The sequence below is a fragment of the Natator depressus genome, chromosome 7 (assembly GCF_965152275.1).
Source record: "Natator depressus isolate rNatDep1 chromosome 7, rNatDep2.hap1, whole genome shotgun sequence".
NCBI lineage: Eukaryota > Metazoa > Chordata > Testudines > Cheloniidae > Natator > Natator depressus.
In genome coordinates this window covers 56,927,161-56,998,222 of record NC_134240.1, presented here as the reverse complement: position 1 = coordinate 56,998,222, position 71,062 = coordinate 56,927,161, and the positions used below count along the sequence as shown (strand labels likewise).

Here is a 71,062-nt window from a genome sequence, read left to right as displayed (position 1 = left end):
TGGTGTGTCAGCCTGGAGCCTTGGCTAGGCATCATTTTATTCATTTTTAAATAGAAATAAATATTCACCACTATGTTTACGATAGTATTGCCTAAGGGCCAACTGGGGACAGGGCCCCACTGTGCAAGGCACTAGCACCTAGCTCTTATATGGTGCTTTTCACCCATAGCTCTCAAAGAACTCAGTATCATTACCTTCATTTTGCACATGGGGAAACGGAGGCACGGGGCTGTGACATGACTTTCCCACAGTCACTCAGCAGGCCAGAGGCTTAGAACCCATGTCTGCTGAATCCATAGCACTTTAGCTAGTCCCTTCCCCAAGGAGCTTGCAGGTTAAATACACAAGACAGGCAAAGGGGGCAGGGGGCAGAGTGATCAGCATATTAGTGCCACCATTTGGATGCAAAGTTGGAGGGTTTGCAGGGATTTTTGTTTGTTTGCTTTTGTTTTTTAGCTTCTTTGGGTGGGGTTTAGCTCGGAGAAGATTAGCTGAAGACAAAGGAAAGGAGTGTGGGGGGGAGTGAAGGGACAGGGCCGGGGAGCAGGGAGGGTATTCAGCATAGGGGAGAGGGACAGCAGTGGAGTCTGTGTGGCTGCCAGGGTCAGTCAGCTTGCTGGACGGGGGCTTTGGTGCAACAGATTTTCCATGGTACTGGGTAGCTCAAGGCAGAATAGCCTGCCAGCCTCCCGTCAGCCTGCATTGCCCGGCAGGTCTGGGGGCTTTGATTGAGACATCTGAGCTCATTAGAGCCCATATGATTGACAAGAGATTAGGCCAACCTGCCCTTCAGGAGAGAGGTGAAAGAGCTGTGGTGGAGATAAGGCTTTGTATAAAAGCAGTGACTGGGGGCAGGTATATATCTGCTGGTGGACTGGAAGCAGAGAGGAGGACAGAATTGTGGTAGGAGCTAGTGGTGCGTGCAGCTTTTGTAAGTCTATCAGGAGGTGGGGAGGATTAAAGCAGGAAGCTCTAGTCCCTCCATGTTATTTGCCTTTTTACTCTTGCAGTGTGTGGTGAGGCTAGCAGCTCTGTATTGTGCTGGTGTTTTGTGGCTTGTTCCCTGTGCTTGGCTTTGTTCTGAGCAACAGCTCTTCTGAAGGGCCTTGTCAATTCTTCTCTCTATAAACTGTCTTGTGGTGGTAGGTAGTTATGTTTTCAAATCAAGCTCTCTAAAGAGCCAAATGCTTGGTGAAATGTCTTTACAAACTGTTCTTGAAACCTTCCAATGCAAACAGTCCTCTTTAAATTAAACCTTTCCTGCAGTGTTTGACACCCTGATGTTGCAGCACTAAGAAATTGATTACTTATAGACTCGACTACTTAAATGGAGAGATATGCAGATGGTGACCAGAAGTAATGAGAGAGATCTAAAAACTCCTTGTCTGTCAGCAGCTTAAGACAATGGCTCACAAAACAACTCTGCCTGAAGTTGTTCTCATCCTTTAAAATATAAAAGGCTGGGATAGCTTTTTCTCTCCTATTGGATTATGCTCCTTGGTGTCTGGGAGCTGGTATAAGTTGAAAGAAAAGGAGTACTTGTGGCACCTGAGAGACTAACCAATTTATTTGAGCATAAGCTCTCGTGTGCTACAGCTCGCTTCATCGGATGCATTCAGTGGAAAATACAGTAGGGAGATTTATATACATAGAGAACATAAAACAATGGGTGTTACCATATACACTGTAACAAGAGTGATCAGGTAAGGTGAGCTATTACCAGCAGGAGAGCGGGGGGGGAGGGGGAAGACCTCTTGTAGTGATGATCAAGGTGGGCCATTTCCAGCAGTTCTCAAGAATGCCTGAGGAACAGTGGGAGGAGGGGAATAAACATGGGGAAATAATTTTACTTTGTGTAATGACCCATCCACTCTCAATCCTTATTCAAGCCTAAGTTAATTGTATCCAGTTTGCAAATTAATTCCAATTTAGCAGTCTCTTGTTGGAGTCTATTTTTGAAGTTTTTTGTTGAAGAATTGCCACTCTTAGGTCTCTAATCGAGTGACCAGAGATTGAAGTATTCTCCGACTGGTTTTTGAATATTATAATTCTTGACGTCTGATTTGTGTCCATTTATTCTCTTACGTAGAGACTGTCCAGTTTGGCCAAAGTACATGGCAGAGGGGCATTTGCTGGCACATATCACATGGGTAGATGTGCAGGTTTTCCAGCTCTTGCTGAAACTTGTGGTGCTGTCTGTCACCAAGATATGAGAGTTGTGCTACTTAATGGCTGAAATTAAGTCTAACTCTCATGATATAAAACTAGCTTTTGATGTGGTAGGCTTAAGCATGGTGTGTTAAATAACTCTCTCCTCTAGCTTGGGTAATTATACCCCATTATGATATCTGAAAACCCCAATCTTCACTGACATTCTTGTGAGGTAGGGCAGAGGCGAAGGCTCACTCCTCAAAGGACATCCTTCTAGGCACCTAGAAAAATCACAGGAACAACACTGCAATCCACCAGTCCTGAATTAGGCACCTTGACTCCAACACAGTGAGAGTCAAAGCCTTGGACTGTGAGCCACCAAAGCAGCATACTAGGTGGGGCTCAGGCTGCCTAAGGTAGGCACTGGGAGGTGCTGATGAGGGATATGTCCTAAGCCCTTCCCCTCTCCTGGAGATAGATGCCTCCCTGCAGAGCAGACTGAGGCAACTCACTCTGTGTAGGGAATGGGAACTCCCCCTCTGGGCTTAAGCACCTCCAGTATTTCCTGGGGTAACAAGTTAGGAGCTTGCCTTGCCTTGCCCCCCACAAAACCAGCAACAGGCAGTGGTGGTGCTCCCTTATAAAGCTTATCCCAGTGGTTCAAGCACTCACCTGGGATGTGGGAGACCCCTGTTCAGATCCCCTCAGGTGGGTGCTCTGCTCAGTGGGCCAGAGAGAAATAGTGACTCTATCCCCTAACACCCCTACTCTACTTGCGCTATATTGATGACATCTTCTTCATCTGGACCCATGGAAAAGACTCCCTTGAGGAATTCCACCATGATTTGAACAATTTCCATCCCACCATCAACCTCAGCATGGTCCAGTCCACACAGGAGATGCACTTCCTGGACACTATGGTGCTAATAAGCGATGGTCACATAAACACCACCCTATACCAGAAACCTACTGACCGCTATTCCGACCTACATGCCTCCAGCTTTCATCCTGACCACACCACACAATCCATTGTCTACAGCCAAGCTCTGCAACACAACCTTATTTGCTCCAACCCCTCAGACAGAGACAAACACCTACAAGAGCTCTATCAAGCATTCTTACAACTACAATACCCACCTGCGGAAGTGAAGAAACAGATTGATAGAGCCAGAAGAGTTCCCAGAAGTCACCTACGACAGGACAGGCCTAACAAAGAAAATAACAGAACGCCACTAGCCGTCACCTTCAGCCCCCAACTAAAACCCCTCCAACGCATTATCAAGGATCTACAACCTATCCTGAAGGACGACCCAATACTCCCACAAATCTTGGGAGACAGGCCAGTCCTTGCCTACAGACAGCCCCCCAACCTGAGGCGAATACTCACCAGCAACCACATACCACAACAGAACCACTAACTCAGGAACCTATCCTTGCAACAAAGCCTGTTGCCAACTGTGCCCACATATCTATTCAGGGGACACCATCACAGGACCTAAATAACATCAGCCACACTATCAGAGGCTCGTTCACCTGCACATCCACCAGTGTGATATATGCCATCATGTGCCAGCAATGCCCTTCTGCCATGTACATTGGTCAAACTGGACAGTCTTTACATAAAAGAATAAATGGACACAAATCAGATGTCAAGAATTATAACATTCAAAAACCAGTCAGAGAACACTTCAATCTCTCTGGTCACTCAATTTCTGATCTCAAAGTGACTATCCTTCAACAAAAAAACTTTGAAAACAGACTCCAGCGAGAGACTGCTGAATTGGAATTAATCTGCAAATTGGATACAATTAACTTTAGGCTTGAATAGAGACTGGGAATGGTTGAGTCATTATAAAAAGTAACCTATTTCCCCTTGTTTGTTCCTTCCCTTCCCCCCCCCCCCCCACTGTTCCTCAGACGTTCTTGTTAAACCCTGGATTGGTGCTGGAAATGGCCCACCTTGATTATCATACACATTGTAAGGAGAAAAAGGAGTACCTGTGGCACCTTAGAGACTAACCAATTTATCTGAGCACACGAAAGCTTATGCTCAAGCTTTCGTGTGCTCAAATAAATTGGTTAGTCTCTAAGGTGCCACAGGTACTCCTTTTTCTTTTTGCGAATACAGAGTAACATGGCTGTTCTGAAATCTATCCCAGTGGTTAGGGCACTGTGGCAGGAGACCCAGAATCCATGCTCTGCACTCTTTCATAACACTGATTGTTAAAGCACAGTAGAAGGCTCTTAGTGCATACCAGCAGGGTCTACACAAACCAGTTAATGTGTGACACTTTAGAAATCATACCTCTACAGTGGGCATTCATGCCCTGTGTAGACAAACCCCTAAATACACCTCTCCAGGACTCTATGTTAGCTGACACATGATCAATCCACTGTGATCAAGAAACAAGTCAAAACAGGATGCCCTGTGGCACCAGTGTAAATACACTGCACCCTCTTCCCCTGGGGTGCATGAGTGAGCTGGCAATGCACCCTTTTGTAGTGCTCATTGTTAATAGAACATGGCTTGAGTTAAAATTTGTCTCTGCAACAACTCTTCCTGACACAGCTTGCCTGTCTGCTCTCTGCTGCAAACTGGCTGTAGTGTGATGGCCAAGCAACCTAAAGCTGCGTCTCCTTTTATCTGTGATATCCCCGCCTGCCTGCTGCTACTCTTATGCTTTCTGGATGTGTAGTATTGGAATGGCTCCTAATGAATCTCTCTAGATGAACCTTGACTTAAGCTGCCTGCTGCTTCAGTTCTAACAAGCCTGCTAGATGGGAGTGCAGGGGAGAACAGAGGCACTTCTTCAGGTCTGGCTCTAGTTTTCCCCTTTACACAGCTACTGTATTTATCAGTGGAGCTGGTAACACAACTTGTTAAATAGCCTAATTAAAATGCTTCTCTTTCCAGCATAGAGCTGGGGGATTAATTCTCAAATAGGCACAAACTTTGCAAAACTTTTCACTCTATCACTTCCAGGGAGGGGAAGTAGAGAGGTGGTGGTGCTATGCATCCATCTCTTAACCGACAGAGCTTTGTACCAGTTCCTCCTTAGACCCCAAACTGCCAAGATTTCAATGGCAGTTAGATTCCTAAATATCTCTTGAGGATCTGGGGCCATGACACCAGAGATGAACTCAAGCCATAGAACTGACGCTGGCCTCTAAGGAAATGTCTAGGCTTCAAGCTGCGGGTGGGGTTCCCAGCTCAAGGAGGTTATGACTTTCTGAGCACCTTGCTTCCACGTGTCCTTAGTCCTGAATCTTCTGTGGGTCAACTCCCTAGCAACACAAGCGCATGCCTCTAGGCCTATGCAGGCTGCACTGTTACTCTGAGGTTGGGGTGTGCCCATCGCTAACCAGTAGTGTCCAGCCGCTGGCGTAGACCCCGGTGGACATTTGTGGTATACGCTGATTCACTCCTTCCAAAGAAACCATTCATTGTAGCTTATCAGTTCCACCTCAGATCACTATTCCACTTAACACACAGCACTGAGTTGCTTGTAGTGAAATGAAGTATGTTTATTTAGCAAAGCATGCAGGTAGAAGTATTGGAAACAAATGGTTACATATGTCACAATCATAAAGCATTCTAGAGCAATTTAATTGGTTACTCTGTCACGTAGAGTATCATTATTGCTCACCCAAAAGCCTTGTAGTGCTTTACAGTCAAGCTTGCTGGGGCCCTCCTTTTATGAGACAGATGTGCGTCAGTTTGCCTCCCAGGTATAGGATTCGGTGTGTCTCTTTGCACTCCAGGATATACCAGACCAATCCTTCCTCTTTGTTCATAAACAAGTCACGCCCACCCCAGCCATTTTGTTTCTTCTTGTTGATATCTCAAGGGCTTTGCACTCAATTCACCCTGGCTCTGTATGCAGACACCCTCCCAGCATGAGGTGTACAATACACAAATAGCCAGACATGGAGATAGGTGTCTGGTCTCTACTGCCCGGAAGAGACATCGTCAAGGTATGTCCCCCTCCTGGTGACTTGCTTTAACTCCAAGACCTTAAGAACGCTATTTTCAGAATAGTTTTACATCCCATAGCTATTATCCAAACATACATTTTGCAATGATTGACAACCAGCAGGTTGCTGGCTCTCAGTAGAAACCTCCCACGTCAATCTTTGGTGAATGACTATGCAGACATCTGACCCAGGGATCCCTGTAAAACACAATGCAACCCCTCTGTCAGCTGGTACTAAGGGATCCCTGAGCCAGAGGCATATCCATGTTAGCTCTGATCAAGCCAGTGCACTAAAAACTGAATATAGGTGTAGAAGCATGAGCAGTGCAAGGGGCTAGCCATGCAGAGTGTGGATATCTAATATCTCTGCTGGATATATCCTTACGGCAGCTAGCCCTTGCTGCAGTGGCTCAGTGTTATTTTTAGCACACAAGTGTGGCACCTTGAGCTGGAAATTCTGCTCCAAGTATAAATGTACCCTGACACTCTGAAGTCTGGTGCTGTTCAGAGCTGAAAAGTACAGCTTTGCTGGTCAGTAAATGTGGACTTGGTCTGCAAGTTGCTTGTCACTTGACTTTGTACTCCTGGATTTTAATTAATAGTAAGTACAAAGGTGGGACTCTGCTCTTTAACTAAAATGCATGAATAAGATCTGACCTGGCACAGAAATGGAGGAGGATGGGAGGGGAACTCTAATGCTGTAGCTGACTTATGTCACTGACTGTCTCCTTCCATTTCTAGACCATTCATACAAGGGAGCATAGGTCCAACACTCAATCTGTCCGGGGCCAAATGTGGGAGGCCCAAAATGTTCACTCAGAAAACCTAAAAGTGATTGCATTTTTGCCTCTAGGGTGAATAACTTTCTACTATCTTAGCATCATGAGCATCTGTTTGGTGCCCTTTCACTTATGCAAACAATGTCGCATTTTGATGGAATGTAGGGGACTCTAGGACTAAAATGAGCAACACCAGAGAGTAATGAACAGAACATGCCTTGGAAACATCTGCTTATGAGTAAATGACTCTGTTGCTTATGCCTTACAACAATAGTGAGCCTGTCTGGCAGAACAGGAGTGAAGCTGTTCATCCGGCTGTGATAGGTAGATCTCTTCCTGGCCCCCTCAAAAGATCCCTTCCAGCGATGTGACTCTGTTCTCTCATTTCAGTTGTCCCATATCTTCAACACACAAGGTCGTGGGGCCCCTTTGCATCAGACCGTTGAACTCCCATAGCAGCAATGGATGTCTTCTTGATGATCCGTCGCCACAAAATGACCATCTTTGCTGATGCCAAGGAGACTACCACTGTGCAGGAGCTGAAGAAGATTGTGGGGGGCATCCTGAAGAGGCCTCCGGAGGAGCAGCAGCTATACAAGGATGACTGGTTGCTGGAGGATGGTGACAGGACCTTGATAGAATGTGGGTTAAGCAGCCAGACTTCCCGTCCCCATGCGCCAGCCATGGTGGGCTTGGCCTTATTCAGAGCCAGTGAGGGCTCCTTTGAGCCACTGCGCATTGACCCCTTCTCCAGCACCCCTGAGCTGCCTGATGTTTTGAAGCCTCAAGATTCTGGCAGCAGCTCTGGTGAGCAGCCCATGCAGTGAAACCAGAGTCCGCTGTTCCATCACATAGACATGGTGCTGATCATGCACTAGTCACTGCTGTGTGCTCATTTCACTTGCAGCATTTGAAAACATTATGCCTTGACTAATAAAGCTTTGCTGTTAAACTTCTCTGGGGTGCCAACATCTTCTGTCTCAGTCTCTAGAGAGCCAATTGACAATGATTGTTTGTTTGGCTTCCTTGTGTCTTAACTTTTGTGGAGAGGTGGTGGGGTGTGACAGTCTAGGCAGCAAACTCTTAAACCTCCTTGTCCAGCTCAATGTCCATAGACTTAACCTCAACATTTACTTCTTCCAAGAACAATGACATGAACAAACTCTACAGACAACTGGCATGGCCAGCTTTCCTATGGGGAGTCTTGTTATGTTTGGTGTCTTATTTTTTTCCTAAAGTCCCAACTTCTGGAATCATGTGACTACATCAGAATCTTCTAGACTTCAAATTGTGGAGAGACGCTTGAAAAAAGGTTAACCCTGATGGCTGAAATAGTAGGCAAACCACCACCAAACCTCATGATAATTTTCAAGCTCATCTCCTGACATTCTGGAAGCTGCCTCAGGACTCATGGAGCACCCAGGTGGTAATATTGTACCAGTACAATGTATGTGGTAACAAATAACTCTTCACTCTAAAGGTCAGCTCCTAATTGAGAGGAGCTGTTTGACAAAATTATTCAACCATTGAAGAAGAGTAGCCAGCATGTTAATTAACAGGGGATCCTAAACTAAAATGATAGGAAAAACAATCCACGTGCATCCTCCCACCCTAGAGATATCCAGGGAGATGAGCCTCTGACAGAAGTGCAGCTATTCTAGCTTGGTGCTGATCTTGGGGAACAAGAAAAATATCAGCATTCAATGAGAGAGCTAGAGATGACAGATTGCAAATTAGACCGGAGAGTGTGTAATGATGGCAGCAGAAGGGTCAGTACAGCTGGGGGCTGTAGAGGCATCGCCTGGTGTGACAGGGTAAGAGCATCTCCTAGATGGCTCAGGTAGAACCACCTCTGGAATGACATTCTTGGTATCTCACTGGCCAAGGGAGGTAGCTCCGAGGAGACAGACACTTCATTAGCAGGTTGGAGGGAATCACTTGTACATGCCTAATGCTTAGCATTCCTTTGCTCTTTACTTGGAGAAGATGTAATGTGGTAAGTCTACAACCAGGTGGGTGGGGGGGATGGGAAGAGATAGTCTAAAGTTGTCTGGAGCCCCCTTCTAATAGAAGTATCTGGGTGTAAAAGCTCTGGGGTGAGGGGGGGGAGACATAGCTAGAAGCAGACTAGATTTCTTAGAAAATCCCTGAAGGGGGAGGCTGACAGGACTATGGAACTGTCTCTCTAAAGGAAGTGGTGACAGACCTATGACTTGGTACATTCATGCCTAGAGCAGACACTGGAAACTACACCTCTAGGGGTCTGAATTAGAAGGGGATGGCAGAATGAAACCATAACAGCTCTAGCTGTGCTCACTTGATTTAACTAGTATAATGGGATTTCATTCTCTTCCTTTGACTCAGATTGGTATGACAGGGAATTTGCTTTTTAGAACCATGACTCTTCTAATTGTGTTCTGTTCCCCTTGTCCTAGGCTGAGTTTTGTGCTAATATTTTAATTCCTGAATTAAGTTTTTGAAGTGAGATGTTGCTGCTTTGTCATCCTCCCACTCTGCTCTAAGATGCAATTCATCCTGGTCATTCTTCTGGGCTAGAACAGTCATCACAACTCCCCCTATATCTGCTTGGAGGCTTTATTAAGTACAGGTTTCAGAGTAACAGCCATGTTAGTCTGTATTCGCAAAAAGAAAAGGAGTACTTGTGGCACCTTAGAGACTAACCAATTTATTTGAGCATATGTTGAGCTGTAGCTCACGAAAGCTATCTTTTTAAAAAAAAAAAAAAAATGCAGACCCTGATCCTGCAAGCATTCACCCATGTCAACCATATCTAAATGCAAATAAAACTACCATGTGCTCAAAGTTAAGCAATTGCATATCAACAGGAGCAGGGTCTGGGTTTGCAAGTAGGGTTTGGGAAATACTACAGTACAGAGCAAAGGTGCCATCTAGTGGCTCTGAGGCAAGTAGCTCTCAAACTATATATAGGTTTCAGAGTAGCAGCTGTGTTGATCTGTTCCTGCAAAAAGAACAGGAATACTTGTGGCGCCTTAGAGACTAACAAATTTATTTGGTCATAAGCTTTCATGGGCTAAAACCCACTTCATCAGATGCATAGAATGGAACATATAGTAAGAAGATAGATACAAAGAAGGTGGAAGTTGCCATACAAACTGTAAGAGACTAATGAAGATGAGCTATTATCAGCAGGAGGAGGAAAAAACTTTTGTAGTGATCAAGATGGCCCATTTAGACAGCTCACAAGAAGGTGTGAAGATACTTAACATGGGGGAAATAGATTCAATATGGGTAATAACCCAGCCATTCCCAGTCTATATATAACTATAGATAGAACAGAGATGGATACAGAGGCCAGTGAGGTTTGAGACCTATTGTGTTTGATGGCTCATGTTTTATCCTTGCTCTGGCTCCCCAGAGCCAGTGTGCCCTTCCTTGCTGGGATGAAACGATCTCCTATTCCCTCATGCACTGGAAGGAGGGGTGGACCACTAGCAATAGACTCCTCTACAAAGGAGGCGGTGAGGAAGCAAGTTCACACATCAGAAGCAAAATTCTGTCATCCAGGACTGATCCCATCATATATCAGAATTATTATGGCTTAAGAGCTATGCATTGCTTTGTTACAATATGATTCTCAAGGGTTGACTATGCCTTAAAATTATAAGGCATATTTTGTCATAATAAATATGCCTCAGAAAAGGGACTTGTGGCTAAATCACCCAGCTCTTAACTTCACAGCTCTTGAGAGGGTTGACTTTCCTCCTCACTTGGTAGCTGCAGGATTCCACGTCAAAAACAGACTCGCAGTTCTCTTGGTCGTAGCCAACGGGGGTGAGAGCTCTGCCATGGGGAAAGAGAACAAACAGCAGGGTGAGAGCAGCAGAGCACCTGGATCATCCGTCTCCCCCCCAAAGGCTGGGAGAAAAGCCCCCAGGCTGCTGTGCTGTCTGTAGTTACTCTGGCAGCAGGAGAGATTCTAAGAGCTGCTGCTGGGCCTTGAGATTTCACCTATTCTTTCTCCATCCTTCCTCTCTCTTCCCCTCCCCCCCCCCAATAAATTCCTTTCACCCTCTTGATTAGTTGTGTACCCCTATGATGTGGTGGTTTTACATCTGAAACTAAAACTCCTCTACCTTTTTGGAGTAGGGTCACTGTAAGCTTTTGCAGTTTCTCTTTGTTCTGCCCTTATCTTCTGCCCCACTCTCTTTCTCTGCATTTCAGGTGACTATCAACTTCAGCACTGGTGCAGTTATGGGGTGTGTGTGTGTGTGTGTATAACCTACAGTGTTTGAGGGGAAAACATTAACTGGAGTCAGAGCAATTAGTGCCGCAGGTTGGGGCCATGCCCAATTTAGGATCTATCCCTGCTGAAAGGAATAGGGTGACTGCTAAGGGAAGCTCTTTAAGGCAGAAGAAGGGAGGCAAGAGGCCCAGAGGGAGAGTAGGCTGTGGGATGCTCCCTCAAGAAGGGGGCTCTGGCAAAAGGGCTTGCAGAGCCCCTGGGGAAGGACAGGAGAGGAAGGATCTCCTTTTTGTCCAGGGTTGGGCACTCTGGAGGCAGCCTGGGAACAGGCAGACAAGGAGTTGGGCCTCCCCCAGGAAAGTGCTGGAAGAGCAGGAAAGTGCTACAGAGCCCAGGATGGGGTGAAGAGTCAGCAGAGGAGTGAACCCAAGAAGGGGCTGGGGAAAAGGGGCCTACAGTCAGGCAGAACAGAAAGTGATCCAGGGAGGCAGCAGACTTTAGCTATTTGCAATGGAATCATAGAAGTGTAGGACTGGATGGGACCTCGAGAGGTCATCTAGTCCAGTCCCCGGAACTCAAGGCAGGACTAAGTATTATCTAAATGATTCCTGATGGGTGTTTCTGTCTGACCTGTTCTTAAAAACTTCCACTGATGGAAAGTTCACAACCTCCCTAGGCAATTTGTTCCAGTGCTTAACCACCCTGACAGCAAGTTTTTCTTAACTTCCAACCTAAACCTCCCTTGCTATGATTTAAGCCTATTGCTTGTCCTAACCTCAGAGGGTGACCATTTTCACCCCCCTCCTTTTATGAACTTAAACTGTTATGCCTCTATCCCTCCGTCTTCTCCAGATTACATACCCAATTTTTTCAGTCTTCCCCTTCTAGACCTTTAATCACTTTTGTTGCTCTTCCCTGGACTTTCTCCAATTTGTCCACATCTTTCCTGAAATGTGGAGCCTAGAACTGGACATACTACTCCAGCTGAGGCCTGATTAGTGTGGAGTAGAGTGGAAGAATTGCTTCCTGTGTCTCATTTACAACACTCCTGCTAATACATCCCAGAATTGTTTTGGTTTTTTGGTTTGTTTTTGCAAGTGTTACTGACTCATATTTAGCTTGTGATCCACTTTGACCCCCAGATCCTTTTCCGCAGTACTCCTTCCTAGACTGTCATTTCCCATTCTATATATATGCGACTGACTGCTCCTACCTCCGTGGAGTACTTTGCATTTGTCCTTATTGAATTTCATCCTATTTACTTCAGACCATTTCTCCAGTTTGTCCAGATCATTTTGAATTTTAATCCTATCCTCCAAAATCCTTGCAACCCCTCCCAGCTTGGTATCCTCCTCATACTTTACAAGTGTACTCTCTATGCCATTATCGGGGCTGGAACCCACAGTGGAGGCAGGGCCTGGGTTCCCCTACAGGCCACTCAGGATGGTGGTGTGAAAGTATCCTAATATAAGTGGATTAGGGACCAACATGCTCTGAAGGCCTTGTGGATTGTTTGGTTTTTTGGGAAGGAGAAGGAGGCCCTGTTACCTCCAGAAGTGGTGGAACGGAGCATGACCTGGCTAGAGGGTTGAGTCACAAGAAGAAGCACACCATTGAAGTGCTGGAATGGCCATCCACAAGGGGAGCCAGAAGAGGGGAGCTGATGAGTCATGATTCTATTGGGGGCTAGAAAAGCTGCATTCTTAGAGTGGAAGCACTGGTGGGAAAGAGGGCCTAACACAGTAAGGGTATGTCTACATGGCAAAGAAATACCTGTGTTGCTGAGTCTGAGCCAAGGTCAGTTGACTCAGGCTTGTGGGGCTTGGGCTGCAGAGCTAAAAATAGCAGTGTAGATGTTCCCACTCAGGGTGGAGACTGGGCTCTGAAATCCTGCCTCATTGTCAACTTGAGCGTAGATCCTGGACCAGACTCAACAGACTACTCTTTGGCTCATGGAGTTTCTGTAACTATGCACTGGAGCGGCCTGGCTTTCTCTCCATGCTGTGACTGGGGGACAACATCACAGGAGAGGGCCCCAACTTGACAGTTAGAGGGCCATTTGCAACATCTCCCCTCCCATGATGTAGAGGCTATCCTCTGGTTTCAGATCCTGGACGTTGACCCTGCATATGAGAAGCAGGGGACTATAGATGGAAATCATGGCTCTGAGTTGAGATGGGGGATCTCTCAGTTTTAACCATCCTTCCTCAGCCAGCCAGGCCCGTGCAGGATGAAGAGCCTAGGGCTTGAGAATGTAGCTGAAACCCCTTGCAGGTAGTTAATCCCTCATGGGGAATGATTAAGTCTAGGCAAACTCTGGGATGGCATTTATTATCAGGGCGATAGGCCATGTGATTATGTATGAACACCACCTTGTGCAAAGAAGCCTGGTCTTACCTAGGGCCTCTTAGAGCTATGGTAATACAAATGCCAAACAACAATGGTTCAGGTCTTGCTGTTCTGACCAGATTGTGATTCTCGAAGGTGTGGGGGACAGCCAGAATCATGCAGGACTCTGAGCATATTTCAATCTGCTGGCCCCTCATGACTTCTTTTTTGAAGTGTCTTTCCATGTTCTTCACTAGAGATGGATCTGAGCCATAAAAGCTGGATCTGGACCCAGTTCTGGGTTTTGAACCCCCGATGTTTATGGCTGTTCTGATCCTGGATTTTGGCTCAGCCTCTTATGAAGAAAGAAGCCAGTTGTGAAATTCTGATCTGGAGTTTGCTTCTGAGCCTGAGCTACTCCTGCAAAAGTTCAGGGTTGGTTCAGCCTCATTTCTACTCTGTGAGGGCAGAGAGGAAGGACAGTCCAGGGGCTAGGGCTAGGATTGGGAAGGGCTAGCCTCTGTGACTTAGTCTGTCTGTGCCACCATTCCCCATCTGTAAAATGGGGATAATAGTATTTTTCTACCTCACCAGGAGTGGAAGGTAGCTGAAGATATATACTAAAGATTGTGAGGTGTTCAGATACTACGGTAATAGGACCAGATAAATACAGTATGTTAAGCAGTAGAGCTGTATTTGGGGGGGGGCAGGGTTCTGGGGTGTGTATGTAACCCCTTCGGGTGTAGAGAGCATGGCCCCTTTAAATCTTTTTCCTACTGGGGAGGGTGAGCAGTGGGAGAAAGGAGGGAAAATTGCAGGTGTGGCTCTGGAGCCCAGGGAAAGAAGGACTTCAGCCGGGAAGCCCTGGACAAAGTGAAGGAGAGAGAGAACCTGCCTGAAGCCTGGGAAGGACAGGGCGGCCGATCGGGGACACCCCAGGACAGGAGCCACGAGGAGCACTGTGCCAGGGAGGAATTGCCTGAGGACAGGCCAGAGCTGGACCCAGTATCACTGCTGCCCAGAGCTGCATGGGACTGTGAGTGCTGGGGCTTGTGACTCTGCTTTGGGAATAAGGAGGGAGGCTGCTAGTTAGTTAAGTGGGGAGGTTGCCGCACTTTGTGGCTTTGCAGAGAGCGGCAGAAGAGGGCACCGGAGGGGCTTGTTGGGGAAAGTTCACTGTCGCCAAAGACTACCAGGAGCACCCAAGACTCGCCATTGAACTGGAACTCTGTTCAGGACTCCTGAACTCTCTGTGCAGACACATTGCTCGGTGTCTGCCCTGTCAGACTATGCTATCACTGGGTCTATGGGGCCTTGGTTTGGATGCAACCCTGTTCTACTGCTCCCCCTACATTTCCCCTTGTTGTTTTTCTCCTCTCATCCCTCTGTAAATAAATAGCTCCCTTTGTTATATCCATTGCACTTTTCGTGTGTGTGTGTGTGTGTGTGTGTGTGTTCACTGTAGGGGGATTTGGAACAGGTGCCCCTGGGGTGGAAGGAATTTTTCCTGCTGCATTCCTGCATGCACCGTCTCTTGGCCAGAGCTGCCTGCAGAGCAGACTCCATCTTGGCCACAAGGGCACTAAAGTTACACTTACATGAAGAGTATTTGTCCAAACCAAATTACTGGGTTATTTTTTTTTTTCACTCACATGTTGCAACAGGACACTGCTTCTTGGGTGCAAAAACAGCTTAAGCAATCCTTGGTGTACCAGTAGACACCAAAATCATGCATCTCTCCATCCCTAAAGCAACCTGGATAGATGAAACATAATACAACTTGTGAAAATACAGAATTAAAAATGTATATTAATGTGCATATCCCTTGAGCTTGAATTTTGTGCCAAAATCTGCATGCAGACTGGTGCATAAATAAGAATAACCTACCTGGAAATTTCACCCTCGGTCCTAGCCCCAACTACCTTCTTCAAAGGGCTCCCACTGCAGGTGTTGCACACCTGACCATTTAGCAGCAAATAAGTTTACTAAAGTGTGACATGACATGGCATACCTATGATCCAATGTATATCGTGGTAAACCTACTAGTCCAATTTTCCCCCCCTACTGGCACAGACATTTGTTAATTGCCTAATGGAATCCTCAGCTTGCATAGTGGCTCCTACACCAGCCCCTTTGGGGCCACCAGTTTCCCTGTGTTTACGGATCCCTTGGTTGCCAGAACAGCAGTTATAGGCAGCCTACACAAATTGGGGCAGCCTTCAGGCATAGCCCAAGACAAGTTGACCCTATGGCAGAGGTGGCTAATAGCTCACCTTTGCCCCTATCCAGCCTGAGCAGTGCCAGGAGCTCTATGGATGGACCTGAAGATTTTGTTTCTAAGGTTGTTTTCTGTCTCTAGGAAAATGCAACACAGGGGATTGACTCCAGGTAATCTGGAGACCATTACTGCCAGTGAACCAAAGCTAGGATCCTGAACCAGACCCCCCTGAGAGTCTGACTCCCCTGAGAGCCTTCATTAAACTGGAGTGTGGGGGGGAGAGGAACCTTTCTGAATGCTTGTTCTGTTGCTCCCCTTTTTTTTTCCCCTGCCAGGTTGAATTTATTACCCTACCCTCATTCCATCCCATTGTTTCATGCCCCTCCTTCTCTCCCCACCTACAGTGAATGGACAGTGTCTAAAATGGACAAAACCAGCCTGGCCTTGTATTCTATTGTAAGTGCCTTCTACAATGCTGAACATGGAATAGTTGAGGGTTTGCAGTTCCTACCTTTTTTGTTGGATACTTGCTTGTCTGGGATGGGTTCATAAAAACACTGGGCACTGGATAAAGTCATTGCAATGACAAAGGTAAGAAGGAAGCTCAAGAAGTGCATCTGTATAAGAGAGAGAAGCAGCAGCATCATAATAATTAGGCAGAAGCTAACAATGATAATTAGTAGTAGAGTTGAGCAACTTGCAATGAATAATTTGTCCGCTTAACATAACCTCTTTCTGCCAGCAATGTATCCATGACCAGATCTCAATTTCCTCAAATGTACTTGTTATGAAACTATCCAACAATGGGTTTGGTGATTTATCTCTAGGAGCTCGCTGAATTTATTCTCTGTTTGATCTGCATTGGCTAGTCAAGACTGGCTAGATAAGTTACTTGATCTTGTTTCTGGTCCCTGAGCCAGAAAGTATAGCAGAGGAGCAGGTTGCTGTACACAACTGCATTGGATTTCACTAATCACTGGCATAGTGAATCCCTCCAATCCCACTGTGCTGGGTAAAACTGATCAGCCAAAATGACAAACTCTTTAATTAAAGGATCACACCCACTGAACTCAAAGAAGAACTATGGGTGTGTTTTTTTTTTGTTTTGTTTTTTTTAAAGACATTTAACATGGTTTCTTAGAGAGTTCATTGTGGGGAAAACAAAACAGTGATGTGATATGCTGAAACCCACTGTTCCTGAGTCCTTGTGACTCCATATAGGGAAAAGGAGCTCCCAACTCTTTCCAGTGACCATCTCTAGTGAGACAAAGCTGAAGACATCTTGGGCAGTCACAGGAGCAAGACAGTAGGTTGTAAGACTGCCACTAAAATCCCATTGCTCAGAGCCAGTGTCAGCAGAGATCTTCCTCTCACTGATAGTTACCCCCTCCTACAGCTGCTACACACATGGTACAAATTCAAGGTGAATTACAATCCATTTTCTATCTAACCGGCATCCTACCTGTAACTTGTCAGATTTGGCTTCAGACTAATCACAGAGGCACATAACGCATTCAGTGGCTCTGCACTGACCAATCAGTAGCCTGAGAACTAAGAAGCTGACACAGGATCTCAACTGCACTCAGATGAGCATGTGCCTTCTACATGTGCGCACTAGTGCAAGGCATAGGCATCAACTCCATGGGTGCTCTGCACCCACCAGCAACCAAGCTCACCACCACCTCGCCTTCTCCTCTGCCTCCTTCCAGAGCACCGCATCTCCACTCCGCCCTCCCTCCTAGTGCTTGTCGCCACCAAACAGCTGTAGCAAGCGCTGGGAGGGAGGGGGGAGGAGCAGGAATGTGGTGTGCTCAGGGGAGGGGGTGGGGATTTGGGGAAGGAGTCGAATGGGGTGGAGTTGGGGAAGGGGGGGTGGGAGGGGGTGGAGTTGGGGCAAGGACTTTAGGGAAAGGGTTGGAATCGGGGCGGGGCAGGGGGCAGAGGGGGGTTGAGCACCAAAAGAAGTTGGCACCTATGGTGCAAGGTGTCCCAGTCTGACCAGGCCCTTTTCCTACAGCTCAGTGGAGGAAGGGTGTGTGTGATGGCATAGGCCAACCCCACGCTGGGCCAGTGGAACTCATTGCCAGGGGATGTTGTGAAGGGTAAAACTCTAAGGGGGATCAAAAAAGAACTAGATAAGTTCATGAAGGATAGGTCCATCAAAAGCTATTAGCGAAGGTGGTCAGGGATGCAACCCCATGCTTTGCATGTCCTTCGCCTCTGACTGCCAGATACTGGGAATAGATGAATGCACCTGGCATTGGCCACTCCTGGCAGACAGGTTATTGGGTTAGCTGGACCATTGGTCAGACCCAGTATGGCTGTTCTTATGTTCAGAAGGGGTTAATGAGTGCCTGAGAACACAATCCTCCCTGTTACACCTGGTGTCTGGACGAAGGAGTTAAAAGGGATTAACTGGCTCAGGTCAGGGGCTGACTAGGAAGGAGAGCAGATGGCTGGCTGTCCCATGGTGCCAAGACAGAGCAAAGTAGGAAGCGGTCCAGAGATGCAGCAAGAGGCAGCGGAGCCAGGCCTCGACGGCCTGTGAAACGGTCCCTGGATAGGAACACAGAGGAGAGGGAAGGCCTGGGTTCACCTATGGGTCCACCAAGGAAGGTGAAGCAGATCCCCTTGGCAAGGGGCATGGACTTTTGAAACCCCTTATAGCAGGGGTAAGGACTAGTGAGTTGATGGAGGACCCAGCCTGAGGCAGACAGACTATTGTTTGTTGGGCTATTGGTTTACCCTGGGAGGGGTGGGACGCTACATGTGACCTGGCCAGAAGGCTGAGCCGCAAGAAGAGGTGGGTGACTGCAGGGCTGGAATGGCTGTCAGCGTGGATGCAAAAGGAGGAGCACCCACTCTGGTGTGCTCAGCCACAAGGGGGCGTGCCAGGTGGTGAGTCACACTCATATGGGGGCAGCACAAGCACTGGGAATATAGGTGTATGGCTTTAAAATCCAGTTTGTGTGATTCTGACCTTCCCTTTCCCTGAACGTTCCTGCCAGTTAAATTCAACGGCCCAGCTGTTCGGGGACAGTGAACCCAGGCAGGATGAGAGCACAGCCAAAGTGCAGGCAGGGTGAAGCCTTAGGTGAGGCGTGGCATTGCTAACAACTGCAGCTTAAACAAAGAAGTGCCCCATCACAGCTGCAGGTCTGCATGTTTGGATCCTCCTGGAAGAGGTCTTGTTACCTGAGGGAGCTCCTCCTCATGTGCCTCAGGGTGACTGAGAGCAGATTCAAGTTCAGTGAGCTCAGATTTTGCTTTTCATTTTGCTGGTGCAAATCTGGACTGGCTCCACCGAAGTCAATGTTATGGAGATGAGAATCTGGCTCAAAGGAATTACACTGGTGTCAAACTAAGATCAAAAACAGATCCCTTCAGTACAGTTGTGGAATCCCAAGTCAGTACAAACACCATTAAAAAGAAAACCAGGGCATCCAGTGATGCTAATGCACTGATACAACTGAGGATGTAAATGCATAAGGGACAGGAATTTAAAATTATAAGCATTTAGCAGCCACAGTACTACACGACAGAACTTTATTAAGGCATAAAGAGGGAAGGATGGTTTAATGGTTAGGGCTCTACCCTGGGATTTGGGAGATCTGAGTTGAATTTCCTTCTCCACCATAGAATTCCTTCATGACTGTGGGCATGTCATTTAGTCTTTCTGTGCCTCAGTTTCCCATCTGTAAAATGAGAATAATAGCACATCGCCACATCGCAGGGGTGTTGTGAGGATAAATACTTTAAAGGCGGTGTGGTGCTCAGATACCATGGGAATGGTAGTACCTAAGACAGCTAAAATTTCATGCCTAAGATTTTCAAATCTAAAGTTAGGCTCCTAAACTTATAGTTGGGGTCCTAAGTCAGTGTTCTGATTTTTTATAAGTGCTGAGTGCCCCTGCAGCTCCTGTTGAAGTAAATGGAGTTGTTCCTACTTACAGCCAGGGCTGAATTTGGCCCAATATGTGCAAGGCGTGGTACTGAATTACTGCTGGTGAAGCTGGTGTGCTTGTAGCTTTGAACTTCCTACCTTTTAAATTTAAGAGTTAAATTCTCAACCCTGATGTTACAGTGTTTGTGTGAAAGGGTCCATAGCAGTCAGTACTGTGGAAAAGTTCAGGCAGACACAGAAGTCCTACAGACCATATGCTTAATAGCTGTTGCACATAATAGATGCTTAAAGCAAAAAGAAAAGTCTGATTTTTCCTGGTGCGTGGCATCTGCATTTCCCTTGACTTCCATTACAAATTCTCAGCACCTCTGAATTCAGGCTATAAATGAATCATGGTGAAAGAAGTAAACCTTAGCCTTGCTGTTGAGACTGCCAATCATGATGGTGTCTTTTAGTTATGTGGATCCCTGTGTACTAAGAAATGGACAGAGATCACCCAACATAGAGACAAATAAACTGCTGATCAGGGGGTAGTGATTTTTCATCATACCATCTCATCCAGAATTGAATTCAAACCAGTAACCAAGAGATAGAAAGCTTAGTGACATCCTGAATATTTGGTAAGTGTGTGTGTGTGCGTGCGTGCGTGCACACATACTCACATTCATATTCAGGGCCAAATTCTCCCTTCACTTATGTGTGTATAATTTCCACCAAAGACAGTGAAAGTTGTACATGTATTATCAAAGGCAGACTTTGACCCTTTGTCCTCCATCAGACCCAGCTGCATTGACTTGGAGTGAATATGCCCTAGATCAATATAGGCTAATGTTACAGTAGCCAGCCTGTAATTAGCCCCCATAGCCTTCTAGATCTGTTTTTTTTAGAATAAGAGATACTTTCAGCAGCCTAAAGTCTCCTAAAACCCATCAAGTTACACACATATAATGTATCTACTTCAGCAAACACTTTTTAAACTCATTGGTAAGATATTAAATACATTAGCTTTCACTAATCAATCCATATTGCAACATTCAAATAAATAACAGCATATGCCTCCCATCATACCTTTAAAATCTGGAGTGCACACTTTGACTTCCCTCTGCGAAGTGCTTCTCTTCCAAAGAGCACACAGTTGTGTTTGCAGAGTCTATTTCAAGGACTTCCCTTCTTCCCACCCCCCACACTCGTTTTGAGCCACCTGAATATTAATCCACGCTTGCACAAAATCACTTATCTTTGTGCTCAGAGGTGTAGCAACTAGTCCCTAGGGACACCACTTTGCTCCAGGATTCAGGGACAATTTCAGGGTCTCTAGTAACTGTAGTGAGGGGGAAAACCCTTAAACCGATAACTCTTTCTATTTGTTTCCACACTCACATCCACCAAGAACAGCAGCTGAAAGTCAGAATCGAGGCGGAAAACAATCAGAGGTGCCTGTTTCATGGCTTGATACAACAGTCAATTAGATGTTAGCTCCCAAACCTAGAGCAAGAATAGAGGTGGGTCACTGTTGCCAAATTCAAAATGAGGTCTGGAATCTCCCATGTATAAAGGGTGTATGGAGTTGGGGACTCACTGAGCTAGAGACCAGCTGTGAATTTCAAATCCTGGCCTGTTTTCTGAACCATCCCCACTTGCACTTTCTGGGTTTGGGTCTGGGCTTTGGATTAGGCTTTAACAAAAGCCAGTGTCCCTTTTATTCATCATTGCTCAACTTTCTATGGCCCTGATCTTGGGCTTCTGACTGTCACTTCCTGTCATTTCACCAAAATCCGACAACCCCCAGCAATGTAAGCAGTAGAGAGGTACACCCTCTCCCACTTGCTTGCACTTCAAATGATCAGTTCATTCATACCCTTTGTAGTAAGAAGAGGGCCTGAAACGTAAGGCCTTGTATCAGAGGCCTGGTATGAGGCCTGAACTAAAGCAGTGGTCAAAACTTTGCTGAAGCAAAGTCAAGTTGTGAGCAAGAGGCAGGCCCTGCTCACAGAATTTGGTGAGCACAGGGCTGATACTGCAAAAACACATATTCCTGAGAGGTGCTGGGCACAGAGCACTCATACAAGCACATTCCAGAAGGGTGGCACCACAACACCTCGATACCAGCACATTCCCCAAAGATAACAGGAACACATTGACCCATCCTAATAAGGTCAGGATGACAGCATGATGGATAGAGATGTTTTGATCAAACCAACAAATACATCAGAGGGTGGCACCTAGAGATGTCCGGGGTGATATGTAACTTGTTTGTTTTTGTGTATAAATATGTATCTCAGAGGGAGTGTCTTTGGCTGGCCTCGGGGATAATGGAAAATCCCACCATTAACTGAGCTAGTCCATTGCAACAGGCATACATGTGTTAGTGTAACTGTAACCATTGAGCCAGGACATTAGGACCCTGCTTCATTGATGACGAAACTGACCAAGTTCCTTTGCTATGAACCGAGTCTGTGGATTTACTGGGCAGTTTGATTGGAGCCTGCTGTACAGGCTATCTGGGCAGAGGCAGTACAGCACGCAGAAAGAACACACGCACACACACACAGCCAAACATCTGACCACACCCTTCTGTATCCATAGCCGTAAGGCCAGCCCACCATCAGAGCATAAAACTCCTTCAGTTACAATCTGTGTGTTCAGGAAATGTTCTCTTCCCCACCAGGCACCAGTCATCAAATGATCTCGCTGCAAATACCAGACGGTCCTGTCCTGATCCTGTTGTCTAGCTTGCCATCCTATGACATGTCTCAGGTGGATGGAATATTTTCCCTTTGATGTTTTGTCCTATCAGTCATCTGGAGCAGTTTTATGCTATCAGCTCTTCCCATTCAGTAGTAGGGCTAAGCTTCCACTTTTTGGTCTGTGGCAATTATAAACTGGGTTGTCCTTTTAAGAATCTGAATTTTGAGTTTAAAGGGTTCCCTTTAATCAATTTCTTGGCTTTTGTGTCCACTGACACACCTAAATTGACCCTCTTCCCTGGGTTCTGGAAGAAGAATTTTTGTTCATACAACCCACTGAAAAGGTCTTTCTTTGTCTCCCCCTTTAAGTCTGTACACAGCTAAGGCAGAATTTCTGCTAGACTATAAGGTTTCAGGTGTCTGTTTGTTCTCTGTCTTGATGGATTGATGGTCCTGCAGTCTTGTAAGTCTTGCACTTTGAATTCAGAATTGTTTGGTTTCTGAGAAAAGGTTTTAATACTTTTGTCCTCATGCTATTATTACTAACTTACAAATGTATCTGTCTTCCCATCCATCATCTGTTTTTGTGTGCCAGGCTAGTGCTTTTCAAATGCTTCCATCACCATGGTATCTAGGTGCCAAAAAAGCATGTCAATATTTTTTTATTTTTTAAGGAGGAATTTCCTTAACTTTTTCAATAGGATTTTGTAAGAGTTACAAACTGGACAGTCTCTACGTAAAAGAATAAATGGACACAAATCAGATGTCAAGAATTATAACATTCATAAACCAGTCGGAGAACACTTCAATCTCTCTGGTCACTCGATTTCTGACCTAAAAGTGGCAATTCTTCAACAAAAAAACTTCAAAACCAGACTCCAACGAGAGACTGCTGAATTGGAATTAATTTGCAAATTGGATACAATTAACTTAGGCTTGAATAGAGACTGGGAGTGGTTGAGTCATTATACAAAGTAAAACTATTTCCCCTTGTTTATTCCTCCCCCCCCACCCCCACCCACTGTTCCTCAGACATTCTTGTTAACTCCTGGAAATGTGCTGGAAATGGCCCACCTTGATTATCACTTCAAAAGGTTTTCTCTCCCCCCACCCCACTCTCCTGCTGGTAATATCTCATCTTAAGTGATCACTCTCCTTACAATGTGTATGATAAACACCCATTTTTTCATGGTCTGTGTGTATATAAATCTCCTCACTGTATTTTCCACTTTGTGCATCCGATGAAGTGAGCTGTAGCTCACGAAAGCTTATGCTCAAATAAATTGGTTAGTCTCTAAGGTGCCACTAGTACTCCTTTTCTTTTTGCGAATACAGAATAACACGGCTGCTACTCTGAAACGTGTTATTACCAGCCCACCAATGTACTTTACAAGTCAGTGGATGCAGAGCTGTAGGTCCAGTGGAACCTCTGAGACATACCATATCCTGCAGCGTGTCTTTTACCCTGTATATATTGTTTTATTTAAGCAGTTGAGTCTTTCATTAATTACTTTTCTGCTCTGGGACCAATGACTTTAGCACAGTTAAGGAATGTAATAACCTGGACTCCTGTGTGTTAGTCTGCTAGACCTTTATAAATGCCATCAGATGTTTGGTGAACTCAATAAAGTTAACCAGACACAGCAAAGCACATAACTTTAACCAGCAGAGGAGTCCTGTTGACTTCAACTGTTAATCATGGGCTTAAATATACACTTAGTCCTTTTTTGGAGTGGGGGACTGGTGAACTTTGTAAAGTCTGCCAAAAGCTGATGAAGCATTCAAAGATTCAGAATGCAGAACTTCTAAACAGGTATCCAGGCTTGCTCGAGCTAGCCCCATGCACTACATCTCATCAAAGACTCTTGACTGATACATGTTTGACATTTCTAGGCCTCAGCATTTTTGAGAACCATAACTGTTGTTCACGCTGCGGAATGTTGTTATTGCTGCAACGTTGCTATGGCTGCTCAGTTTCTGGCGCGCCGATGTCAGCTGTGCTAGCGGCGGGTGCAACGGCTGACTCGATGTTGTTCATGTAGAAAGATCACAGGGGCTCGGTTTAATGGCAGAGGCACTTGGCCAGGTTTATGGTCTATGAAGCACGGTCTTAGCGCCCTGGCTCTGTGGTTACAGGTAGACTAGGGAAGTGGTTCTCACCCAGGGTACGTGTTCCCCCTGGGGGCACGTAGAGGTCTTTCGGGGGTACACCGACTCAAGATACTAGATACTTGCCTAGTTTTAAAGCAGGCTACACAAAAAGCATATGCAAAGTCAGTACAAACTACAATTTCATACACAGAAAATGAGAAAGTCAGCATTTTTTCAGTAACAATGCACTGTGACACTTTTGTATTTTTATGTCTGATTTTGTAAGCAGGTAGTTTTTAAGTGAGGTGAAACTTGGGGTACGCAAGACAAATCAGATTCCTGAAAGGGATACAATAGTCTGGAAAGATTGAGAAGCACTGCACTAGGGTGACCAGATGTCCCGATTTTTACAGGGACAGTCCCGATATTCAGGGCTTTGTCTTATATAGATGCCTATTACCACCCCCATCCCCATTTTTCACATTTACTATCTGGTCACCCTAAGGTACACTAACATACATACGCCCGCAACAATGGTACCCGTTCAGTCAGTGCACCAGGATGCTGCTCCCTCGGTGAGTGCAAAGATACCCCTCTTATGACTTCTTTTATATGTCGATACAAGCAACTTACATATTACATTCCACTTCATCGGATGCATTCAGTGGAAAATACAGTGGGGGGATTTATATACATAGAGAACATGAAACAATGGGTGTTACCATACACACTGTAACCAGAGTGATCACTTAAGGTGAGCTATTACCAGCAGGAGAGCGGGGGTGGGAACCTTTTGTAGTGATAATCAAGGTGGGCCATTTCCAGCAGTTGACAAGAACATCTGGGGAAAGCTCACCTTAAGTGATCACTCTTGTTACAGAGTGAATGGTAACACCCATTGTTTCATGTTCTCTATGTATATAAATCTCCCCACTGTATTTTCCACTGAATGCATCCAATGAAGTGAGCTGTAGCTCACGAAAGCTTATGCTCAAATAAATTTGTTAGTCTCTAAGGTCCCCCAAGTACTCCTTTTCTTTTTACGAATACAGACTAACACAGCTGCTACTCTGAAACCTGTCATATTACATTCCGTATACTTTTTGTTACTATCCTGTGCCTTGTACCTGCTAGTTTGAACAAAACTTCCTCATCCCTTATCTAGTCATCTCCTCCTTATCTTAAAAGGGGTCTGTGTGTCCCTGTACCATCTCCTAGGAATGTGTTTACGCAGTTACTTGAGAACTCTGGCTGTTCCTGTATCATCCTCTCAGCTCAGGAATGTGCTTGCTTATAGAATCATAGAATATCAGGGTTGGAAGGGACCTCAGGAAGTCATCTAGTCCAACCCCTGCTCAAAGCAGGGCCAATCCCCAATTTTTGCCCAGATCCCTAAATGGCCCCCTCAAGGATTGAACTCACAACCCTGGGTTTAGCAGGCCAATGCTCAAACCACTGAGCTATCCCTCCCCTGATAGATTGCTACTTTGCCAAAGCCAGGCCTACTTTGGTTCACAGACTTTTGATCATAGTGGGATTTATGCTTAGGGCTCCAGCAAGACCTCAGTAATGACAAACAAGAATGACATGGAGAATTACACCTATTTTTCGTAAACCTCAGAAGTGGCTTGTCTGTCTGGCCTCCAGCTTTGCCCCCAAAGTACTCTGGGGCTGCAAGCAACACGTGAAAACGTTTAAGCACAAATGACATCGGTGAAGAATTAAGAGGAGGACCCAAAAATAGCTTGTAATGGGAAACTAGTTACAACCTTAATGATCAAGTGACTGATCCTGTTAGTGAGAAAGTGTAATTTACTTATGCCTGTAGCCGTCTATAGTCATCACTGCAAAACAATTAGATCAATTAGTGGAGCATAATTGTCCCTGAGGCATGGACAGTCTGTTAGCTCTGGGACAAGTGATTCAACTCCAAGTATGATTTGGCCTTCCTGCTTTCCCTCCTGCATGCCCAAGCAATATCTTTATACTCTTCCCTGGTCATTTGTCTTAGTCCCTTACATGCTGCCAATATTTTATCAAATCGCCTCCATTACCTTCTGATAAGACCCCCGGCTTGGGTCTGTATGTGCTTACACAAAGTAGGAGGTGAAGGAGTGGGGAATCTCTAATTTCTTTTGTTTGCCCATTTTAACATATTCCTCTTCTAACTATAGGAAGGAAGGCAGCACTATTTGGGAAACCTATCTATGAAGGGCCACGGCTGGAGAAACAGAGTCCAGCACAATGTTCTGAGAGGGTGAACAGAGGGAATTGAAGACCTTGTGAGAAGGGAGGGGCTGCTAAGGGTTTTGTTTTTAATGGTATTAACTGTGATATTTGTTGCACAATCTGATGCACTGAACAGGCAAACAAACATTTTAATAACCCTCAAGGCATCCTTCTGTCTGACGAGGATTATTTAGCAGAGTGGATGGCTCCTTATGCCAGGAGAACCGCACAACTTTTCCTTCCTAGTGGTGGAATTCTAAAGAGAGAGTCAATAGCTGAAATCATGAAATTTACTATGTTTAAAATCCTATGACTCTGAAATTGACCAAAATGGGCTGTGAATTTGGTAGGGTCCTAGAAATAAGGAAACCAGTTGCATAAAAGATTGAGAGCATAAGCCTAAAATAGGGGGCAGGAGTATATTAAATGCCATGTAGTGTCCAGGTTATTCGTCCTACTATATCTTCAAATAATGGTGCAAGGATATGGAATCTCTTTCACTGGAGGTTTTCAAAAGAAGGCTGAATAGTCATCTGTCTTGGATGGTTTAGACACAACAAATCCTGTATCTTGGCAAGGCGTTAGACTAGATGACCCTTGCGGTCCCTTCTAACCCTATGGGGGGAAGCGAGCTTGCTCCCAGCAGGAAAGGCAAAGCAGCCCCCTGTGGCTTGGAAGGAGCTCTTCCAGCAGCCAGCTGCTTCCGCTCCCTCCCATCTGCATCTCCCCTTGGTGCAGGAACACGCTGCCAGGTATCCAGTTAACACTGGTGACCAGATACTAAAAATCCAGTTATCATGGGAACCTGTACCAGCTGTGGGTGTAGTTTGAGCAGGCATTATGTGTGTCCCCCAGCTTCCCCCCCGCCCTCGATTTCTCTGGAGCTCTGCTTAGCTGTCAGGGAGGGAAGAGGCTCCCTCTGTCCCTCTCCTGGGCTGAGGCTGGCAGACAGCTCCATGACACTGCCTCCTGGGTCCTAGTGCCTGTCACCATCATATTCTATGTGTGCTGGGTCCTGTTTCTGGACAACTGGTGAATGCCTGTAGGGGGGCAGAGCAAGGGGGTGGCAGGGAGAATAGGCAGTACCAGAGTGGTAGGGGGGAAGCTTGAACAGAATCTGCACACACTCTATCCAGCTCCAGCCAGAACTATGGCCCCTCCCATGTATAAGGAATGAATTCCCACACATGTGTAGGAAAAACAAAACATCGCATTCTGGATACCAGTACTTTAACTTTTACAGTACCTTCCATCGAGGGGCTTCAGGTTTATTATGCACTGTGTTCAATACTGTATTGAACTGTACTAAAAATCAAAGAAATCCAATTTTTTTCTTTGATGTATTTTTCTGTACTAGGATGCAAAGGCAACCAAGTTCTTTCCTTATGCTCAGCCTAGTTCCACAGGCCAACACATCTTTGTAATTGTAAGGGGTTGGCAAAGCACTGGAGGAAGCCCAACACACAATGTTGTAGATTTCTCCCTCCCCTCTCCCTCAAGGATTTTAAATCCACTTCTTAGCAGGCTGTGATAGAAAGACTGGCTGAATAGGCTAAAGGCAGGTTCTGTCCATTTGCTGGTTCTCTAGCAGTTCAATCCATCATAAAAGTGCCTCACATTTGATTTCTTTTGTGTTTCATTCCAAAAACTTGAAACTAAATACATCTGAAGTTAGTCCTCATTTTTCTGCCCCAACTCAAACTAACTTCTTTCCCGAGTGGAAAATGTTGGGTGAGCATGGAACGTGTGTGATTCGAGAAGGAAATGAGAACCCAGGCCAATTCCTGCCGACAGTTACACCTGTGTAGCCTTACTGACTTCAGAGAGAATAGATTTTTGCACAAGAATAGATTTTGGTCTCTTCTGCTTTTTCACACCTGATATAAGCAAAATCTCATTCACTTTCCTCCCCTAAACTCTGAGCACTTAAGGGAAAAAATAAGCAAGGTCTGTTTGATTTATACATGCAAACAAAACAGGAAGCTCTCCCTTCATTCTACACCAGCCTTAAACAAACACCAGACTTGGTGTAACAAGAGTGTCACTATAGCAGCTCTGGTTGGACTGTTCTTCTGAAAGACTCTTAATGGTTCTTTTAAGATGCTGATTTTCAGTTAAGTCTTTTTGTTCAGGGGGGCAGAGAACACAACAGGGAATAGCTCTGTTTTGTCAACTCCTAGTCATTCAAAAACTGAAAGGTTTTAGATTCAGTTTGTTTAATGTTTGTGCAGTGATTTTGAAGAGCTAACATAGTACAGAAGTGCTAAATATTATGACTGGGCAACCATCCCATCTAAAGATCTGTGTCCCTTCTAGCTGTTACCTTTTTCTTACAGAAGGCTTAAAACAAACAAATGCAAACTGTAGGGGGCTGGTGCACACAGAACTCATGCTTAAAAAACCTCATGTCAGAGCTGCTGATCACACATTCTAGAATAGATAACACTTAGTCCTGCCATGAGTGCAGGGGACCGGACTAGATAACCTCTCGAGATCCCTTCCAGTCCTATGATTCTATTCTATTATTCTAATTGTGGAAGAGCTTGCTGACAGAATGGCCTGATGTGGTGAATCACTGGAGATTAACTACACAAACTGGGTATCATCCCACAAGTAATATTTGGGTTCAATGTGAAAACAGTAATTCATTGTCCTCAGCCAGTGCAACTTTGGGAGGCAGCTTTCAGAGTAAGACAGCCTAAAATACAATGCCACCCAATGTAATTTTCCTACTACTACTTCCTCTACTTCAGTGGATTGTACACCTGAGGGGGGTGTTTTGGGGGTGTTTTTGGGGTTTTTTTTGCATAAAAAAGCTGGCTGCCTCCTAGACTGCAGTCAGAGTGAGATAGGGTATGTGGTGTAGAGGCCATAGCTTGGGGGAAACAGGGCTTGGCTTTGCACTGTGCCGTGTGGAGAGCTGAGGGTAGAAGCACAAGGTTGGAAGAGGTGAGCAGGATGGGGAATGTTGCAGTGTTCACCCTCATGCAGATGAGCACTCTACTACCTAGGAGGAGGGAGGCCTAAGAGAAGGACAGTGTAGCATCCCTTGTGCTACCTCTGACTCAGAAGTATCTGCTTAAAGAATTGAGTGTCGTGAGAGTGGAATAAACTTGTTAATTTTACATAAATAAATAATATGTAAATACGTATGTAGAGAAATGTTTGAACAGCGAACAGCACAGCAGCTAACAGAAGGAGTTTGCCTGGGATCTGCCTGAGAGGAGGTACGCTAAGGGCTGCATTAAGGAGGCTGTGTTGGTGAGTATCTGAGTGTTTGTATCTGAGTGTTTGTTGTGAGGACAGTTTGACAGTGTGCTTGATTGGTTGTTTGAAAAGGGCGGGAACTGGGAGTGATTTGTTCCAGGTGAGCCTTAAGTGGGCCTGACTGTATAAAAAGCTAGTCAGCTGCGAACCAGCTGAGCAGTGAACAGAAGGAGTTCGTCTGGGGAGAGCCCACTGAGGCTTACATCTTGCCGGATTCTCTGAGTAATTACTACAACTCCTGAGGAAGCTCGTAGAAGGAAGGTAATATGGATGGGAGGTGTTCAGCTGTTGTGACCTGCACTGGATGTGCTATGTTTGTCTTTCTTCCACTGGACAGAAGTGTTGCCGGCACCCAGTGCCGAGAGGCAAAACAACAGCAGGGGTTTGTTACCTGGTATGTTTTACTTAATAATCACAACGGGGTGGAGAAGCAGAAAAGTTTATTTGCAGCTGCAAACAAGGTACAGGGAGAATAGAATTTTAAATTTTGCACACCAGAGCAGGTCATTACACATACTTTTATATTTCTTAATGCTACTGCACTACACATTAGCCAATTAAAACTTTACACAAATACTTTGCCTTTTTTATATGGGTTACAACAATGTTTATTTTTTGCAACCTTTAACAAGCATTTTTAGCAACTTAAACAACCAGCACATTTTGTCTGGCCTTGTAACTATTTTTTATTATTTTTAACTTGGCGTCAGCAAACCTTACACTATAAGGCATTATTTGCGGCTGCAACATTGTTTTAAGAGCAAAAGAGCTTATTCAAACCAGCCAGGCCTGAATTTTATTAAGGGGGGGTTAAGAAGAAGCCTTTAGGCCTTCAGCAGGGAGACCTTTTTGACCCTTATGGCCTTCCATCCCCTTGACTTAACTAGTGGCCATGCCCTGGGGTCTTTAACAATTTTTTTTTTGAGAATACTTATTTTTATTGCTTGAGTTTTTGTTATTTTTATTTACTTATTAGAGGGCTATGCATAAAATTAAAATTTTTAAAACTATGCAAAATAAGCATTTTTACACAGGACCACATACAACACAGTAAACATAACATGATTAATACAGGGGGAAAAAAACTTAGCCACGGGGAAAGGCCCCAACCAGAAAATAGAGAGCCTAGCCAATCCTTTTTAGTTTGCTGATGAATGCCTTTACCAGCTGCTTTAGGTGTTGTAAATTAGCTTTTACAGATGGCCCTGCATTTGTTATATTAAAGCAACACATGCCGGCAAACTTGTGGCATAGGTGACCATGGCGTAGAAGCAAATAGTCCACAGCCAGCCTGTTTTGTAGCATACCCTGACATACTTCCTCCAACTCATGTGAGAGTTGGGCCAGGACGGTTGAGGTTAAGTTAATGGCCTTTGCCACCGTGCAGGCAAGGTGCTCTACTGCGTGATAATTATGCACTACAAGCCCAGGGATACCAACTAAAGAAAAGGCCAGAGCTGCTGCCTTACTCTCTGAAAATAAGGTTACCTTTGACCTACAGGTGGAATTAAGGGGAATAGCATCCCTTTTATGACGGGCAAATAACTGCGGAGGGTATGGAAAAATCAATGGAGCCACGCGACCAAGAGAGCAGGGACCCCCAGAACTATTGGCCGGGACATAGGAATACGCATGTTTGCCACATATAAGGAACCACCCTGCTGGCAATTTTATGTGACTGTAGGCAAAGGAGATTTTTACACTGTTATTACATTAAGTTTTTTATTGGTGAGGTTTTTTTTAACGTGAGTAGCATTTACAAACCTTATACAAGAGGGGGCAAGGGTTGTATTGGCTAGGTAATAAGAAACCATGGAGGCATTTAACTTATACTGGGAAGATTTAAGGGTATATAAATCAGTATAAGTAAATGTTTTTATTTATGGTTTTTAACAGGGAATAATGCTGAACCAGGGTTGGAGCTGCACATACACCAATAAAACAAGTTTTTATGATTGCACCCACTGAAAATGTATGTGGCAAACAAAATGACGTTGCGTTTACTGCACTCTGGGCCAGTGCCAGCCAGGTATTTACGGGTACAATGCCTGAAACAGCAGTACCAGTTGGGCACATGGCCAAGAGGGGGAATAAAATATACCCTTCCATCTATTTTTCTGCCTTCCCAGCGGGCTGCCGTTTAAATAGTAATTTTAGTTCAAGATTCTCAGTGGAGGAGGCTGAATGCACGGTTCACCTTTTAGCTGGGGGGGGAGGGGTTGACACCGCCTTTAGCTGGATATAATGAATTTAATTTTTGTGTTCCTTGACCTTTGCTGCCGTGTGGGAGACCAGCAGGATGGTATAGGGTCCCTTCCACTTTTCCTGGAGGGGCTTGTCTTTCCAGGTACGTACGAGCACTGAATCACCAGGTTGCAGGGAATGGATGGGCGAATCCAAGGGTAGAGGCTGGGAATTCTTAGTATACCTGTGAAGAGACAAAAGAACAGCAGACAGGGAACACATATACTGAGACAAAAATCCATTTCCCAATTTTCACTCTCCCCCTGGCACAACCGGTGTACCATTCATAGGCCACGCCCTTTCAAATATAATTTTAAAGGGACTGAGCCCTAATTTACCCTTTGGGAGAGCACGGATGTGGAGCAGAACTAGGGGCAGGGCATTAGGCCACCATGGGGAGACCTCCTGGCATACTTTTGAGAGATGTCGCTTAAGAGTCTGATTGGTCCGCTTCACTACCCCACTGGCTTGCGGTCTTCAGGGTGTATGGAGTTTCCAGGGAATCTGTAAGGCGCGTCTGAGATGCTTTGGACGCTTTTTGACGTGAAGTGTGTTTCATTGTCAGATTTCATTTACTGGGGAAGTCCAAAGCGAGGAATAATTTTTTTAACAAACTTGAGAGCCACTGTCCTGGCAGTGCAATTGCGACATGGAAAGGCTTTTGGCCATCTGCTGAATTTATCTACTATGACAAGGAGATACTTGAACCCTTGGGTCCAGGGAAACTTAGTAAAGTCTATTTGCCACACCTGTCCGGGGCCTGGAATGGGTTCCAGGGCTGCTGGTGGTACTGGGTGTCCTGGTCAGGGGTTATTTTTTTTGACAGACTAAGCAGTCTGCTTGTACCTGGGCAGCCAGGGGTCGGAGTCTGGAGGTTATGAAGTACTTTTCCATTAGTTGGACAAGTGCCTCCCTGCCAGCATGAGTGGTTTGATGTAATTTTTGTAATACTGGCAGAATTAGGCCCTTTGGTAAGAGGACTTTCCCTTTCAGGGAATGAAGCCATCCCTCCTTTTCCTGGAGACCAAGTTTGTCAGCTAGCTGTTTTTCCTCCCCAGAATACTGAGGGGTTGGGAACTCCCCCACTGATGGGATAAGGGCATGCATATAGGTGTTCTCAGTCTGAGGGGACATTAGGGTGGCAGCATGCTTTGCCTTTTTATTTGCCCTGGCATTACCCCGGTCACATTTTGATTTTCCCTTTGATGGGCCTTACAGTGTACCACTGCCACTTTTAAAGGGAGTTGTACTGCCTTTAGAAGCCAGAGAATTTGGGGCCCGTACTTGACTGGAGAGCCTTGGGCTGTCAGCATTTCCCTCTGCTTTTACAGGCCAGCATGAGTATGCAGCACACCAAAAGCATATTTGGAATTAGTGAAAATATTGACCCGTTTTTTTTTTTTTAGATAGTTTGAGTGCATGGGTCAGGGCCACTAGCTCAGCCAACTGGGCAGAGGTCCCGGCGGGCAAACTTTTAGCTTTCACAGTGTCATTGAGGGTTACAATAGCATAACCCGCCCTTTTCTGCCCATTTATTACCATGCTGCTACCATTAGTGTACCACTTATAATCTGCATTTGGGAGGGGCACATCCTTCAAGTCCGGGCGGCTAGAATATTGGGCATTTATGATCTTCAAATAGTTATGTTTCTGTTTTTCAGTTTCTGGTAAGAGGGTGGCAAGGTTAAGGGATGGACAAGGATGCAGTGTGACCTCAGGGTTTTTTAAGAGCTTTGCTTGGTATTTTGCTATTTGCGCTTGTGTGAGCCAGAGGCCGCCCTTAACATTCAGTAAAGCGCGTACCATGTGTGTTGTAAAAACCTGTATTTTTCCCCCTAGTGTCAGTTTCTTTGCTTTTGCCAGGGTCAGGGCGGTGGCTGCCACTGCCCGCAGACACGCTGGCCAGCCCTTGGCTACTTGGTTCAGTTGTTTAGAAAAATATGCCACCGGACGTTTTCATGCTTCTAGCAGCTGTGTGAGTACTCCCAGGGCCACCCCCTTTTGTTTATGTACATACAACTGAAATGGCTTGGAGAGATTTGGCAGACCTAGAGCCAGGGCTTTTATTAGCTTTTTTTTTTAGGATTTTAAATGCCCTGTCAGCCTCTGGGGTCCAATGAAAGGGGTTATGGTCTGCTTTTTTTACACAGTTGTAGGGGTCTAGCCCATAGTCCAAACTTTGGGATTCATATTTTACAGAAGCCTGCCATTCCCAGAAATGCTCTGAGCCACTTGCGATTACTCGGGATAGGAACTTGGCATATGGCTTTCTTTCTTTTATTTGAAAGCTGGCGTTCCCCCTGCCATATGTAGAACCCGAGGTACCGTATCTGCGGGAGAGCAATTTGAGCCTTACTTTGTGCTACCCGATATTCTTGGAGTCCCACAAAATTTAGGAGACTCACGGTGGCTTTAAGGCAAGGGGTTAAGCCCACAGTGGCAATTAACAGATCATTTACGTATTGCAAAAGGAGGGCTTTCTTATTATCCCACTCCTCTAGGTCCCTGGCCAGAGCCTGGCCAAAGAGGGTGGGGGAATTTTTAAACCCCTGGGCTAACACTGTCCAGCAAAGTTGCTTTTTAACTCTGTTCCGGTCCTCCCATTTGACGGAGAAAATCTCATGTGATGAGATGTCAACTGGGATGGCAAAAAAAGCATTTTTTAAATTAAGAACTGAAAAATGGGCATACTGTTCCCCTATAGAAGCCAACAGGGTATATGGGTTAGGGACAAGAGGGTGCAGAGTCTTAACCCATTTATTAATTGCCCTTAGGTCTTGTACCAGCCGGTACGTGCCATCAGGTTTCTGTACAGGTAAAATGGGAGTGTTTCAGGCTGACTGACATTTCCGGAGAATACCGTACATTAGAAATTGATCTATGGTTTCCTGTAACCCCTCTCTGGCTTTCTTCTTGATTGGATATTGCTTTACCTGCACCAGGCATTTCCCGGGTATGAGCTGGACATGAATGGGGGTTTGGTGAGTAGCTTTTTTTGGGATCCCTGAGGCCCACACAAGGGGATACATTGGACTTTCCACTGGTCCCATTTTGGGGCTTGCATAGCCGAGGGTTTAACTGCAAGGGCCATAATTCATGCATTTTCAAGGGGTAAGGTAAGGGTTATTTTATCTTGAGTAAAATGCAGGGTGGCACCTAGGTGACACAGCAGGTCCTGTTTCAGCAATGGTGTTGGGCATTCAGGGAGGTATACCAGCTTATGGGATATGGTTTTATTTTTTAAAGCACATTTTGCTGGGGCATACACTAGGCACTTGGTATTTTTGCCCGTGGCTTCTGTCACAGTGAGGGAGTCTGCTACTGGCAACTGAAGGGGTTGATTTACAGCAGTTTGCGCCGCTCCAGAGTTCACTAAAAAATTTATTTTTTTATTTTCCACCCGCATTTTTACTCGGGGTTCCGGGGGTAGGATGATCTGTCTCCCCTGACACCCCTATTCCTGTTCTTCTATCGCCATTATAGAGGTACCCCCCCTTTTCTTTTTGTTTGGGCACTTATTTTTTCAGTGTCCCTTTTGCCAACACAGGGCACACTGATTGCGCCCCAGTTGTTTTTTTTGCGGGTCTGGACGTCCGCGTCCACGGCCCCTTTTTTTTGTTTACTTTCCTTTGTGCCTGCCTGCACCGCTGCTACCATTAATTTTACTTGCTTTTTTTTTTTCACTTTTTTTAAACTATACACTTGATTTGCTGCTTTTAAAATCTGTGCCATGGTCATACCCATTAAATCCTCCTTTTCTGTAGCTTTTTCTTAATGTCGGGGGCTGCCCTGCTTGTAAATACTCCTTTAATAATTGCCTCAGTTTGTGGATCATTAGGATCTGCATTGGTATACTGTTGGATTGTGTCTTGAATGCGCTGTAAAAAGGCTCCAGGGCTTTTCTTTGGATCCTGCACTACCTTATATGGTTTAGTCCAATTATTCTATCTGACAGCTGCATGACGGAGTTCATACAGTAGCAGCTCCTTATAGGAGGAGAGGTGGGTCATAGCCTGATTGTCATTTGGGTCCCACCTAGGATCCTTTATAGGAACCTGATCATCTGGGGTCGGGATATTGTTACGGTCCTGGTCATATTGTCTTTTTGCTTTCTCCCTTGCTTTAGCTATGACCTGTTTTTGTTTAACCGTAGTCAATAATGTTCGCAGAAGGACATTACAATCATCCCAGTTTGGCTTGTAGCTGCTAAGACATTCCTTAAAAACCGATACAAACTTGCTTGGGTTGATAGAAAATTCTTCAGCCTGTGCTTTGAAAGCGGCCATGTCCATAGGATTAAAAGGTGCATGAGTATAGACCTGCATGGTAACAGCTGGTCTACCTTCCGCTGCATTCCGAGCAATTTTAGTCTCGGTAAGTAACAGGTATAATCCAGCAGATGGAGCTTGAACCTCACTATGAGCTTCACTAGGAATCTTACTCTGAGCCTTGCTCTGCGTGAGTGTAGGGGCTGAAGGGGGCACACTCTGTGTGGGTGTAAGAGCTGAAGGAGACACCGGATCTGCCATTACATTTGGGGTGGGGGTCCGGGGACTGACATTAATTGCTACCGGGCCAATGAGGGGTTAAATTACAGCATTGTAAAATATCAGTACGAGAGCACAAAGTCATAAACAAGTAAGCATACGAATGCTCATTTCAGTTCCCCATTCGCTGACAGAACAGGAGTAACTGGAGGATTGTATTATGATTTAGTGATCCTCCGGGAGGCCACTGTTCCTGGTCCTCTAATTGGTGCTGAGGCCAATCAACTGTACAAAATTGCTTCAATTTACCCTTCATTATTGGATCTGATCCAAATACCTTTTAATTTACTAAAATACACTCTAGGGGTGTGCACCGTACCCTACCTCCCATGCTCTGTTCCGGTCCCATACCTACAGGGTAACTCTGGGCGTCCCCAGGTTTCAACAGAGCATATAATCCGGATTTTAAAAGGTTTCTACCTTATTCAAGGGACCGGTTCCTCACCGTCGCCCACAGCTGCTTCTCCACTATGTGAGTGCATTGCACCGTTGTGCCCTCCGGGGTTGATCAAACTGCGTCTCCTCCGAGGCCCCCGATGAACTCACCGGTGCGCGCTGCGCGTCAGTTGTTGCTGTAATCCTCGACCGCCGGAAAGGATCTGGGCAAGGCTAAATAGCAGCCTCGTTGCCCCACGTTGGGCGCCAAAAGCTGTTGCCGGCACCCAGTGCCGAGAGGCAAAACAACAGCAGGGGTTCGTTACCCAGTGTGTTTCACTCAATAATCACAACGGGATGGAGAAGCAGAAAAGTTTATTTGCAGCTGCAAACAAGGTACAGGGAGAATAGAATCTCAAATCCTGCACACCAGAGCAGGTCATTACACACACTTTTATATTCCTTAATGCTACTGCACTACACATTAGCCAATCAAAACTTTACAAAAATACACCGCCTTCCTTATATGGGTTACAACAATGTTTATTTCCTGCAACCTCTAACAAGCATTCCTAGCAACTTAAACAACCAGCACATTCTGTCTGGCCTTGTAACTATCTCCTATTATCTTTAACTTGGCGTCAGCAAACCTTACACTGTAAGGCATTATCTGCGGCTGCAACATTGTTTTAAGAGCAAAAGAGCTTATTCAAACCAGCCAGGCCTGAATTCTATTAAGGGGGGTTAAGAAGAAGCCCTTAGGCCTTCAGCAGGGAGACCTCCTCGACCCTTATGGCCTTCCATCCCCTCGACTTAACTAGTGGCCATGCCCTGGGGTCTCCAACAGAAGCGACTTTGTCTGTACAAAGTGCAAGTTGGTCTCCATATTGGAAGAGAAGGTTCAAGGTCTGGAGCAACAGGTATCGACCCTACGTTGCATAAGAGAAACTGAAGATTTCCTGGAGAGACGTCAGGATATGCTTCTACGGGCACAACGTTCTGAAGATTCAGAGCAGGCTGCACATCGGGGACAGGAGGACGGTGAAGAAATTTGGCATCATGTGACCTCCAGAAGAAAAAAGTGGAACATCCATGTACCAGCAACGCCAGTACGGGTAAGTAACCGTTTTCATGTTCTCTCCACAGGTACTAATGCGGAGAGTGGACCAGATGATACGTCTGAGGGAAGGGAGCAGAAGGAGACTCCAACGACTGGAAGGCATGAGATGCACTGTCCTAGGGTTGGGGGTTCCACGACCACCGCTCCCAAGAGAAGGAGGCGGGTGGTGGTGGTCGGGGACTCTCTCCTCAGGGGGACTGAGTCATCTATCTGCCGCCCTGACCGGGAAAACCGAGAAGTCTGCTGCTTTCCAGGAGCTAAGATTCACGATGTGACAGAGAGACTGCCGAGACTCATCAGGCCCTCGGATTGCTACCCCTTCCTACTTCTCCACGTGGGCACCAATGATACTGCCAAGAATGACCTTGAGCGGATCACTGCAGACTACGTGGCACTGGGAAGAAGGATAAAGGAGTTTGAGGCACAAGTGGTGTTCTCGTCCATCCTCCCCGTGGAAGGAAAAGGCCTGGGTAGAGACCGTCGAATCGTGGAAGTCAACGAATGGCTACGCAGGTGGTGTCGGAGAGAAGGCTTTGGATTCTTTGACCATGGGATGGTGTTCCAAGAAGGAGTGCTAGGCAGAGACGGGCTTCACCTAACGAAGAGAGGGAAGAGCATCTTCGCAAGCAGGCTGGCTAACCTAGTGAGGAGGGCTTTAAACTAGGTTCACCGGGGGAAGGAGACCAAAGCCCTGAGGTAAGTGGGATACCGGGAGGAAGCACAAGTGCGTGAGAGGGGAGGGCTCCCTGCCTCATACTGAGAAAGAGGGGCGTTCAGCGGGTTATCTCAAGTGCCTATACACAAATGCACGAAACCTGGGAAACAAGCAGGGAGAACTGGAAGTCCTGGCAAAGTCAAGGAATTATTATGTGATTGGAATAACAGAGACTTGGTGGGACACATGACTGGAGTACTGTCATGGATGGATATAAGCTGTTCAGGAAGGACAGGCAGGGCAGAAAAGGTGGGGGAGTTGCACTGTATGTAAGAGAGCAGTGTGACTGCTCAGAGCTCCGGTATGAAACTGCAGAAAAACCTGAGTGTCTCTGGATTAAGTTTGGAAGTGTGAGCAACAAGGGTGATGTTGTGGTGGGAGTCTACTATAGACCACTGGACGAGGGGGATGAGGTGGATGAGGCTTTCTTCTGGCAACTCACAGAAGTTACTAGATCGCACGCCCTGGTTCTCATGGGAGACTTCAATCACCCTGATATCTGCTGGGAGAGCAATACAGTGGTGCACAGACAATCCAGGAAGTTTTTTGGAAAATGTAGGGGACAATTTCCTAGTACAGTACTGGAGGAACCAACTGGGGGCAGAGCTCTTCTTGACCTGCTGCTCACAAACCGGGAAGAATTAGTAGGGGAAGCTAAAGTGGATGGGAACCTGGGAGGCAGTGACCATGAGATGGTCAAGTTCAGGATCCTGACACAAGGAAGAAAGGAAAGCAGCAGAATATGGACCCTGGACTTCAGAAAAGCAGACTTTGACTCCCTCAGGGAGCTGATGGGCAAGATCCCCTGGGAGAATAACATGAGGGGGAAAGGAGTCCAGGAGAGCTGGCTGTATTTTAAAGAATCCTTATTGAGGTTACAGGGACAAACCATCCCAATGTGTAGAAAGAATAGTAAATATGGCAGGCGACCGGCTTGGCTTAACAGTGAAATCCTTGCTGATCTTAAATACAAAAAAGAAGCTTACAAGAAGTGGAAGATTGGACAAATGACCAGGGATGAGTATAAAAATATTGCTCGGGCATGCAGGAGTGAAATCAGAAAGGCCAAATCACACCTGGAGGTGCAGCTAGCAAGCGATGTTAAGAGTAACAAGAAGGGTTTCTTCAGGTATGTTAGCAACAAGAAGAAAGTCAAGGAAAGTGTGGGCCCCTTACTGAATGAGGGAGGCAACCTAGTGACAGAGGATGTGGAAAAAGCTAATGTACTCAATGCTTTTTTTTGCCTCCGTCTTCACAAACAAGGTCAGCTCCCAGACTGCTGCACTGGGCAGCACAGCATGGGGAGGAGGTGACCAGCCCTTTGTGGAGAAAGAAGTGGTTCGGGACTATTTAGAAAAGCTGGACGTGCACAAGTCCATGGGGCCGGATGCGTTGCATCCGAGAGTGCTAAAGGAGTTGGCGGATGTGATTGCAGAGCCATTGGCCATTATCTTTGAAAACTCATGGCGATCGGGGGAGGTCCCGGATGACTGGAAAAAGGCTAATGTAGTGCCCATCTTTAAAAAAGGGAAGAAGGAGGATCCTGGGAACTACAGGCCAGTCAGCCTCACCTCAGTCCCTGGAAAAATCATGGAGCAGGTCCTCAAGGAATCAATTCTGAAGCACTTAGAGGAGAGGAAAGTGATCAGGAACAGTCAGCATGGATTCACCAAGGGCAAGTCATGCCTTACTAATCTAATTGCCTTCTATGACGAGATAACTGGCTCTGTGGATGAAGGAAAAGCAGTGGAAGTGTTGTTCCTTGACTTTAGCAAAGCTTTTGACACTGTATCCCACAGTATTCTTGCCAGCAAGTTAAAGAAGTATGGGCTGGATGAATGGACTATAAGGTTGATAGAAAGCTGGCTAGATTGTCGGGCTCAACGGGTAGTGATCAATGGCTCCATGTCTAGTTGGCAGCCGGTATCAAGTGGAGTGCCCCAGGGGTCGGTCCTGGGGCCAGTTTTGTTCAATATCTTCATAAATGATCTGGAGGATGGTGTGGATTGCACCCTCAGCAAGTTTGCAGATGACACTAAACTGGGAGGAGAGGTAGATACGCTGGAGGGTAGGGATAGGATACAGAGGGACCTAGACATATTGGAGGATTGGGCCAAAAGAAATCTGATGAGGTTCAACAGGGACAAGTGCAGAGTCCTGCACTTAGGATGGAAGAATCCAATGCACCGCTACAGACTAGGGACCGAATGGCTCGGCAGCAGTTCTGCAGAAAAGGACCTAGGGGATACAGTGGACGAGAAGCTGGATATGAGTCAACAGTGTGCCCTTGTTGCCAAGAAGGCCAATGGTATTTTGGGATGTATACGTAGGGGCATTGCCAGCAGATCGAGGGATGTGGTTGTTCCCCTCTATTCGACATTGGTGAGGCCTCATCTGGAGTACTGTGTCCAGTTTTGGGCCCCACACTACAAGAAGGATGTGGAAAAATTGGAGAGAGTCCAGCGGAGGGCAACAAAAATGATTAGGGGACTGGAACACATGACTTATGAGGAGAGGCTGAGGGAACTGGGGATGTTTAGTCTATGGAAGAGAAGAATGAGGGGGGATTTGATAGCTGCTTTCAACTACCTGAAAGGGGGTTCCAAAGAGGATGGCTCTAGACTGTTCTCAGTGGTAGGAGATGACAGAACGAGGAGTAATGGTCTCAAGTTGCAGTGGGGGAGATTTAGGTTGGATATTAGGAAAAACTTTTTCACTAGGAGGGTGGTGAAACACTGGAATGGGTTACCTAGGGAGGTGGTGGAATCTCCTTCCTTAGACGTTTTTAAGGTCAGGCTTGACAAAGCCCTGGCTGGGATGATTTAATTGGGGATCAGTCCTGCTTTGAGCAGGGGGTTGGACTAGATGACCTCCTGAGGTCCCTTCCAACCCTGATATTCTATGACTTCATAATTTTTTTGCAATATGTAATTCATACTTTGGCCCTTCCCTCCCATTAGCCTTAGGCCCCTCATAACCTTAATCCACCCCTGCAGCCAGCGCAGTTCTTTTGCCGTCACTGTATTGTCTAGTTTAGTTCTATACTTCTCTGGCAAAAAGGCTTCCCCAGGGAGGCTACTCTGTCTCCTTTGGGCCGCAAGGCTGGGATGGGCAGCATGCAGGACTTCCCTCTCTAGCTGCCTCCTCAAAGGTCATTTTCATTGATTCCCCTTGCAGCTCCATGTCTTGGTCCCTTCCTTGGACGCCTGTTTCAGTGCTTAACCACCCTTCTAGTTAGAACATTTTCCTAATAGCTAACCTAAATTTCTCTTGCTGTAGATTAAGCCCATTACAACTTGCCCTACATTCTGTGGACATTGAGAACAACTGATCAGTCCTCTTTATAACTGCCTTTAACATGTTCGAAAACTGTTAAGTCACCCCTCAGTCTTTGTTTCTCAAGACTAAACATGACCAATTTTTTTAACCTTTCCTCATTGGTCAGGTTTTCTAAACCTTTTATCATTTTTGTTGCTCTCCTCTGGACTCTCTCCAATTGGCCCACATCTTTCCTAAAGTGTGGGGCCCAGAATGGACACATTACTCCAACAGAGACCTCACCAGTGCTGAGTAGAGAGAGACAATTACTTCCCATGTCTTACATACAACACTTCTGTTAATATACCCCAGAAAGACATTAACCTTTTTGCAATTGTATCACACATAGATCATAGAATATCACACTGTTGACTATATTCAATTTGTGATCCATTATAACCCCAAGATCCTTTTCAGCAGTACTACTGCTTAGCCAGTTATTCCCCAATTTGTAGTTGTGCATTTGATTTTTCCTTCCTAAGTGAAGTGCTTTGCACCTGTCTGTACTGAATTTCATCTTGCTGAATTCCGATCAATTCTCCAATTTGTCAAGATTGTTTTGAACTCTAATTCTGTCCTCCAAAGTGTTTGCAAGCTCTCCCAGCTTGGTGTCATCCACAAATTTTATAAACATACTCTCCACTCCATTATTCAAGTAATTAATGAAAATATTGAATGTTGCCAGACCCAGGACTGACCCCAGCAAGACCCCATTAGATACATCCTCCCAATTTTGACAGAAAACCATTGATAACTATTCTGAGTATGATCTGGATCGGAGACGCCAGCTGAGTGTTGGGAACCACAGCCAGGGCGGGACATCTGCCAACCAGGGCTGCCTTATCCAGAGGTGCAATGCCCTGGGACAAGGATAAAGCAGCCTTGGGACACCTGCCTGTCATGGAGGAGCCTTTTGAAATGGGCCACTCTCTTTACCACTACAAAAGTGATTTTTCTTCCTTTGGTATCCTACCGTTAATTGAATTGTCTCATTAGACTGACCTTCCACTTGGTAAGGCAACTCCCATCTTTTCTTGTGCTGTGTATTTATACCTGCTACTGTATTTTCCACTCGATGCATCTGATGAAGTGGGTTCTAGCCCACAAAATCTTATGCCCAAATAAATTTGTTAGTCTCTAAGGTGCCATAAGGACTCCTTGTTGTTTTTTCATTTAGATCTCATTTCCTTAGTTTGCTTATGAGAATGTCAGGTGGGACTGTGTCAAAAGTCTTAATAAAATCAAGATATGCCACATCTACTGCTTTCTTCCTATCCACTAGGCCGGTAATCCTGTCAAAGGAGGAAATTAGGACATGATTTGTTCTTAACAAATCCATACTGGCTATTCTTAATAACCCTATTGTCCTCTACAAATTGATTGTTTAATAATTTGTTCCAGAATCTTTCTAGGCATCAGAGTTAGGCTGAGTGGTCTATAATTCCTCAGGTTCACCTTGTTCCCCTGTTCAAAAATAGGTACCTTTGACCTTCTCCAGTCCTCTGGAACCTTACCTGTCCTCCAGGAGTTCTAAAAGATAATTGCTAGCAGCTCCAAGATTGCTTCAGCTAGTTCTTTAAATACCCTAGGGTGAATTTCATCAGGCCCTATTGACTTGACTATATCCTAAACCTGTTCTTTTCCTAATTTTGGCATGCATTCCTTCTCCCTTGTTAATATCCTTTTTAATTAACCTTTTTAGTGAAGAGTGAAGCAAAATAGGCATTAATGATGCTTTGATACATAAGCCCTCTTATTCTTCATGTTCCATTTCACAACAAACTGCATTTCTGCCTTCTGTTGTATATTAAAAGAACATTATAATTTACTGGAGTTCATAGATTTAAAGACCATGTGACAAGGTAGCATCCTGCTCCTGTCTTTTCTAGCCACAAACTGCTCAGCGACCTCATTCTGATCAAACACCTTGTGCAATTTATTTAGTGTTCTCCCTACCACCTTTACAAATTCGTGCAGCTCTGTAGTTACACTAGCATATCCTCCTTAGTTCACTCAGTCAAGGAGTGGGGAGCCAGAAGGTATCTTCCCCATGGGAGATCTCTCCTGACTCTGACTCTCAAGAGCCTCCCCAGCCTTTCTTCCCCCAACCACTTCCTTCCTGTGCCTTTTTTCTAATTTCTAGGCTAATGGGTTGACTAGCCTGGCAGCTCCCTCCTGCCTGTCCCCTAGCTATCAGTTAGGCCCAGCTTTGCCCCACAGATTTAATTGGTGAGCCAGTGATCAGAGTGCTGGTACAGCTGCTGTTGCCCAGCACTCTGTCATGGGCCAGAAGGAACCATTGCAAGCAGGCCATAGAATTACACCCAGAAATTCCTGCAGTGTTAAACAAAACCTCCCCTCTTCCTGCCTTGTTTAAAACCAGCCTAACAACCCTGAGCTGGGGAGAGAGACTCGGCTTCATTTCCTGGCTCGAGCCGTGTGGGAGGCTTCCCTCAGCATTGTGCTGTGTCTTGGACATAGCAATGGGCTGCTGCTACTTAGTCATTGGCTGAGTCTGTTCTAAAGGGTGCATTAGACAACAGCAGCCTATGGAGAGGACAGACTTGTCAATAAAATATCCCCTCTTCAGGTCTGAACGTGCAGCAGCGGCTCAGAGGTGTTGTAATAAATGGGTCTATTTTAATTGTTAGCTTAACTAGTGAAAAGTGAGCGAAGGTTTGTGAATTGTTTCAATGATCTGTAACAGAAAACTGTTTAAGAAAAGGTGGACAATGGAGACAGAAAGACCACATTAATTTAAATAGTAAGCATTGACTGATACCACTCAAGGGCCATGTTAAGATTATGGCTGGTAAACAAGAGGAGTAGAAGACTGGAAATTAGACCTAATTGTTTGCCAGAAGCTGGGAGTGGACGACAGGGGATGGATCACTCAGTGATTGCCTGTTCTGTTCATTCCCTCTGAAGCACCTGGCATTGGCCACTGTCGGAAGACAAGATACTGGGCCAGATGGACCATTGGTCTGACCCAGTATCGCCATTCTTATGGCAGACAATGAGAGGATGAATCATTCCACCCATTGCCTTGTTGAGGCCTTTATAAAGAGATGCTGGGGAGGGAAATAGTACAGTTGTGGCAGAAGGATTGTTGCCATGACACCAGACCGTGATACTCCAGTGGGGGTTCTTGACTAACACCAGTGCACCAGTAAGGACCCCAGCCTGATACATGTGAAATCCTGCTCTGTCTTCCTCTCCCTCGTGTGCTCCTTTCTGTCCCCCACGATCTTCCTCTGATCCTCTCCTCTCTTGGTTTTTCACCTGATTCTGAAATCAACTGTACTGCACGGCACCAGCATAGCAAGATGAGACTGCCCGCACAGCTTGGCCTCAGAAGGAACAATGATGGAGAGGGATCTGATCAGACCAACCAGATGATGTTCCTGACCAGGGAGGTGACCTGGGGTCCAGAGCCACAGCTGTTGTGGCCTCCTGCCAGCCCAAAGCATCAATCCATAATTGACCAGATGCCCTGTATCCCTGAGAACATTAATAAAAGCAGGTTTCAGAGTAACAGCAGTGTTAGTCTGTATTCGCAAAAAGAAAAGGAGTACTTGTGGCACCTTAGAGACTAACCAATTTATTTGAGCATAAGCTTTCGTGGTGAGCTGTAGCTCACGAAAGCTTATGCTCAAATAAATTGGTTAGTCTCTAAGGTGCCACAAGTACTCCTTTTCTTTTTAATAAAAGCAGTATTTTCCCCATCATTACTATCCTATCTCTTCTCTCCCTTAAGTGCCTGACTGTTTTGTCTAAACAGAAAAGTGACTCTAATTCCCAGATCAACAGAGCTAACCCCTTTCTTCCCCACCGAGAAGGACTGTTGACTCAATAAGAGATTTTAACCAATATTCAAAGTCTCCAAAAAGATAAGAGACTTTGATAGGTTTTGATTCAATTCCAGTTTTAATGTTCTTTGCCTCGTTTTGATTCTTTTCCTTTTATGTGTTTTTGTCAATACATTTCTAACCTTCAGCATGAATTTCCTCATGTGTTTGCCATAGAACTGAGCAGACTGAGCTCCCTGTATCTCAAACCCTGAACCTTGTTGAAAATGGATTAATGTTGGACAGGGACTGGGTTATGTTAATACCTTTGACTCTTTGGGCCCATATATTCCATCTCAATTATTATAACAGTCCCTGCTGGAAAGAAAATAAAGGTTCTTGTAGAGTTCTTTACAGTAGGTGTGTTCCCATGATGTGAGCCCTGGGCTCTTAGTGACAGTGATTGCATAGAAGGCGGGAGAAGGGGGTCTCACCATTTCTTGAGATTAAAAAACACAGATTCTTATTAAGATGCCTCATCTGAGTTTATTTTGATCAACTGATCATCAGAAAAGAATTGACCAGATCTGTGCTCCTAGCTGAACGACGCTGACAGATAGTAATAGAAACACTCTAGAATCAAATCCAGCACAGGCCTGGTATTCTCCTACATTCAGTTGCTACACAATTAATATGGAGAGGAAAGGGAGGAAGCTGGAGTAAAATGCTGCTTGAAACGTCACCACGAATGTGTGTGATCCAAAAGGAATCACACAGAGGTTGGTCACGTTTTTGAAAGGAGGAGAGATCAGCAGGGAACTGATTCTGAATGGGCTGGCTGTTAAGCCACCCAACCCTGGACCTTACAGGTTTTGGAGGGGTTAGCCTTCTCCACCACAGTGTAGCGGCAGGTCTTCGCATGGAAAATACGTTTACACTTCTGTTCATTGTAGGAAGTGGGTATAGCGAAACTGTTATTGGGAAAGACAGACCAAACACAGGAGCGTGAGATTAGTCACATTAACATGCACAGAAGACAAATATAGAGCCTGGCTCTCAACTCAGTTACTCTGGATTTGTGCCAGTGTCGATTCACTGACATCAATGGGTTGGGGGACTATGCATGTGGAAAACTCATGTAACGGAGTGGAGAATCAGGCCCTTAACAGTGTAACAATTTGCAGACCAAATGAGTTAATGGTTAACATAAAAAGAATTCTCATCACTTCCTCGTGTGTCCTCTCCTAATACTATGCCAAGTTCCTGGGTGTAACTTTTACTAAACTATCAGAGACAAGATGGGTGAGGTGATATGATTTATTGAACCAACTTCTGGTGGTGAAAAAGACAAGCTTTTGCACTAATGGCTCTTCTTCAAGTCTTACTGAGCGCTGTTAACTTAAATTCTAACCAACATGTGTCCTGTCCCCGCTACCTGCTTGAGCAAGAACAAAGATAGATCTTTAGTTGATTATCTTAGTTTGTATGTGTTATTCCTGTGCCTTGCTGAGTGTTAGGCTCCTTTAAGTCTCTAACGGTCAGAGTATCTAGAATGCTTCCCTTCCAGGTCTATGGGTGTCGCAACTAACAGTGATGCCAAGCTGGGACTGGATGACAGGGGATGGATCACTCCATCATTGCCCTGTTCTGTTCATTCCCTCTGAAGTACCTGGCACTGTCCACTGTCGGAAGACAGGATTCTGGACTAGATGGACCATTGGTCTGACCCAGTCTGGCCGTTCTTAAGTAAATTCCTGCACACCACTGATCATGTGCCTTCATCAGGAAAGTGGCTAATTACAATAGTCACTTAGATCTCCTATTTCACTTGGGTGCTGTGAGGGTTAATAGGCACTTTATAAGTAGGAGCCATTATTATTATAACTAGATACCCACTGAAATGAATGTGATGTGTGCTTTTAAAAAACAACCTGCATTGAAATGTATATTTACACATATGCTTCTGTGTGATTAGAGGTTTAAAACATTTCATTTGCTGCACTGTGTCTGAGAAGTCCTGCTCGTGCCAGATGTTTGTCTGTTATCGAGAGTGTTTCCCAGGGATGCCTAAAGAAATGACCTTTGAAAATATGGCTTGCACAGGCGGCAGCTTCACCTAGAAACATAGGGTTCCTCCTGGTTCCCCAAAGATATGAGCAAATTTTTTCATGCAAATAGGTTTTTTTTTTTGTTGGTTTTTTTTTTTTTTAGGATATGTTGCTGAAATATGCAGATTCAGATCAACCGAAACTTGTTGCAAATTCCAGTCAAATTTGGCAAATAATTTCAGCTGAAAAAAAAAAAGGTTGGGGGAAGAAAAATTGGAAATGTCAAAATCTTCTGTTCCAGAAAGATCTTTTTGTTTGGGGATTTGCCTCCATTTAATTTAGAAGGCTGTTAGACCCCAAAAAAGAAAGTAAAAAACTTCATTTCAGAAATATTTTGTTCAATCCCAAACAAATGTCATTTTTGGTTTGATACCCACCTGAAAACATCAGTTATTTGCCCAGCCCTGATTCCGTAATTCAAAGATGGTTAGATCAATTTAGCAGAAATTAAATTTGGGTTGAGACCATGCAAAGAATGTTTCACTCCACTCCCAAAAGGAAAAGTATTTTAAAGAACTCTGGCAACTAAAAAAAAAGTGTGTATGGAGGGGAGGAGGGAAATGGAGGTGCATTCTCAATCTCAGCTATTGCTACCATGAACTGTAACTACCATATAGTGTAAATTAGAGCATTATGGATAAGGTAGAATAGTCTAGTGTTCTGACACAAGAGACTATTTAAGTCAGAGTGTTTCAAATCTGATTCTTAGCGCCAACTGCAAAATTTGGATCATCTTTGAACCAAAATCCCAGAGGTAAACACCTCATGAAGTTTGGAGTGTTATAAATCTGGGTCTGGTTCCAAAGTTTGTTGTTTAAAGACCATTTTAATTTGTTTCTTCATTGGTCTCTCTTCCGGCCTTGGAATCTTTGATCATCTAGTCTGACCTCCTGTAAGACACAAAAGTTCATAGAACTTCCCCCAAATGATTCCTAGAGCAGATCTTTTAGAAAAACATCCCATCTTGATTTAAACATTGTCAATGATAAAGACTCCACTATGACCCTTGGTAAACTGCTCCAATGGCTACTTACCCTCACCCTTAAAAATGTATGTCTTATTTCCAGTCTGAATTTGTCTAGCTTCAACTTCCAGCCATTGGATTGTGTCATACCTTTCTCTGTTACACTGAAGAGCCTGTTAATAAATATTCTAGATTGTAATCAAGTCATCCCTTAGCCTTCTCTTTGAGTCTATCACTACAAAGCACATTTTCTAATTCTTTAATCATTTTCATGGCTCTTCTCTTAGCCCTCTCGAATTTATTAACGTCCTTCTTGAATTGTAAGCACCAGAACTGGACACACAATTCCAACAGCAGTTGCCCCAGTGCCAAATACAGAGGTAAAATAACCTCTCTCCTCTTCCTTGAGATTCCCCTGTCAATGCATCCCAGGATTGCATTAGCTCTTTTGCCCACAGCCCTGCACGGGGAGCTCATGTTAAGCTGATTATCAGTCATGACCCCCAAATCTTTTAGTGTTTAGTTTAGTGTTAAAGATCTGTAGATCATCTACCGGGATAGCAGTGAAAACGTCTCTTGAGCCAGCTGTATTTTCAGGGTATTATTTGGGATTTTCCAAAGAAATCTAACACTTGTGGTTTTGAATCCTGCAGAAAAAAATTCTGTGTATTTAGTTTGTACTCACAGGCTGCAGCACTCTATTGTTTGCTTGCGACAGGTACAGCGGAAGCAATCCTTCGTCTTCCATCTCGTATTAAATTTATGAAAGGCTCCATCCCTATCATTGCAGCCTATAAGCACATAAGCAATGTTGAGTTAAATGTCAATAGTGCAATTTATTTTCAAATGTCTCTTACCCGGTCTTGATTTGGTGTGAGGTTGGAGGATAAGTGTTTGTTTGTTTTTATTTCTATATATTCCCCATAGATTCTCTCACATTGCCTTACAAACAAGGATAAGACCCAATCCCTGCCCAAAGCCGCTGACAATCTAAACATATGGCATAGGAGAATGAGCCAAAGGGTAGGGAGCAGAGGGATTACAGATGAGGATTGTTAATTCTCCTCTCAGATCAAGCTGAATCACATTTTAGGCACGTATTTCATGGGCTGATCCAAAGGCACTGAAATCACTGGAAACGTTCCCCTGTCTTCAGTGGCCTTTGGTTCAGGCTCTGGATCTAGCATGTCTTAAATTCTTGGGGTTTTAAAGCACTGGGCTGGGAGTCGGGAGTCCTGGGTTCAATTCACAGACTTCTTTGTGTGATCTTGGGCAAATCACTTGGGCCCAAATCCTCAAAGGTATTTAGGCATCTAACTCCCATTGAAATCAATAGGATGCCCATGCTCAGGGCAGCCCTAAACCTCTGACTGCCGGAAGCCAGGAGTGGAAGCCAGGGGTGGAACACTCCAGAATTGTCCTGTTCTGTACACTCCTACAGAAACTCTGGGATGGGCCACTGTCAGAAACTGGGCAAGATGGACCATGGTCTGACCCAGTGTGGCAGCTGTTATGCTTTAAGGATCTGGGCCTTAGCCTCTCAGTGCCTCAGTTCCACATTGTACATAATAGCCCCGCCCTACCTCACACAGGTGTTGTGAAGCTAAATCCATCAATTACCATGTGGGCCTCATATTTTTATCATTGTGAAAAGATCTGTTCAGAGCCACAGTTTAGTGTCTTGTAAACCCCACCATTTTGGTTCTGCTTCTCAAAAATCACCCACAGGATTTTCTTACCTTTTGCCTTTGGATCAATCATTTCTGCATAGCATTGTGCATCGCATAATGTCGTGGAGAGGACAAAGGCTAGGAGGAAACTCAAGAAGCACTTCTGTGAAACATGGAGAAGACTCGTCATGGTAACTAAAGAGTTAATAGCTAAAATAGTTGACTTGCATAGAAATAATCAAGAGGAATCTTGTTACTCATGAATAAATTCAAACGGGAAATCTGTTCCCCAGCATGCCAAATACCCAGTCATGGAGTCAGCTGCCTTTTCCATAGTAATCGTGTTGAAAGCTGTGCACCACTGGAAACAATCTAGTATGTGGACAGGTTGGATATTAAAGGCATGCTAGAGGATCAAGCAGTCAGCCTGACAGGTTTCTCTAGTATAAACAAGGCCAAAAAGGTGACTTTAGTTCTGGAGTTAAAAGGCAACATTTACACTCGCACAGCCACCTAAGGTGCCTATGCTAGCAGTGAGTAAAGGGCCATATGCTATTGTTTCTTTGACCTGCCACACCAAGTTCTCTCCAACCCGAATGCAAATACAAGTCATTCATACAGTGCAGCAGGGTGCAGACTGATTTATTATTCTAGAATCAGGTGCTTAATCCATCTTTTGAGGAACACTCACGTGGTGCTGGCTTTCAGAATCTCAGCAAGATGGACGTAAAGAGGAACACAGCAATTTGGCACATCAGTGGGCATTAGGAGGTTCTAATGTGACTAGCGAGACAAGGTGGGGGAGGTAATATCTTTTATTAGACCAGCTTCTGTTGGTGAGAGAGACAAGCTTTCGAGCTATATGGAGCTCTTCCTCAGGTCTGGGAAAGGTACCCAGCTAAATATCAGTTTGAACAGATAGTTGAGCGCAAGTAATTGGCACATATTCTAAGGAACCATTCAAGGTAAAGCGGCCTCTTAATACACCTGTAGTCATAGGATAAAAAGGGGGGTTAGTGGGTTATAGGTTGTTGTATTAAACCCTAAATCCAGTGTCTTTATTAAGCCCGTGGTTTTTAGTGTCTAGCAAAGCTATGAATTGAAGCACCTGGGTTCGTCTTTTGTTGTGCAAGTTTCCTTTGAGGATGAGGACTGATTGGTCAGATCTAGAGTGATCGCTTTGTGAGAAATTCTGACTGCTACCCTCCTTCCTGAATGAAATGGCAATGTAAGAAATAGTTACAGAGCAAAAGGAGAGGCACTCAAAATGAAAACAGGGTGGAGATCATAAATTCAGAGCAAAATCAGGCACCTGACAATAAAGAATTTCATGTAAATGTGATTTAGAATTACAATAAATTATCATTTCTTCCTTGTCTGGGTTTCTTCTGCTGTTCCTGTAAATATAGGAACTTGGATTCTGCTTTTATTTAATAGCCTATTTATAAAAAAAAATAGTGGCATATCTTTTTCTTAGCATAGTAATCTGAAATGTAAGAGTTATCTCTGCATGAACAATCTGTGAATTATATTTGAAAAGACCTCTCTAAGCTACCGTTAGAGTTTCTCACCTTATTGCTAGTGCTGATTTGCTGAACAGGAAATATTACATGGTGACACTAGCAATGTGTGGTTCCCAGAGTCTGCAGACCCTAGCTCGGCATGCTTTAATACTAGGTTACAGAATAGCTGACCATTCATGGGAACTTTTAATAACTGCCTATGTTAGACAGAACTCTGCTGACATAGCATTGGAGATAGCGATGCTGTAGCTAAAGTTGATATGGGACTACCATTCTAAGGCGTCTCTTTTTATTTGTTCATAGCTTTTCAAAGTATTTTTGAACCAGCCAGTATCCAGCGAAACCAAGGCTTGCTCTTGCTCCCTTATTCCATTGCCGTCTTCACCACCACAGCTGTTGGTAGCTGGTCTGCTCATCAGGTTTGAAACACTTAGATTTGTTTTGCAGAGGCCTGAGCTTTAGGTTGTCCAAGGTAACAAAAATCCAACTCAGCCTGTTACATCAAATTATTTATAAAAGTTGTCAAAGGTTGAAGGCAAATAGACCAGGACAACCTAGGTTATTTAGGTTAAAGAACTGTGCTAAGGGATCTTTAAGAGTCTGGGTAAAGTTATGGGTTGGCATGACAATGAGCTAAAAGATTCTAGAAACCAGAAGAAATGTGTATCCTTGAACTCACCAAAATGTGTTTCGATTGGCTAATGCTGATGGAATGAGAGAGCTTCCCATTCTTGAATACTATTGATCTGGGGGTCACGAAATCAGAGCATTGAGGTGGATGAACTGGTCCATTGGAACCCTTTACATCAATCCGTAGAGAGTGAGTCTAAATTTCTCTAGAATCAGAGACACTTTTATAGCCCTGACTTCTCCCAGCAGTAAATGATCACTTGGCAAAACACCCACTGAGTTGTATACATAGACAGTGGGGGAGAGAATCTAGCAACCTTCTTTTCAATTCATATTCATGGCATAATTAATTTAATATGCATAGATTCTTATTCTCCTTAAACTCCTCTCAGTATTTGGTAAGAAATATACAAGTTGCATAAGTAGTTTGTAAATGTGTTAGTCTCTAAGGTGCCACAAGTCCTCCTTTTCTTTTTGCGGATACAGACTACCACGGCTGCTCCTCTGAAACAAGTAGTTCTGTGGCACCTGGCAAGCTTTCACTAAGAAAATCTAATTCTATATTTTTAAAAGAGCAATGTGTCCATCCTATTTTTACCATTGGAAAAATGGGTATTGACTTACCATTTCTACAAAGTGTGTCACTTCCAGCGTATGTATCCAGCCTGTAGGATGCAGCTTTTGGCTGCAGTGAATTTTTATATAGTGCAGAGGCAAATGTGTTACAAAGCCAAACCTTGAGCAAACAGACCACATGGAAGCTGCTGAGTTACCTATTAATACAGACTGACCTCACATATATAGGTGCTACTAAGATTTGGACAATTAATAACTGCATAGCAGTCCTAGCTCTGTGCCCTGGGGTGAGAGCTCATCACACCAGGAAATGAGTCCTCCTCTTCTATATGCAGAAGCAGAACAGGCTCTTCCTGCCTTTGCCTCTGCCCGACCTCTGCTTCTTACCTCTTCCTACTGGGTCATCCTTAATTATTGCACATAGCATTAGTCCTACTGAAGTGGAGATGCTGCGGAGTGGGGTGGGGGTGGGGGGTTGAGACCACCCAAAGTTCTCAGCAGCAAGTATGTCAGCCTTCAAGGGAAATGGGGGTGGCAAACCATTTCCTCTCTCTCCTCCATGACCTCTGGCAGAACAACTGCTCATCTCACAGTGAGGGCACCACCACCCAAGCATTTAGTGCTGCTGCCAGTCACACCCTATTCCCCTGCCCGCAGCTAGCTTGGGGCCATAAAATCCAATTAAGTCTTCCTGGGGCTGCATGGTGCTGTCCACATATCTGAAACTAAATGTTTTCTCATTCCTTACCAGAGCTATGTTGTGTAATTGTCCTTTACTCTTGCTGATGACCTTGCATTACCAAGCCTCATCTGGCCAGATAATGCAAGCCTAATATTAACTATCTGGATACCTCTTGGGATTGCCTCTTCTCACCTTGTAGGGCAGGCCATGTTTGATGCTTTTCACTCTGTGGTGCGCAGATCCTTTTCCAGGTAACATTCTGGTGTGTTTCCAGCCTCTGGTGCACAGCATATTTTTCACACACCTTTTCCTAAATGAAGAGTCCCGTTGCTAAGAAAGTTAGAGCACTTCTTTTTGACAAGGCAAGCAGTCCCATTCTATCAGCGAACTAATAGAAATGTAGGACTGGAGGGGACCTCAAGAGATCATTTACTCCATCCTCACTCCCTGTGCTGAGACAGGAGCAAGTATACTAGACCATCCCTGACAGATGTATGGCTAACCTGTTCTTAAAAACCTCCAATGATGGAGATGCCACAATCTCCCTGGGTAACCTGTTCCAGTGCTTAACTAGCCTTAGAAAGGTTTTCCTAATATCTAACCCGCATCTCCCTTGCTGCTAACTAAGCCGATTACTTCTTGTCCTACCTCCAGTGGACATGAAGAACAATTGAGCTGTCCTCTTTATAACAACCTTTAATGTATTTGAAGACTGTCAGGTCCTTCCTCAGCTTTCTCTTCTCTAGACTAAGCATGCCCAGTTCTTTTCTCATAGGTCATGTTTTCTAAACCCGTTCATCATTTTTGTTGCTCTTCTCTGGACTTTCTCCAGTTTATCCACATCTTTCCTAAAACCCCAGTACTCCAGCTGAGGTCTCAACAATGCCAAATAAAGCGGGACAGTTACCTCCCGTGTCCTCTGTCCTCTTAATACACCCCAGAATGAGATTAGCCTTTTTTGCAACAGCATCACACTGTTGACTGATGTTCAATTTGTCATCCGCTAAAACCCCCAGATCCTTTTCTGCAGTTCTACTGCCTATCCGCGTATTCCCCATTTTGTAGTTGTGTATGAGGTGACCTGACCTGCCAATAAACCATTGAACTTTTAGCTGCAGGGGGGCAGGCCGGCTCTGAGAGCAGGGTTCAGGAGAATGTCACCAACATCTACTTGCAGATGTACATGCCCCCCTCCAGTTTCCAGGAGGATGTCTAAGTTAGGTGTACAGTTAGGATAATGGTTTGGCATCTTGCTGCTGTGGCAGTGCATGACTTGTTCATTTAGCATCTACCTACTATCCCAGGTATTTTTGTCTCTAGTACTTAGGGACAGATTTGACATGTCAGTACACTTTCCAAGTCACCTTACCCACCCACATGGGGACTTTCCTAAGCCCAAAAGGACCATGGCCCACCACTTGGGACAGGGACAGCTGCCTACACCATGCATGGAGTGATTTTCTGGAATCACACAGAGTGCTTTGCTTGGGGCTGCTGAAAGTGCCATGAGCACATTCTGCTGGCTAAAGTCACCCAGGCAGCCAGACACTGCTGGAGGCCCTGGGGGCTGGGAACACTCTGTCTCTCACTGTGTCTGGATTGGAGCCATGATGCAAACTCAATTGTTGTACCAGCCGAGAAATGGAGGCTGCCCTCCTGGCATGCCAAGGATCAGTGTGATCTCTTGGTGTGCAGCACTCTGCCTGTGTTGAACAGTTTCCTGGCACAAAGCACAACCACCAGACGTACTGATCCTCACAGATGTGCACACTCTTCTGCTGCCTCCTCATCCTGCATCTGCGCACATCTGCTGCAGCACTGTTGAATTGATCTGCGGTGCCTGGCCTCCTGGATGCATGACGTCCTCTTACTGGACACTTACCCAGATGAAAGTGAGAGCAGGCATGGGGGGCCTCCATCAGCATTGTGCTGTGTTTTGGATATTGTAATGGACTGCTGCTACTTACAGACCATTCGCTGAGTCTGATACAAAGGGTGCTATGGCATTGGACAACACCAGGCCATGCATTCAAGGAGGGTTTGGGAAAGACAAGCTTGTCCATCAAATATCCCCTGATTACTCATGAACCTCCAGCAGCTTGAGTTCCCTGCTGGAAAGAAAGTAAAGGCTCTTTCAGAGCCCTTTATAGCATGCGTGCTTCCTCCACATGCGTCCAGTGGTTCCAGCAACAGTGATGGCGAGGGAAAAGATCAAGAAGATTCTCTGACAGACCTTTGATTCTGCATCAGAGTTTATTTTAATCTAATGGTCATCAGAAAAGAATTTACAAGACCTGTGCTCATAGCTTGATTATGCCACTGCAGATAGTAACAGAAACACCCTAGAATCAAATATAGGGCTGGTATTCTCACACACTGAATTGCTTAAGGATTCTTAAAAACAACTGTGATCCAAAAAGATTTGCCTGGATGCCAGTCTTGATTCTGAATGGGTTGTTTGTTAGCCCACGAAACCATGGACCTCACAGGGCTTAGAGGGGTCAGCCTTCTCCACCACTTTGTAGCTACAGGTCTCCTCATAGAATATACTTTCACATTTCTCTTCATCGTAGTCAGTAGGGGTGGCAACGCTGTCAGTGGGAAAGGCAAAGCAAACACAAGTGTGTGAGATATGTCAGGATACTGCAGAGAGACAGCAAATGTGGGGTCTGACTCTCCACTTGGTTACTCTGGGTTTATGCCAGCGTCAATTCACTGAAGCCAGGGGGGACTTACGCTGAAGTAGTGGAGTGGAGAATCAGGCCCTTAATACATTGTTGTGTACCTGTGTGCAGGCCAAAAGCTTTAACTGTTGGCAAGTGGCAGTTATTAGAATTGTCATTGTGCTATGTGTCCTAGCCTAACGCTATTTCATGATGCTTAGTGGAACTCGAATTGAGCTGCTCTACATTCTGATAGACATTTTGTCTTTTTATCGTCTCTCTGGCAAACCAAGAGCAAAAGTCCATTTTATTTTATGATCCCGGCGTACGAGTGTCATGTCTGGGCGAACCCACCCAGTGTTAGGCTCTGACATTTGGAGCACCTACAGTGCTTCCCTTGGAGGTTTGTAGGCAGTCGTCATTGCTATCAACACTGCCAAATTTCTATGCCCCACTGAACAAGGGAAGGGAGCTAGTTACACATACATACTGTACTTCACTGGGACTGTGTGAGGGTTAATCAGCAATTTAAAAATAAATCATAATAGGGGGTTATTATTATTAGGGGTAGAACTGCAGCTCTATGTGTCAGCACACTGAAATGAATTTAAGAGCGGCTTTTAGAAATGCCCTGTGTGGAAATGTATATTGGGTGTGACTAGACATTTCGAATGGTTCAAAGGGAGGATTCTCTGCACCTTGAAGTCTTTAAACCACGATTTGAGGACTTCAATAGCTCAGACATAAGTTAGGGGTTTGTTACAGGAGTGGGTGAGTGAGATTCTGTGGCCTGCATTGTGCAGGAGGTCGGACTAGACGATCATAATGGTCCCTTCTGACCTTAAAGTCTATGATTCTATTTAGAGAAGTGTATTTCAGGAGCTTTTCTCACTCCAAATTCTCATATGTTATTAAGAGTGTCCCCAAGGTGTATTGAAACAGGTGACCTGCAAAAACACTTCTCCTTAAAACATTCACAGCTTCTCTGACAGCAGATTCTCCTACAAACAAGCATCTCTAGGGGACCCTCATTAGCTCCCAGTGAGACATGGACTACTGGAACTTTTTACTTTGAAAGGGTTACTGGCCTAGGGGATGGGGAAAAGCAGTAGATGTGATATACCTTCATTTTAGTAAGGCTTTTGACACAGTCCAATGTGATTCTCATAAGCAAACTGGGGAAATGTGGTCTAGATGAAATTACTATAAGTTGGGTGCACAACTGGTTGAAAGACCATACTCAAAGAGTAGATATCAATAGTTTGCTGTCAAATGGGGAGGGCATATCTACGGAGGTCCCACAGGGGTCAGTCCTTTGTCCGGTACTAGTCAGTATTTTCATTAATGACTCAGATAATGGAGTGGAGAGTACGCTTATAAAACTTGCAGATGACACCAAGCTGGGAGTGGCTGCAAGCACTTTGGAGGACAGTTTTGGAATTCAAAAAGACCTTGACAAATTAGAGAATTGGTCCAAAATCAACAACATGAAATTCAATAAAGAAAAGTGCAAAGTACTACACTTAGAAGGAAAAATTGAACGCACAGTAACAAAATGGGGAATATCTGGGTAGGTGGTAGTAAGGTTGAAAAAGATCTGGGGGTTATAGTAGATCACAAATTGAATATGAACCGCCAATGTGATTGGAAAAAAGGCTAATATTCCGGGCTGTATTAAGAGGAGTGTTGTATGTAAGTCATCGAAGATAACTGTCCCTCTGTAGTCGGCACTGGAGAGGCCTCCGCAGAAGTATTGTGTCCAGTTCTTGGTGCTACATTTTACAAAAGATATAAGCAAATTGGAGAGAGTGCAGAGGAGAGAGTCCAGCGGAGAGAAACAAAAAATGATAAAAGGTTTAGGAAACCTGACCTATGAGGAAAGGTTAAAAAAACTGGGCGTGTCTAGACTTGAGAAAAGAAGGCTGGGGGAGGGGGGACCTGATAGTCTTCAGATACCTTAAGGGCTGTTACAAAGAGGACATTGATCAATTGTTCTCCATGTCCACTGAATGTAGGACAAGAAATAATGGGTTTAATCTGCAGAAAGGGAGCTTTAGGTTAGGTATTAGGAAAAGCTTTCTAACTATATGGATAGTTAAGCTCTGGAATAGGCTTCCAAAGGAAGTTGTGGAAACCCCATCATTGGAGGTTGTTAAGAACAGGTAGGACAAACACATGCCAGGGATGATCTAGCTTTACTTGGTCCTGCCTCATCATCAAGTCCAGCCCTCTGTGCTATCTCAAGGTCCCTTCTAGCTCTGCACAGTGATTATAAGTGACCTGACTGGAGGGCTGGCATGATGAGGTGAGGTGGACTGTTGCAGGGCCAAACAGCTGTCTGGTGGGGGAAACCTGAGGCAGAGTTGCTGCAATGCCACTCAGGACTGCAAGGGGATAGACTGGCTGCGACGTCACCCACGACAGCTTTGCATTTTTTTCCCCACAGAGAAATCTGAGCGTGTGGCCTGAACCCTGCAGGAAAAATCACTGTGCATATATTTTATACTCACAGGCTGCAGCAGCGCATTATTTTCTTGTGACAGCTACAGCTCTGGCAATCCTTCGTTTTCCATTTGGAGTTAAATTCATGTAGCACTCCTTTCTCATCAGTGCAACCTGAAAGGACATATCCAACTTGCTGGTACATGCCAATAGTACAATTAACTTAAAATTGTTTATGAAATCTGGGTTTGGTCTTTGTATATTTAATATGAGGCTGGAGTGTAGTTTGTTCTAAGTTTTTTATATAGCACCATAAACTCTCAGCCTGCTAAGACCCATTTCCTGCCCAAAGGACGTAACAATCTAAACAAGAGGAGACAGACCAATGTAAGACCCTGGACAATTCAGGGGACAGAGAGGATTGCAGATAAGGCGGGATTGCTTGGAAAGCTAATTCTCTGCTCAGATTCCACTGAATCACATTATTGGCACACATTTTTAAGGCCTGACCTAAAGCCCATTGAAGTCAATGGACAAACTCCTGTTGACTTCAGTGGCCTTTGATTCAGTCCCTAGTACATTTCAAATTCTTGTGATTAAGGCCCTAGCTTGGGACTCAGGAGATGTGAGTTCAATTCCCAGCTCTTCCAGAGATCCCTTGTGTGACCCGGGGTAGGTCAAATAATCTCTCTCTGCCTCCATTCCTTATTTGGAAAATGGGAATTACTTCATCACCGGGGAGGTAATGTTTCATTTTGGGTCAGTTTCCTTACCTCACAGGGGAGTTGTGAAGATAATTCATGTTTGCAAAGCACTGAAATAATAGGAGCCAGCTAGTAGAAATTTTTCTAGCAGCTCTATCAGCATGGTTTTTGGATGAACCCACCAAAAAAAATCAAAAATTTCCATGGGAAAAATTTCAACTTTGCCAAAAAAAAAAAATTGATTTTCTTTTCCCATTAGGCTGGGCAAAGCCAAATAGAAATGATTTAGTTTTCCAAACCAAAATGTTTCATTTAATGTCAAACTGACCCAAATCTGTGTCTGTCTTGAGCTTCTGCAGTGCCTCATGGGAGTTGTAGTTTGGATGCTTCATGCCTCCCATTCTTCTTTGAGTCAGATGCCCCAGCTGGACTATATCTCCCATGCTGCACTGTAGTGTTCCCATTGGTTGAACCACTGCAGTGGCACATGGCCATGGTGCATCATGGGAGATGTAGTCCATCTGGGGAGACTGAACTACAGATGGAGGTTTGAGGCTCAATAGCATCTCAGGAGGACACAGATTAAGGCTGAACTAGCTGAAATGAAGTGTTTTGATGTTTCTGAATCATTATCAACCAAATTTGTAATCTCAAACCTGAGTTAATTATTTGATAAGGCCTATTTCCATAAAACAATATTGAGTGGCATTAATTATATTTCTGTGTTCTAATTCTTTATTGATGGAATCCCACATCAGCTTTGTTGTTTTGCCCAGCACTTATATCAGGCTCACTCTGCCTATAATTATCAGGGTCATCTCACTTGCCCTTTTTGCATATTAGCACAGCACTTGCACTCTTCCAGTCCTCTGGAATTTCCCCAGTATTCCAAGGTTTATTAAAAATTGGTCAGATCTTCTCAGCCAACTCTCCTACGGGTCTTGGGTGCAAGTTATCTGGGCCTGCTGATCTTAAAACTTTTATCCCTAGCAGATGCTGTTTAACATTCTCCTTAGTTGTTGCTGTTTATCATTTGTATTACCATAGTGCTTACCCCATTGTGCTAGGTGCTGTACAAACAAAGAACAAAAAGACTGCCTCTGCCCTGAAGAGCTTACAATCTAAGTATAAGACAAGAGACAGCAGATACAGACAGGAGTATAAGGAAACAATGAGACAATATTGGTCAACATGATAGGCAGTGGTCTCAGCACACTAGCACCCTAGCCCAATGTCAAGTTTTTTGTAAGCATCATGGCAAAGTAGAGTTATGAGGAGGGATTTGAAAGTGGATTATGAAGTAGCTTTGTGGCTGTTTACAGGGAGTTCCTCCAAAGTGTGTGGGCCAGCATGGGAGTAAGCACAAAGGGGCTTGTTTGCAAATTTAACAAGTGAGCAATAGAGGTTGGCATCATGGGCTAGTTGGAGGTCGGAGTTGATATCTTCATGAATAATGAGAGATATGAGGTAGGGTGAGGACAAATCATGAATGGCCTTGAAAGTAGTTCCTCCTCTAGTAATACACTATCCTGTTTCTTTCCAAATACAGAACAGAAATATGTATTGAACACCTTCTTTGTATCATTATCAGCAACTTTACCATTTCATCTACTAAGGAACCGGTACTATTGTTTGGATTTCTTTTGTTCCAGATATACTTTTAAAACCCCTCCTTCTTGTTGCCAATGCCCTGCCAGCCGTGGACTCTTGCCTGATGTGTTTAGCTTCCCTGCTGTCTCTGTACGTGTTCAGGGGCATTGCCCAGCCTGCTCCTGGTAGTCATGAGAGCAGCCAGTGTGCAATGTGGCAGGCCTTGGTGCTGCTGGAATGCACCCCTACACAGCCTGGACACAGTGCATTTTAGAACAGTGTTCACCACCAGTACACTGGGCAAGACACGCCAGGCAAAAGGTTTGTGCATGCTACAGCCTGGCTGATTCTGTGATGTCCCCAGTGCTCTTGCATCTCTCATCCTCTCCTGCCTCTTCTCCCTTACCCACCAGAGTGCAAAAACTTGTCAAACTGATGCTTGTTCTTGGGTGTCCCCCAAGAAACCTGCTAGCCTTCATCTCCCACATCCCCACACCCATCAAAGTCCTTGTGTCAGAGACTGCCTCTTCTGAACTGCAGCGGAAGCCCTCCATTGGCTGTTGGGCCCTGAACCTTCTTGGCCCCATGACTGGCTCGTGTTTGTGTAAATTACCGTAATCTCATCCCATCCAGATCTGAAAATAAGAGCTGCACAACTCCCAGAAGCCAGCCCCCCACAGCCTTCGCCCACTTGTGCCTTTTATGAACACATGTCTGGCTGTTCCTTTGAAAATCTCTGTACAAATGCCATTTGTGCCTCAAAATCCATATGTGTAAGGGCTCTTTTGGCTGTGCAAGCTTTCAGAAAACTGTCCTGGAATGTGTGGCATCACTAACACTTCCCAGTCCCCCTTTCTCTCATGGCCTCAGTTTACCACCTTCCTCCAACAGTAGATCTGTATTCATGACTCACCAGCCATCCCACGTCCCTCCCCATCTTCCCTAGTTTCTTGTCCCTGGTTAGGTTTAAACAGACAGGTGTTAAATTTAGCGAACAACTCTGTTCTCAGTGATGTGCATGGAAAAGGCCAGATTTCACACTGAAATCTCCTGAGATACTGCAAAGGGGCCAGAAAGGGCTGCAGACAGCCAGCAGGGAATTCCCCTGGAATAGGGGAACTTTTTGCTGGCTTGCACCAGCCTCCTCCCTCCCCAGGGGACTGTGACACCTATCCACCAGTGGCTACACTAGTGGCTTAGAGCAGTGTCTCAGTTGCTCTGAGCTTTATTGGGAGTGGCCAATGAGCCCTCAGAAAAAGGCCTGGGTAGAGACTGTCAAATCGTGGAAGTCAACGAATGGCTATGCAGGTGGTGTCGGAGAGAAGGCTTTGGATTTTGACCATGGGATGGTGTTCCTAGAAGGAGGAGTGCTAGGCAGAGACGGGCTCCACCTAACGAAGAGAGGGAAGAGCATCTTCGGAAGCAGGCTGGCTAACCTAGTGAGGAGGGCTTTAAACTAGGTTCACCGGGGGAAGGAGACCAAAGCCCTGAGGTAAGTGGGGACGTGGGATACTGGGAGAAAGCACAAGCAGGAGAACCCGAAAGAGGAGGGCTCCAGCCTCATACTAAGAAAGCAGGACAAACAGCAAGTTATCTCAAGTGCCTATACACAAATGTAAGAAGCCTGGGAAACAAGCAGGGTACTGGAAGTCCTGGCACAGTCAAGGAATTATGATGTGATTGGAATAACAGAGACTTGGTGGGATAACTCACATGACTTGAGCACTGTCATGGATGGATATAAACTGTTCAGGCAGGGCAGAAAAGGTGGGGGAGTTGCACTGTATGTAAGAGAGCAGTATGACTGCTCAGAGCTCCGGTATGAAACTGCAGAAAAACCTGAGTGTCTCTGGATTAAGTTTAGAAGCGTGAGCAACAAGGGTGATGTCGTGGTGGGAGTCTGCTATAGACCACCGGACCAGGGGGATGAGGTGGACGAGGCTTTCTTCCTGCAACTAACGGAAGTTACTAGATCGCAGGCCCTGGTTCTCATGGGAGGTTTCAATCACCCTGATATCTGCTGGGAGAGCAATACAGCAGTGCACAGACAATCCAGGAAGTTTTTGGAAAGTGTAGGGGACAATTTCCTGGTGCAAGTGCAGGAGGAACCAACTAGGGGCAGAGCTCTTCTTGACCTGCTGCTCACAAACCAGGAAGAATTAGTAGAGGAAGCAAAAGTGGATGGAAACCTGGGAGGCAGTGACCATGAGATGGTCGAGTTCAGGATCCTGACACAAGGAAGAAAGGAAAGCAGCAGAATACGGACCCTGTACTTCAGAAAAGCAGATTTTGACAACCTCAGGGAGCTGATGGGCAGGATCCCCTGGGAGAATAACATGAGGGGGAAAGGAGTCCAGGAGAGCTGGCTGTATTTTAAAGAATCCTTATTGAGGTTACAGGGACAAACCATCCCGATGTGTAGAAGGAATAGTAAATATGGCAGGCGACCAACTTGGCTTAACAGTGAAATCCTTGCTGATCTTAAACACAAAAAAGAAGCTTACAAGAAGTGGAAGATTGGACAAATGACCAGGGAAGAGTATAAAGATATTGCTCGGGCATGCAGGAGGGAAATCAGGAAGGCCATATCACACCTGGAGGTGCAGCTAGCAAGAGATGTTAAGAGTAACAAGAAGGGTTTCTTCAGGTATGTTAGCAACAAGAAGAAAGTCAAGGAAAGGGGGCCCCCTTACTGAATGAGGGAGGCAACCTAGTGACAGAGGATGTGGAGAAAGCTAATGTACTCAATGCTTTTTTTGCCTCTGTCTTCACGAACAAGGTCAGCTCCCAGACTGCTGCACTGGGCAGCACAGCATTGGGAGGAGGTGACCAGCCCTCTGTGGAGAAAGAAGTGATTCGGGACTATTTAGAAAAGCTGGATGAGCACAACTCCATATGGCCGGATGCGCTGGATCCGAGAGTGCTAAAGGAGTTGGCGGATGTGATTGCAGAGCCATTGGCCATTATCTTTGAAAACTCATGGTGATCGGGGGAGGTCCCGGACAACTGGAAAAAGGCTAATGTAGTGCTCATCTTTAAAAAAGGAAAGAAGGAGGATCCTGGGAACTACAGGCCAGTCAGCCTCACCTCAGACCCTGGAAAAATCATGGAGCAGGTCCTCAACGAATCAATTCTGAAGCACTTAGAGGAGAGGAAAGTGATCAGGAACAGTCAGCATGGATTCACCAAGGGCAAGTCATGCCTGACTAATCTAATTGCCTTCTATGACAAGATAACTGGATCTGTGGATGAGGGAAAAGCAGTGGACGTGTTGTTCCTTGACTTTCTTTGACACGGTCTCCCACAGTATTCTTGCCAATAAGTTAAAGAAGTATGGGCTGGATGAATGGACGATAAGGAGGATAGAAAGCTGGCTAGATTGTCGGGCTCAACGAGTAGTGATCAATGGCTCCATGTCTAGTTGGCAGCCGATATCAAGTGGAGTGCCCCAAGGTTCGGTCCTCGGGACAGTTTTGTTCAATATCTTCATTAATGATCTGGAGGATGGTGTGGATTGCACCCTCAGCAAGTTTGCAGATGACACTAAACTGGGAGGAGAGGTAGATACGCTGGAGGGTAGGGATAGGATACAGAGGGCCCTAGACAAATTAGAGGACTGGGCCAAAAGAAATCTGATGAGGTTCAACAAGGACAAGTGCAGAGTCCTGCACTTAGGACGGAAGAATCCCATGCACAGCTACAGACTAGGGACCGAATAGCTAGGCAGCAGTTCTGCAGAAAAGGACCTAGGGGTTACAGTGGACGAGAAGCTGGATATGAGTCAACAGTGTGCCCTTGTTGCCAAGAAGGCCAATGGCATTTTGGGCTGGATAAGTAGGGGCATTGCCAGCAGATCGAGGGACGTGATTGTTCCCCTCTATTCGACATTGGAGAGGCCTCATCTGGAGTACTGTGTCCAGTTTTGGGCCCCACACTACAAGAAGGATGTGGAAAAATTGAAAAGAGTCCAGCGGAGGGCAACAAAAATGATTAGGGGACTGGAACACATGAGTTATGAGGAGAGGCTGAGGGAACTGGGCTTGTTTAGTCTGCGGAAGAGAAGAATGAGGGAGGATTTGATAGCTGCTTTCAACTACCTGAAAGAGGGTTCCAAAGAGGATGGATCTAGACTGTTCTCAGTGGTAGCAGATGACAGAACGAGGAGTAATGGTCTCAAGTTGCAGTGGGGGAGGTTTAGGTTGGATATTAGGAAAAACTTTTGTACTAGGAGGGTGGTGAAAATCTGGAATGCATTACCTAAGGAGGTGGTGGAATCTCCTTCCTTAGAAGTTTTAAAGGTCAGGCTTGACAAAGCCCTGGCTGAGATGATTTAGTTGGGGATTGGTCCTGCTTTGAGCAGGGGGTTGGACTAGATGACCTCCTGAGGTCCCTTCCAACCCTGATATTCTTTGATTCTATGATCCGCGATGTTCCCTCGCCAGAGCTTAGGCACAGCCAGCAGGATTTCTTACCTTGTGCATCATATCCAATTATTTTCTGCCAGCATTGTGCATCGCATAATGTCACTGAGAAGACAACGATAAGGAGGCCCAACATGTGCATCTGTAAAAGATAGATGGCTCAATCAGTCACTTGAAGGTTCATAGCTCAAAAATCGCTTATTGGCATAGAAATCATCAGGACAAATCTCCTTATTGATGAATACATTCACAGAGGGAAGCTACTGCTTAGCAAAGCACTTAAGCATGTGCTTAATTTTAATTTAACTTACTTAACCTATTTAAGCCTATGGTTACTTGCTCTGCTGGATCAAAGCCTTAGAATCAGGTGGAGGCTTTTTCTACAGGGGTAGAAATCCCTGGGAGCAATTGTGGGTATGAACCTTATCTTCATATAAGTAGTCCATTTATTATAGTGACATCCCATTCTGCCCAGTTGGAGAATTTAACTCCACCCGCACTATTTCTTTGTTTAGTTATGCCCGACCTTTCCTGACGCCCATACCAGGAGATCAGCTTTCTGTGCTCTTCATTTCCACCTATTAATATTCCAACAGTTGGCAATGCTTCAGAATTCCCCAGGGGATAGCACTTGACCATCTCATAAAAAGTATCAGACTTGGAACGCTCCCTCCATACTGTTGCGCTGTAGAAATGATTTATACTGCATTCGGGTCAGAGAGAGCTCGTTGCAGCCGGTCAAAGGAATAATAGCACCTTGCCACCTTGCCTAGAGGGTGTGTTCTTTTCATCATAGTTTGATGTAGTCATGCATGAGTGCCTTTCAGTTTAGTCCCAGAACTAGATACATCTTTTGGCCTGTCTACATGAGAGAAATTTAGCTCATTAGTCTCTGTTTGGCCCAGTCCCTGTGTCAGCATTTTACTTGCTATACAATCACAGGTTTCAGAGTAGTAGCCGTGTTAGTCTGTATTCACAAAAAGAAGAGGAGGACTTGTGGCACCATAGAGACTAACAAATTTATTTGAGCATAAGCTTCGATGAAGTGAGCTGTAGCTCAGGAAAGCTTATGCTCAAATAAATTTGTTAGTCTCTAATGTGCCACAAGTACTCCTTTTCTTTATACAATCACAGTGACTCACACCACCCTTGTGCAAAAGTCACCTGATTCTAAGCCTCTTCGTATCACTGAGGGTGGTACAAAGGGGCCAGAAACTGGCTGTATACAGGCAGCAGGGAATTCCCTTGGCAACAGGCAAACTTTCTGCTGGCAAAAAGATGCTGCAGCCAAGTACTGCAGGAGCTTCCTTCCAACCCCAGTGTAGGGCAAATATCGGGATGGTCACACTTGTCTTCCACTAGCATGGAGCCATAACCTGAGCACCCCCTCAGTTGCTCTGTGCTTTGAGACTGATCCAAATCAGGGAGCCATAACTGGTTTCCTGGTGCTCCCCCTCCAGAGCTTGGGCACAGAGGAGAATCCGACCCTGAGACCTTGTGTGTCTGCATGAATTTAGAACAGCAATATCTATTATTTTTTCCTCTTGTGTCCTTAATCATGAAGGCTGAATTTGATGGTCATTTTAGGCTGAGCTCCTTCTGGTTCCATTTTAGAGGTGGAGGGCTGGAGGCTGGGTCACCTCTCATCATCTGAGTGAATTTAGTGCTGGCCAAACAAAGAATACATGACCTCTGCTGAAATTGCCAAGAGTGACAATCAGTGGTGGTTATAGTGCAAACATTCTTCCACTAGGAGCTGCACTGAGACTAGAGCTGGCCTAATAATTCACTGCAAACAATATTCTGCACAAATGTGGGCATTTTCCCCCACACCAACAGGTTTTTTTACAAATGAATGATTCCAATAGAGACTCCCAGCTCAATTCACACAGGCAGCAAACAGCCTTCAGGTGGTATTAGCCATTTGTGATTCCCAACTTCCCTGGGAAGGAGCGAAATCAGCAACCTAGAGAGAACTCCACCTGAGTCTTCACCATGTCTTTATGTAGAGCTGAACAAATGCACGTCTCTGATGTGACATGTCGGCTGCTGTATTAGAGCCCAATGGTAACTTTTGTAAGTGAGTCTTATTTTAATGTATCTAGTCTGCTAGGTGTTTTTCGAGGAATCTTCAGTTGAATCACTGTAACTACAGGAAAAAGAAAAGGAGTACTTGTGGCACCTTAGAGACTAACCAATTGATTTGAGCATAAGCTTTCGTAGTGAGCTGTAGCTCACTACGAAAGCTTATGCTCAAATCAATTGGTTAGTCTCTAAGGTGCCACAAGTACTCCTTTTCTTTTTGCGAATACAGACTATCACGGCTGCTACTCTACAGCCTGTAGTTACAGGTTTCATCGACTAAAATTCTCATTGGAAGTCTGTGAGTGTTTAAAAGCATGTCAAGGCTGCAGAGTTTAGCTCTTTGCTTTTATTTATAATATGAGCTAATCTCCCAGCAGCCAGCCTTTTAGATCCCTTTACATGAGACAGAAGAGAGGGATTCTAAATATCCCTACAATCAGACAGACTTTTACAGTGCTGGCAAAAAACAAACGAACACTGAGTCTCCCTCTCTGTGTCTCTCACTCCCAGCACCTGTCAGTTTTCTTTTAAATTCATTGTCATTTTATAATTGATTTAAACTTGAAATCCCCTCAGATAAGGAAGTATACAAGTCAGACAAGAAGTTCTTTTATGTAGCAACTGGGAAGCTTTCCCTAAGAAAACCCCAAATCTGTACTTTAAAATTGCAATGTGTCCCTCCTGTTCTTACAAGAGGAAAGATGTGTGTTGACTCACCATTATTCCAGAGTGTTTTCCTTCCAAAGCACACGTCCAGCCTGAGTAACACCTTTGTCTGCAGTGAATTATCATATAGCACTGGAGTCTAGAGACAGACTAGCTGAGCCCTGCACAAACAAACCACACGGAAGCAGCTCAGTTGCCTATTATGCAAAGACCTCACATATATAGGCATCACTAAGATTTGGATAATGTTTAGCAAGAAGGTTTGGTTCAAAGTAGAACCAGTGGACTGGTCCTGCCCCTTCTTGGTGGCTGCAGAGAGCCCAGATGTAGTGGAATTGGTGCAAACAGACAAGATTTGGGATGCCCTTGCAGGACTCCAGGCTCCTCTGCATCCAAACAGTACAGACCTATTGTGTTCCTGCAGAGCAAGTGTGTGGGCAGGTCTGGGGAGCAGCACGGTGAGGTCTGGTGGATGACTTGGTTGCTTGCAGGTGAAACAAAAAAGTAGGAAGAGGGAAGGGTTCTATTGTTCCTGTTGCCTTCATACAGGTCACTGGGGTTTCAAAAGAAGCATCTTTGCCAAGACCTCCCTGTTGCAAAGGCTGGCATTAAGGGCTAACATTTCAGCATAGTGAGCAGAGGTTGCATGTAGCAATGTAGTTGTACCAGTCACTTCCTACCTGGTACTGAAAGTTTAGCCACAGGAGAAAGCTTAAGTTAAAGAAGGATTATTTCAACAAATGGATTGTCTTCAAATGTACTTGTCCCTTTCCCTCAACAGCTTTGTCCCCTTGCTCCCTGCAGTAGGAGTTATGATATAGTATGTTCAAAATGGTCACTTGAGTGTGTAACCCTTCTGTCAGTGGTGTTGGTAGCAACAATATCTAGGGGTTCCTCTTGACAGTACGAAACAGAACTAGCTTGAGCCTCCACCCAGCAATCTGGGAAAAGTAAATCCCACCCCTGGGCACCTCTAAGAGGCAACGCTTCCCACTGGCAAGCACTGAGTCTGTGTGTAACAAAAGAAAATGTTTAATACAAGGGAAAGGGAATCCAGCATTAATGTGGGTAAACACCACAACCATGACTCAACAACGTGTAACCATAAGCAAACACCCACCCTATGGTATGTTGGGCAGTGTCCTTTGCTTCAGTTTCCCACCTTGGACAGTGAAAGTCCCTTCAACACGGCACGCCCCTTTTCCTGCGCTGCTCCCCACCCACAGCTGATTGTCCTTGATCAGTGAATCCTGAGTTCAGAGGTGGGTTCACCCCCCTACCCTGGAAAACGCAGGGAAAGCTCATTGAGCAGTGATTCCACTGCTGCTACCACCTCTGCAAGTGGCTCTTGTTTGCTGCTGCTCGGCTCCGCTACTGACACTGGCACTGCTGTGATGCCATGTTCTGAGGTTTCACTGCTTAGCCCGGCTCTTAGCGATTTCCTGGATAGTACGGAACCTCACCGCTAGTGCAGCCTCTGCATTGTCTTTCACCGCAACACTGTCTCCCCGCCACCAGGTCTAAGGCTTAGCACCTAGACCTGCTTGTCAGTGATTTCAGCTCTGGTAATAGCCCAACAGAAACAAGAATCTCAGCAGAGTCCAGTTAGCTCTGTCTTTAATCACTGGAGAGGGGAGGGTCAAAGGCTGTCTAGGACTCTTTAAGCAGCAGCTCCACTGGCTATGCAGGAACACCTGTCCCCATCCCCTTGACTTTCACTGGGATTTGGCATCCCTACCTCATGCTTAGCAAGTGAGGTTCAGTTGAGGGTGCATCCATGCAAGTATGGGCTGCTCCTGAAGTCTCTTCCCCCAGTTCGTCACTAGATGTCCGGGGAAAGGTCATTTGGTCCCTGCTAATAACTTCTGTATTCACGTCCCATTACCCATGAACATGATGCCAAGCCAATGTCATGCCAGCCAGTGAACAGAGGCCACTGAGTTACAAAGGCTAGCGCCTCAGTACAGGGGTTACAAAGTGTGGCTGTGCTGTGTCCTCATCTAACAGGGCTGATCCTGAACCCCAGGTGCTGGGATTTGATAGGGAGGTACCGACCTGAGCTGTACTGATCACACCTGCCCTGCCTGTCTGTCCATGCAGCATTGATTTAAACTCCAAAGCCCTTTCCCAGCATGCACTGGCCACAGTCTGAAAGCAGGGATGCATTCTCTTGGGGCAGATGCTTCTTTGGTTGGTTTTTGTGCGGGAGGGAAGGTGAGAGGGAAGGGTGGTGGCCCTGCTCTGGTCACTGGCCACTGAGAATAGGAAAGGAAGTCACCTAGTGTCACCTGAATACCCTGGGAATGAGGGAGCTGGGTTCCATGCACAGTGGGTGCTGGTAAGTCAGGCTTCTGCCCCCTCCCCCTGTACAACCACCT

The 71,062-nt window shown here is 45.3% G+C and overlaps 2 protein-coding genes, 1 long non-coding RNA gene and 1 pseudogene across 3 annotated transcripts; 1 reads left to right on the top strand and 3 right to left on the bottom strand.

The window, feature by feature from the left end:
- Positions 1 to 6,060: 6,060 nt before the first annotated feature.
- On the top strand, positions 6,061 to 7,731 carry LOC141991569 (elongin-B pseudogene; annotated as a pseudogene).
- A 2,758-nt stretch (positions 7,732 to 10,489) lies between these two features.
- LOC141991568 (beta-microseminoprotein-like) lies at positions 10,490 to 16,292 on the bottom strand. Its single transcript, XM_074959897.1, has 3 exons — positions 16,187 to 16,292; positions 15,110 to 15,212; positions 10,490 to 10,726 (listed from the first exon to the last, which is right to left on the bottom strand). Exons 1-3 carry the CDS (start codon positions 16,290 to 16,292, stop codon positions 10,597 to 10,599), a joined length of 339 nt encoding a protein of 112 aa, XP_074815998.1. The 3' UTR covers positions 10,490 to 10,596.
- A 33,489-nt stretch (positions 16,293 to 49,781) lies between these two features.
- On the bottom strand, positions 49,782 to 54,321 carry LOC141991567 (uncharacterized). Its single transcript, XR_012640388.1, has 3 exons — positions 54,306 to 54,321; positions 50,772 to 50,865; positions 49,782 to 49,823 (listed from the first exon to the last, which is right to left on the bottom strand). It is a non-coding gene; the product is annotated as an uncharacterized LOC141991567 (long non-coding RNA).
- A 4,961-nt stretch (positions 54,322 to 59,282) lies between these two features.
- LOC141991566 (beta-microseminoprotein J1-like) lies at positions 59,283 to 68,876 on the bottom strand. The gene is made up of 3 exons (XM_074959895.1): positions 68,736 to 68,876; positions 65,985 to 66,075; positions 59,283 to 59,392 (listed from the first exon to the last, which is right to left on the bottom strand). The coding sequence occupies exons 1-3, from the start codon at positions 68,808 to 68,810 to the stop codon at positions 59,283 to 59,285; spliced, it is 276 nt and encodes a 91-aa protein (XP_074815996.1). The 5' UTR covers positions 68,811 to 68,876.
- Between the last annotated feature and the right edge of the window lie 2,186 nt (positions 68,877 to 71,062).

What these genes read in the sequence shown, in the direction of transcription:
- LOC141991568 (XM_074959897.1), bottom strand. Translation starts at nt 16,292, where the DNA reads ATGCACTTCTTGAGCTTCCTTCTTACCTTTGTCATTGCAATGACTTTA. An exon ending in GCAAGTATCCAACAAAAAAG is followed by an intron (nt 15,213 to 16,186) that starts GTAGGAACTGCA and finishes TCATCTATCCAG; the next exon opens with GTTGCTTTAGGGATGGAGAG. An exon ending in GCAGTGTCCTGTTGCAACAT is followed by an intron (nt 10,727 to 15,109) that starts GTGAGTGAAAAA and finishes TCCCCATGGCAG; the next exon opens with AGCTCTCACCCCCGTTGGCT.
- LOC141991566 (XM_074959895.1), bottom strand. Translation starts at nt 68,810, where the DNA reads ATGATAATTCACTGCAGACAAAGGTGTTACTCAGGCTGGACGTGTGCT. An exon ending in GAAAACACTCTGGAATAATG is followed by an intron (nt 66,076 to 68,735) that starts GTGAGTCAACAC and finishes TATCTTTTACAG; the next exon opens with ATGCACATGTTGGGCCTCCT. An exon ending in AATTGGATATGATGCACAAG is followed by an intron (nt 59,393 to 65,984) that starts GTAAGAAATCCT and finishes ATGTCCTTTCAG; the next exon opens with GTTGCACTGATGAGAAAGGA.